We start from the raw sequence: 71,371 nt of genomic DNA on the forward strand, positions 1-71,371 counted from the left end.
CCTTTTTTTCCAAGCAAAATCATTTGTCTGTGCGACTCTCCTCTGGAACTATTTCTACATCTGTTTGTAGCTCAGGGTACTATAATTCTATTCTGAAAAATAGGTTTTTCTTTCAATTAATTTTGTGTTGTGCATGTCTTTCTTTTAGAGTGAAACTATATGAAACCGGAACCATTTAGCCCCCAGTTTATCATCCTTGTTGTTTAACTTAAAGTAGGGCATGTTTCCTTTGATTGATCTTGAGGAATGTGTTGTTGAAATTTGTGCTCTTTATGCTGTTGGAATGATTTTCTTTTTGTAGATGGATAACATGGAGCGCTTTTTCAAGGAGAAAATGGATGTCATTCATGAAAGTCTGGAAGAGAAGGAAAGAGTTTTTGAGAAATTGCTCCAGGAAGATCGAGAAAGAGCCAAGCTGTCTAACACCGATTCTGGAAGCAAAGAAGAGCGCAAAGTCAGGTAGTGAGATTGATCAATGTTTTCATATAAATAGACAACCTGCACACTCATCTTACCCATTTTGTTAATGGAAATGATGGTAACACACGAACACCATCTTTGTATCCACGAAATTCTCATCCAAATGGTAGTAATCATGCTTGGACATTGTGATTGCTCTGGTCCACAACTGGCTAGGCTTGGCGTATTTAGCCGTCAATGTGCTCCATTCGCTGGCCTACCTTTGTTTAAAAGTTTTTACGCACACCCACACAAACCACAATGGGTACTCGAACCCATGACAAAAGTAAAAATTGTATGTCTTTATTTTGGATGAAATTCATGAATGACAAAAGTAAAAATTGTCTTATATTTTGGAAAGAAATTGTCCCCAATATTTTTTACCTCCATAAAATTTATTTGCATTGGAGTGTTTGCTGCAGCTGTAGCTTCTTTCCTGAATTTTCTTTTAATGCATTGGACCTGTTCAAAATGAAAAATACACTTTAAGGTCTTGATTTTCTTTTAAACTAGGATTTAGAGATTTCTCCAACAAATGTCTTTTAAGCTCATTTGCTATGTTCTCTTCTTTTATATTTCTTATAGGCTTGAAGAGATTGCTCGATTCATTGATAGCCAGTCAAAGGGGATTAAGGAGTTTGAGGCAGAGAGGGAGAAGCTGATACGATTGCACGAAGATAAGAAGACGGAGCTGAAGCGGAGGTATTTGGAAGAAGAAGTGGAACTGGAGAAGGAATTTGATGCTATGCTGACCCAACTGATGGACAAGTACACCCCCCATTCATCTGAACCTTCCACAAATTCTTGAAAAGTGCGAGCCTAGAAACAAAGACCAAAAAGAAAAAGAAAATAACTGCTTTTCTCTTTCTTTGCTGTTATTCTTCATCTGGGTTTTGCTTCTCTCTTCAACTGATGACTGAAATCTTTTGGAAAAAAAAAAACACAGATTCTCTGTTTTAACACACCAAGATTGAACTAACTCCTTTCTCTACTGCTTTAATACGAAACCAAAAGCAGAAACTGATTGAGGTAATGGCACCTTTTCTAATGGCTGATTGATTACTCCCGACTTCAACTGTAGTTTGGCATAAATAGTCGGATGCTACTATTCAGTTGGTTGAAATGTGCTTGTTTCATAACTGACAGATTTCTCTATGTAAAATGCATTGCATGCCATGGGGCGATTGTGTCCTCTAAAATCCTGTGGGAGAGAAGGTCAGCGAGACAGCGCAGACTTATTCCCTGTGGATTTCCAAATTGGTGGGCCATGATGACCAATGCCGCATTCTTAGTGATGGGGGTATTCTACTTTTTCTTTCGCCCTCCTGAGGTGGCAGCTTGCCTTTTGAGAATGGGAACGTGCTAGGTTTGCATAGCATGCAGTGTTAGCTTGTGTTTACCAAGCTTGGGGCTTCTTCTTAAGAAATGCAGTTTCCAGTTCTACTGAGATAGTCTAATTCATTTTCTTCTTCGGATAGTCTAATTCATTTTGTTCTTCTTCTTCTTCTTCTTCATTTTTTGGGACGCTTATGTGAATTCTGGCTTTAGGGCAGGCATTTCTTCAGCATTCTCCATATGGGTGTATCATAGCAAATTTCTGAATTCAGTAATTCATTTATTTTCTAGCCTAGAGCATTGGGCCGTTGGTCCTACTGCATATTTGCTTCCTTTTGACTGTGCTTTCTGCTGGATGTTGATTTGGAGGTGGAAATCTGAGTTTCTTAAATGGCTTCCTGCAAATGTGGATCATTTTTTTTTTTTTTTTCTAAATTACCATGTATATTGGATACAATGGGGATTTCAGGTGAGTGTGGTCCAATGAGTAATAGGTTGGAAGCCACAACTGTGATGTTGTGAGAAACAGAGAGTGAGCTACCAAGACCTGAAACATCAGCACACCTTGCCAAAAAAATCTGGATGGTCCACACTTCAGGTGAGGAAAGGCGTGGCAGAGAACTTTTAAACGTGCATTGCATATAGAAATCAGCTCATTTATTTCAAACTGTCACTTGCCCACATGAGTAGACCCACATAATTTATGTGGCCTGTCAGGTCCATCCATCCCGATCAATGGCCCAGATCTCTCCCAAATGTGCTAATATTTATTTTCAAAAACAAAGGGGGGGGGGGGGGGGGGGGGGGAGATAGGGTGGTGGGGTTCAATTCATTAGTCCTGGTTGAGATTAGCCCAAGCCCTGTCTATTTAATAAACAATGACCACCGGTTTGTATTCTCCACTTGCTCTACAATGAGATTATGTAGCAAACAACTACTATCCATTCGATATGGGTGATAATCTCGTCACATTCAAAATTTTAATTTCCGTAAGCTTCTCAAAACGCATGTGGGAAGCAAAAATGTGATGATTTGCAATATTTCAAATATCATGATATTTGGTGCAACCAAACGCACCCTAAAGTAACCGGCGTGCATAAAGGGGCAGGTATTGGATCCTTCCTCTTGCTCTGGTGATAGACTCTCGCTGAGTTTCAACACCCGGTCAAGGGTTCAAGTATCCATATGTGGTGAAATCCCACTATGGCGTGAGTGTGTGGGGGTGTGTGTGCGTGTGTAAAAAAATAAAAGTAAATAAATAAATAAAGGGGCAGGTACATTTGTCATGGTTGTACGGAAATCTAGAGTGTTGAAAATTATGTGGATGGTTAGGATTGATTTCCATGCAATATGGGCCCATAATTTGTATAGTCCAATGGTAGTACCAAAAGTGTTCAAATATGGCATAAATATATCTTTCATGGAGAACAACAAAAAATATTAATTAGCGCTAGCTCTTTCTGGCTCCTCTTGAAGTCTACTTTAGTGTTAGTACCCTCTATATATCAGGGAAGCTTTCCTGGATTATGGAATTCTGTGCGGCTTACTAGGCTGCTCCATGTATTTATAGACTTGTATGCTTTTCTCACCATGCTTTCCCTATCATAAAGGGTCTGTTTGGTTTTCAATTTTAAAAGTAAATAACTAATTATTATTTAGCCCTGTATTTACTTTCTTCAGCGGCCTCTTGTTGCTGAATTGATGTTGACAGGAAGCTTGTTCGGAGAGCTTTTGTGCTCAACCTAGAAAATGAGGCTTTTTCCACTAAAATTTGTGGGGCCCACTGATATGTATGTGTTTGATCCATGCCATCCATCCATTTTCCATTAATTTTAAGGCATAAGCCCAAAAATAAGGCCAATCCAAATTTTAAGTGGACCACACCACAAGAAATAGGGGGAATTGAACGCTTAGTGTTCATTTCTTCTCTAGGACCATAGAAGTTTTAGATCAAACTGATAATTTTCCCATCATCCATGCCTGTGTGACATTATGAATGGGTTGGATGAATGGTTCACATCCATGTGAGCCCTAGGCTCATTTTAACTTCTGATGATAGGCATTTCAATCCCCTTGTTGTTGTGGTGTGGTCTACTTGAGCTTCGTATCTTCCCAGTTTTTGCATCATGCCCTAAAATGAGTGGTCCCCATAAATTTTATAACTACAGTTTCGTCCTGCTACGATTTTCAAGGCCAAATTGCAACGTAAAATCCCCTTTGAAAAAATATAATAATTACTCATTTACAGTAGTTGATTTACATTGTAAAAGGAAAAACGAGGAGGCCTAAAGAGATCTCTATAACATTCCTTGTACGCCACTAAAACTGCAAGCATTACCTATAAGATACTTGCTAATTAACCATACAAGAACTCAAAGCAAGTCAAACTCATTCAAGTTTGGACATTTTCATGCATAGGCGTGATCACCCTATCTTATTTTATTATATACATATCATTTTATGTACCACCTTAAGGCCCATTATATATTACAGATATGATAGATCATTGAAATTTTAAATTTAAATGATTGATTTTATAAAATAATGCATATGATAATTTTAAAATCATCTATTTAATAAAATTGATTTTTAAAACTGATTTATTAGGCCACGTTGATCACTTATATTAAATCCTGATATAAAGCTAACCCATAAAGGTTGTAGATCCTTTGTTGAGAATCATAATCCTCATGAGAGCACGTTCAACCAACTCATCACAATCTATATAAAAAGATCATATATTAGTGAATCAAAGCAATCAATTAAATTCCCATTGAAATCCTAAGCCATCTCAAGTCTAAGAACAATTCTAACATGCATGGGAAATGTAAATTAATACTAGATAGTTAAGTTTAGCCTGGCTTTTAGATTCAATTAATTTGTACATGCATACCACCTGCACATTTGTGGGAACAAACCCTAATGATAGACACTCACATGAGCATGACAATCTCACCATGTATAGTATGACCCCATACTGTATTTCATATCAACCGTGTTCTACTTTATTCCCTAGGCATATAAAGATCTCAATGAAATCTCCCTACAAATGTCCCAAACATATTTATTCCAAGTATGCACAGTAATATTAAGTAATAAACAAAGCATTATATATATATATATATATAATTCATCGGACTAAAACAATATATTTTTCAACAAGTGCATTAATGTCTCATATGAAAAGGCAAGTCACCACCAACCTTTTAATGGTGCAAAACTAACACAATAGTTTAGCCCTTCTACATAAAGTCATTCCCACAATGGGTAGCTTTATAATGAAAGTCAAGCTCTCTATGTACATATTGTCGGGTGGAAAACATGCATAGGGTTCTTCTCAATTAATTCATGGTACACCATGTTTCTGAGAAAATTGACCCCAACTTCTTATACTCATGTTTGCACTCACACTGTTTTTTCCATTTAAAAGCTTATAATTATGGACAAAGTTGTAACCCAACATGGCCCACTTCACTAGAGTGGTAAAGCTTATCCACATAAGCCGATTGGAGTATCAAATTGTGGGTCCCACTAATATGGAAGCAGATGGTTAAATCTAATAATCAACATAGTTTAAAAATCCAAAAATGTACGGTATTTACTTTACAGGAATAATCGAATTATTGAATTTAGTTTTTGCGCGCTATGTATGTGCAGTGTGCACAGAATGCTATGTTTAATGCACTATCGCTGCCAAGCGGTGTCTCAAGCTAGATAAATCTCTCCTGACTCACTTGTCGAGCAGAATAAGTAGTTGACCAAAGTTTTTGATGGATATGATCTAACGAAATTGGTAAGCTTTAAATCATATACTCGAGCTAACTAGATGGAAATGATATGATAAGTAGGTGTGATGAATGTGTTCATGCACCATCGTTACCAAGCAGTGTCTTAGGTTAGATAAATCTGCCTTGACAACTCATTTACTTGTCGATCGGAATAACCAGTTGAGTTGATTGAGTGGAGATGATATTTATGAAATGTTATAATATGTATGAAATGTTATGATATGCGAGAGGTTGACAAATTAATGGATCTTACATAATGCCTATGTGAGGTTAGATGAAGTTGATCTCGAATTGGATGAGTTGAATGAACGGTTGTGTCGCAAGGATTGGATCAAGGGTTAGGTGGCTAAGGTTGTTAGGGTTTTGGATTAAAATAAGTTGACCTGTGTTAGACTCTTTCCTACTACTCTTTTCTCTCCTCAGTGGAGGGATAGAATGGCTAGAATCGTATGAATGGGTAAGGATATTCTGATAAATTATGAATGCTTTCAAATGCTTGAAATGAGAAGGGGAGTGGTTGTTTATAGCTCCAAAACTCGATTTTCTTACAATTCTTTGTAAGTTTGGGGTTGAAAAAGAGTTTGGACGGTCTGAATTTGAGATTGCCACGTGATAAAATCTCAAGAGATGATTTGGATGGCATAAGTGGTTATAAAAGGAGGTAGAGCAGTCGTATCATGCCTTTGCCAAAGTAGGATAGATGCCATGTGGCAGGCGCCACCCAAGCCACATGAGCTTCCTTGTTTTGGTAGGGGACCTCAAGTGAGTGGTGGCTCTGCTTGTTTTAGTGTTTGATTGTTAGTGTCCCGAATTTTTTAATGGGCTTTGTTTTAGGCTTGGTTCTTAAGTTGGTCTTGGACTTTGATTTGACTAGGTGGGTTGATTGTATAGGTTGAGTAGATGGGTTAATTGGGTGAGTAAGCTCAACAAGAGTCAACTTGGTGAGTTGGCTGGATTTTTTATTTTTAAGGTTTAAGGTTCTAGGGTTTAGGTACAGTTGGGTTTCTAGGGTTAGGTTAGGGTTTTTAGAGTTTAGGTTGGGTGAATTGATTGGGTTAAGATATCTGGGTTTGACTGAGTTGGTTTACATTTGATCCAATCCTTGATCCAATCCGATTAGCTTGTAGATTTGAGGTGGGGTATGTACAATAATATATGTGCATATAATATTATGTTCTTGTCTGCACTAAACTAAGACTAAGCTCTTCTCATATTTATTACACCTTTTAAAGTGGGGCATACTATCCTCATTTTATTTCACATTTTGGGACAATGTCCTTGTTTTTAGTGGTCCCCGCACATAAGTGAGCTAAACAAGCGGTGGACAACTTGGCGGTCCCATACAACTAGCCTCATAGGGATTGGGAAGTCACTCTTTACACCCATCCAACCTATTTACTTTTGGTTGCATATAGTAGAAAGTGGATGAATGCATTACCAAAATTCCAAAGGGCATTATAATTTGACAGTTACATTCATTTTCTCTATACTGATTCATGCAAAATGAGGTCAACCTTATGAATTTTGCCAATTTCTTCATTGTTGCACACTACAAAAGCATAAAAGGTTTTAGAATGGGGTAGACTCTTCATTGGATCCTTGCTCTTGTTCGGGTGGTAGACTCTTAGGAGTTTCAACACCGGGTCAAGGGTTTGAGTATCCATAGGTGGTGAAAGCCCACTATGGCGTGAGTGTGTTTGTCTTGTGAAAAAAGAAAGAAAGAGAGGTTAACATGAAAATTATATTTATATAGACTTTTTGGAACACATCTTTGTAGATGAGGGTGCCTGAAGTGGCTTGTATGGATGGACTAATTTGTTGTATCATTTCCATTTTTCAAACATAATGTCCTAAACAACCATACATGACTTTTGTAATTAGGCACTTCCATACATGTGCACATGTGGTGCACTTGTAGTTTTTTTTTTTTTTTTTTTTTAAAAAAAAACACACACACCCATGCATGCCATAGTGGGATTTCACCACCTAAGGGTCTCAAACCCAAGACCTCGTGTTGAAACTCCTTAGAGTCTACCACTGAGGTAAGGATTCGAACCCAATTAAAAAATAATTTTAAATGTCAGAAGTGGATTACTTGATGATATATGATGGCACATGTCAGTCTATTAAACATACATAGTGGCACATGTGATGTAGTTATATATGGTATTGGCACATATGGCATATGTATGGCACATGAGGGTCTAATGCAGCACGTGTTGGGTGGTTGAAGATGAGTAGTCTGACTTATGCATATTTACACTTGCGGCTCATGTAGCACACGTGTGATGCATGTGTACAAAAGACCACTAATCCATATGGTTTATTCAAAATGGGCTAAGATTTTGTATCTATATTGCCAATCCACACTAATGGCTAGTATTTTGAAGATAACTATCTTTGGTTTTCATTGAAATTAGTGCCACTATTCAAATAGCACGTAGTTTCGTCATGTTATTCCAGTGGAATTTTTTCAGTAACCAAACGGTCCCTAATGGCAATTTATGGAGATTGCTTCCATAAGTTAGGTTGCTTATGACATTTAGTTGCATGGAACCCATAAATAATCTTTCCTTAAAAAGGGGCTCTTTTTCTTTCACAAAAGTTCGTGATTCAGGTCTTTCAAAGGCTGGTTTTTTCCTTTCACAACAACCATCTTCTTTTTCTTTTATCCTTCTTTTTCTAAGATATTTAAGATGACTTCAACTGTTGATTATCTCCACTCCTCTTGTTATTGTGCAAGAACTACCCCTCATAGTAGCTAATATGTATAGAGAGGCCCTTGGAATATAGAATTTGGGTCGCCCACCCACCTTAGTGTTGGATTAGGTTTATATTTGTGTTTTCTTTTCATCGTAGTAGGACCCACCTTATGAATGAGTCATATTTTATATAAACACCACAATGGGCTCAGAGAAGTTTTTAATGATGGATATCTAGAGGTGTACAAGAACCGAGTTAGTTCGGTTAGCTTGCTCGACTCGACTCTACTTGAAAAAGCTCGATTCAACTCAATTTGAAGCTGAGTTCGAGCTGAGTTGAGCTGATTTTTTGAGATCGAAAAAATTTTAAATCGAGTTCGAGCTTGCCTGAACTCAACTCGGCTCAGATTGAACCCCAACTCGAATCGAACTCGGATCAAACTAGTTTGGTGACTCGGTTACTTTGATATTGATGTTGCTCACCAAGTGTTTGATGAAATGACTCAACGAAGTGTCAACTAGTAGCAAGGAAGGTATGTGTATGAAATAAATACCATTTTTTCTTGATTTTGATGTTGCCTACAAGGTGTTTAATGAAATACTTGTAAACAGTTGTTGTTGTTTTACATACAGTGAGAAATTGAAAATGTACAACATGTGTTTGTGAAAATGCTGCCGATGCTTGATTTTGGCTTGAACTTGGCTCGAACTGGCCCGAGCTGCTGACCAAATCGATCCGAGCCGAGTTCAAGTTAGGGTCAGTAGTGGTCGAGCCGAGTCAAGCTGAGGCTGGCTCGACTCAGATCAACTCGGTGTACACCCCTATGGATATCTCATTCCCACTCTTGTATGACTCACTAGAACTTTATATTTACCTGATTTTTTTAGTTTACGTCCTAACAAGTGGTACCGTGGATTGAAATTTTTTAGTTGATTAGACCACATTGTATTTATCTTATATACCATTTATTTGTAGGGAAAATAAATAAATAAATCAAAAGGTTGAAATTATATCATCAAGGTAATTTTGGACGCATGATCCATTGACAATGGGGCCACAATAAAAGACTAATCAAGCTTATTGAAATATCGGCCATATATTTTATAATAAAAGATTGTTCATATGGAATATGCAGCAGGCAGCCCACCATATAATTCATTATAGGAGAGATAATATAGTTCATTTTGCCTATGTCATGACTGTGGGTCCCACGTTTGTCACGGCCCACTAGTGGCTGAATACCAAGTGATCCAATGTCTGGAACGTCCTTGTTAGGAAACCTTATGCAGTAAGGGACATCTAGAAAATATTTTATGAGCTGATGAGCTTATTAGTCACGTGTCTAAATGAATATAGAATAATAAAAATAAAATTTTTAATTATTTATTATTATATAACATAAAAAAATCAAAGGTTAGGATCATTAATCAATGAAGCATGATTACCAGCCAATTGCTTATTTATAATAGCAAGGAATGATTCAATTATTGGGCTTTCTTGTACCCAAGTGGATGGTGACATATGCAAGATCCTAGGTTGCCACGTGTGCAAAATGAACTCGGCATTAACGGTGGAGATGGGCAAAGTGGCGCCACATGGCCCCAACGAAGCTGACCTAGCTTTGGACGGTGCTTGGACTTATTAAGTTAGACCATGGGCCGGTCATGAGCTGGTTACACATGTACATATGTTATATCTCACAGGTATGATATTCCAACCCTTAGGCATCTTCATTGTAGGCCGTTGGTTTCATCCATCTAAATGTTCGTTTCTTTGGATGTGGCTTTGGTGGATCCTTGAATGTAGGGCCCAACTTTACATCCATGTCGTTTATCCATTTTGATAGCTCATTTTAGTTCATTATCTAGAAAATGAAATAGATCCAAATCTTGAGTGGACCACACCATAAGAAACATTGGCGATTGAATACCCACCATTAAAAACATCTACAGGGCTATCAGTATGTTTATTTTCCATCCAATTTGTTGATAAGGCCACAAAGACCTGGGAGCAGGGACCACACAAATATTGGAAGCGGATTGGCTGGTATACCACACATCAGCTATAGCTGGTGTATTGAATTAAGCAAGTTCTGTGGGTCCCATCATGAGTTATGCGTTATATTCAAACCATCCATCCATTTTGTGAGCTCGCCGTAAGGTTTGAGATGAAAAATAAGATAGATCTAACGATAAAGTGGACCACACTGAAAAAAGTAGTGGGGGATTGAGCGTCTGCCATTGAAACCTTCATGGGGTTCACATAAGTTTTGGATCAATATGAAATTTGTTTTTCCTCTTTATCCAGGTCTTCGTGACCTTATGAACAAATTGGATGGAAAATAAATGTAATGGTGGGCCATATGAAATTATTAACAGTGAAAATCATTATCTCCGTTGCTATTTGTGGTGTGGCCCACTTGATCTTTGGATATGATTTGGTTTTTAGATAGTATTCTAAAATGATGTTAAAAAATGGATGAACAATGTAGATATAATAAATACATCATTTTGGGGCCATGTAACTTTGATCTCATTTGAACTATAGGTACACTCAAATCTGGATGTACGAGAGCGTATGTGTTACACCACCCATTTTACTCCCATAAATATTAGGTTATCCAGATCTTTTGCGGCTCCCAATGCGTTTTTAAGACATCAGTCAACAATGTTTCCTTATATGGCCAAATGAGATTTTGGGTATGCCTTATTGCCTTAAAATTAACAGTCAAAACAGATGGACACCTTATTATTATTATTATTATTATTATTTATTAGTTTGTTAGTACACTCCACTGTCAGTATACACTCATCTGTTAGCCACCCCTCCCCCAACAAGGAATCCATACCAAGACCTGTGTTAAAACGAGGTATTTTCACTCAATCTACCACTTGAGCTATGGATACCTTAGAGATAAGTAACAGTTGGATCCACCAACCCCATTTCTTTGTGCATGGATAGGAAGATTCAAGCGAGAATAGCTGATTTTACAAATTTTCAGAGCGGACCAGGTCCGGACCGCTCTCGGGCTTGCTGTGCGGGACCATGCCAGGCTGGGCTGAGCTCGGCTCAGGTATTGACAGTAATTGTCGGTCGTGCCGGGCCTACCCCTGAGCTCCCTCCTCTTTACCCATTTGCCATCCACATTTGGCATTTGTTTAACGACGCCGTTAGTGACGTCTATGAATTTCCGGCTATTTGACAGCCATCTAACGGCAACCATTAGGTAGGCAATGAATTATTTTTTTAATCTTCAATTGGGATTTTATCATCTGTCCGCTTCGGAGCAGGCAGGAGAAGCCGGCCAGTGATATCCCGGCAAGAAAGAAGGCCTTTTTTTTATATGTATAAATATATGTGGAAATAATTTTCAATTCAAAAGACATTTCCACCCAAAAAATTGATAGTTTCGACCCAAAAAGGTTGATTTCATCACTAGCCACTCCCGCACCTCTACGCCCGGACATAGTTTTACAGACTTAGGGCATCCCGTCTGTTTATCAAGTGGGCCCCACCTCTATGCTAGACCATTTCGCCAACTACTTCGGACAGGTCAACGATCAGGCGTGCAATGAATGTATGGAAGAAAGGTGGGCCGACAAAAGCTCAAGTATTTTTGTCTGTTCGGTGCATCTGCGGCTTATATTATAGTTGATCAGCCTAATTTTTGGATTGAGTTATCTATACGATGGGTCCCACCTAATAAACGGATCGGATTTCCTAAACATGAACTAGGTTGTCACGTGTCCGAATGTAATGCGTGTGTGGTCAGCAAACCTCTGATCTATGTAGTTCACAGTAGGACAGCTGGATTACTGTTTAAATCATGTAAATGCTTTGTCCCCCATGATGAACGGCTCGGATGTTTTATAAAAGGTCCAAGTTGGCACACGTGTCCGCGTGTAGCATTGCGTGTGATGCTACAGAGATTTGTCAATGGGGGGCGAAACATCAACACCGGATCACCGCTATATGTGTCGAAACACCAATGTTTAGTAATTGGAAAGGACGGGTGGAATTTATGAGGAACGTGAGTAGTTCCTCATTGTACTAATGGGGCCCGTTTTTCGTTGATCCAGACCGTTTATCTGACGGGATCCACCTTGGAAGAACAATATATCAAAAATCTCCAATATCGAAAGAAGTTAGATGTCCAGAGTAATTGGTATTTTCTGGAAAGCTGTTGTTTATTAAAGTCTCTCTTGCCACTGATTAAAGGGTTAGGGAGTTCAAATATGAGAAACATTTGGATCACTACCCATCCAAGGTGGAACTCATCAGATCAACGGTCGTGATCACTACACCACGGGTCACTTCCATGAATTAGCGGCATCAGTGTATTGTCGTTATTCAGACAGGAAACTCGTCTTTATTTATTTATTTAAATATATGTGGGTGCACAGGATAAGGTTCGTCAGAGCTCAGAAGACGATGACTCTGTTCCTGGTCAGGAGTCAGAAAGGTGAAACAGTCCTTGGTTTCCCTTTGCTTTTGATTGTGGGGAAAGAGAAAAACATTGCTACTCTGGAGGCGTACTTCTATTTCTAGACATGCATACTTTCGTTGACGAGATAGGATATTTTTGGAGAAATCTAGACGGTTGGAATAGTGGGTCTTCATGTAGATGTATCATGGACGTAAAATGATATTTATTGAAAAATTATAACCTAGATAAAAGTTAGGATCATATTTTCTACGATTGGGTGATAGTCGATGTATGATGGGGTCCTATGGTTTAGCTTGTTTGACTGAGAGCTATGCATGCCACATGTACGGTGTCTGGTGAATGCATACGGACGATCATATTCGGCTAGAGAATGAGCCAAGAGCTCTTCGGGCGGACATAAAATTGAATTCCTCGAGGAACAGGAGGGCTATACGTTCAAGTGGTGGGTCCCACTTCAGGTACCGTGGGAACCACCATTCCTGTGATCCGAATCATACGAGCAATGGACGAAATGTGAACCGTTGGCTATTCCAGTCTTCCAAGGGGTGTGAGCTGTTATCTTTCGTGCAACGCCCATCCACTGTAGGGCCCACCTCTTGATGAGTTCCCAGAAATCTTGAGGGGTATATTTTTGGGTGTTACCGATACGCAAGTGGTCCTGAAAACCTGAAGTTTTGCTGTCTACAAATGGCGTCTCAAGACAGGCTCACGGTGATCTAAATCAGTCAAGGATTGGATTCGGACCATCTGGATGAGACACGTGCCAAAGTTCACACGGTTGGTGTTATCTCAACGGTTCGAATCATGGACAGAATGTCACCAACCGCGGGACCGCCCTATGAAGATCCCGATACATGTGCTACATTGGCACGTGCGGGGCGTTTTGTTTGGGGCTTGGGTCCCATTCCGTCTGCACACCTAGACCGTATAACCACTGGTCCCACTGCAGACGGCTTAAATCAGAATTATTGGACGCATCCTCCCTGTCCGATGTGTACAAAAATAAAACAGTTAATCTTCAAATTCAACGGCGAGGGATGCAGTGGTTAGGATGGGGTCATTGGATGACAGGATGCGGTTTGGATGATGATCCCAACGCCGGGATTTATGGGTTTTATCCACGCCATTCATTCATCTTTCATTTTATTTTGGAGCGTGAGCTCAAAAAATGAGGCAAATCCAAAGATAAACGTGGACCACATTACAGGAAATAGTGGAAATTGAAGTCTTACCGTTGAAATTGTTGGGCCCAAAGGGCTTTCAGCTACCTAGCTTGTGTTGGAGTCAGCGGCCAAACCATCTAGGTTTGCTGACATAGGCCGCAAATCCGGTGGACCACACCATGTAAATGATCTGGCCCGATAATCAGACTGGTCCAATAATCGCAGGGGTCCGGGTCACACGTACTCTGAAGGTGGCCAATTGGCAAGTCCTCAGGACCGTTCTTTGTTTTCACACGTGTGCTTATACAAGTCAACCTCGTTAGTCTCTAGGCCTCGTCATCTACACACCATCGGGCCCACCGAATGCACGGTGAGATGTCTTTACACGTGCGCACAGGCCTAGCGAACCTCCATCCATACAAGACATGCCATGCAGACGGAGGGCAAGTTAGTTATTTGAATGATACTCGGGCACCTGCATTTGAAAAGGATATGCATATGCAACTTAAATCCAACCGTCCAAATCATGGAACGCTGTCTAGATAGGTTTTGTTGAATTTGAACCGTTGATTATTTTTGTTCGATGGTCCACTATACATTATCTAATATCCGAATTAAGGGTCCTAAGCCACGTAATCCCACCATCTGGGTGGTTTATTAGAGATAAGAGTATGCCACGTGTGCATTTTTAGTTCGGGCGCAGCTTCGGTGGATTCCCTGATCCACCCAGGTTGGTGGGAATTAGAGGTGGGCAACGATTCAAGCTAAGTTGAGCTAGCCCTAGTTTGATTTGACTCATTTTTACGCCACCCTGGTTTGAGTTTCGCCCTGACCTATGCAGCTTGACTTTGATGTTGCTCCAAAAAAAGAAAAAATAAATTAGTTCGAATCAGAATTAGTCTAGCAAAAAATTTCAAATCCAGTTGGGTCGAGTTTGAACAGGCGGCGGCTCTTTTTTTTTTTTTTTTTTTAAATATTTGTTTAAATAAAAAAATATTAAAAAAGATTGAAATAATACAAAAAAAATATATAAAACGTATCTTGCTCGCTGCATGATGTTTAAGATACCCTGAGGAGTGCCACTTCAAAATAATTATCACAGTTACCTTTGGAGTTTTTGACATTGTACCAGGGGTGATTGGGCAAGGGCTGCTGTATAAGGGTTTGACCGGTGGACAGTGGACATCATCTACAAAACAACACGACAGATGGAACGGGGTGACGTTTTCAAGCAAGGGGTTTCGAATAGAGAAAGAGAGAGAGTTCGGGAGAGAGAGAGACAGTTTGGGACTGGGTGCATTGAGAAAGATGAGAGAAACTTGGTGATTGCGTGTGGTGGAAGGGAGATTTTGGGATGGGGTGCAGTGGGGAGAGTTTAGTTTCTTTATTTTTTTAAATTATTATAACTAGTATTTTATGGGGTGGATTGAGATGGCAGGTCTAAAGCAGGTTAAACCAAACTAGGGCTATACACCGAGCTGAGTCGAGTCAAGGTGGGCCAAGCTCGGCTTGACTGGTCTATGCTATACTACTCAAGTTCGAGCTTTAGCTCTCAACATTAAAGCTTGACTTGTTTGTCAAAGCTTTTGAGTCGAACTAGTGGTTCGAGCCAAAGCGAGTTTATCTCGAGTCAAGTCAAGTTTACCTTAGTAGGATAAGGGAAAGAAAAAGAGAGAATGGGGATGAGTACGGTCAAGTAAGATTTTTTAGTAAAAATTTTTAAGTTTTAATTTCTTTTTTTAAAAACTTATATATATATATTATATTTAATATTAATATAATATATAAAATATATATTATTAAGATATATATATATATTATTTAATATTACTATAATATATATAATATATATTATTAAAATATATTACTCGAGCCGAGTCGAGCTCGAGCTTCGAGTTGAGTCGAGTTGAAATACACCATGGTTGAATTAGGATTGGACTCAACTCGAGCTGTAGTAATCAAGCTTGAATCGCCTTGAGTCGACCTTTCAAGCTGAGTCGAGCGAGCTTTTCGAGCTAGCTTGACACATGTACAACCCTAAACCGGACTTCGAGCTGGGGGTCCAGGCTAAATTGAGCTTTAGGCTGGGCTGGCACTACAAAATTTAGTTTCAGCTCGTTTATTAAATGGGTTGTGTTAGGATAGCCCGTTGTTGGCTCAAATTTCACTTTGAACTAGCCAAATCGGGCCAGCCAAACATGCAAGCTGCCCGGTTTTTGACTCTAGGCGGGATGCTTAAACATATCCCCACCTTGATGTATGTGCCTTATATCCATGCCCTAAGTCAGTTTAAAAAACTCCTTTTATGCCATGATCCCAAAAATAAAGTAGGGTCAAATCTTAGGTAGACCATAATGCAAGAAATAATGGTAATTGACTATTAAAACTTTTTTATAAGCTACAAAAGTTGTCGATGAAGCTAATATTTGTGGACGTGGATTGTGTCCTACGCCGCACGCTAATCCGTCCAGGCAGGGCTCTGTGGGGCCCATTGCGATGTAAGTTTTTTATCTATGCCGTTCATCATTTTTTCAGATAATTTTAATGTATAAGCTAAAAAATTAGACACATCCAGGGATTAAGTGGACCACAAGGTGGTGATTGAATGTCCACCGTTAAAACTTCTTGGGAGCCGGATAAGTTTCGGATCAAGCTAATATTTGTATTTTCACTTCATCCACATCTACATGACCTTATGAATAAGTTGGATGGTAAAAAAACATCAGGGTGACCCTTAGAAAGCTTTCAACAGTGGGTGTGATTATCACTACGTCTTCCTTTGGTGTGGTCCACTAGAGCTGTGGACCTGCTTCATTTTTAGGATTATGCCTTAAAATGATATTACAAAAACGATGAATAGCATGGATAAAACACTTACATCACGGTGGGCCCACAGAGCTTGCCAGGATGGATTACCGTTCCGGCGGGGTAGGACGCAATCGGCTTCCGATATTTGTGTGGTATCTGCATCCAGGTCTTCGAGACCTTATCAACTGGTTGGATTTGTAAATAAACATTGCGGTTGGCCACATAAAGTTTTTAATGGTAGGGATTCAATCAGGATGTTTCCTGTGGTATGATCTATCTAATATTTCGATCTGATTCATTTTTAAAATCATACCCTAAAATGATAAGTCAAAATGGATGGACGGTGTGGATGCAAGGAACACACATCACAGTGGGCTCAACAGTTAACGATCCACAGACGTCCGTGCATCCACTCATCTACCCAAACCGCCTCCTTTTTAGTTCACGAGCTTCATCTGTTACACGGGAGTGGATTAGGTGTAACAGGGGTAACACATTAATGGATGTTATCCTTGCCATGGGGCCTACCTTGATGATTGTTTGTATATCCAAGCCGTTCGTTCGTTTTGACAGCTCATTTTAGAACGATTTTCTAAAAATTAAGGAAAAAAAAATAATCTCAGGTGGACCATACCACAGGAAACCGTGGTGATTGAATGCCTAACATTAAAAACTTCCTAGGGCCTACTTTAATATTTATTTAACATCCAACCCTTTGAAAAGGTCAAAAAAATAAAACTGGATGGGAGGGTGCTACAAATATAGGTTTGATCCAAAAATTTTGTGGCCCGCAAAAGCTTTTAATGGTGATTCACCACTATTTACGGTGGTGTGGTCCACATGAGGTTCGGATGTTCTTAATTTTTGGAATTTCATACTAAAATGAGCTGAAAAAACGGATGGACGGCGTGGATATACAACAATTCATCAAGATGGTCCCCACCCACGGTCAGGGTAGCACCCACTAAGGTGTGGGTGTTATTACCCTGGTAACACCTAATCCGCACCCCATTAGGCCGTTACACTATGCCAGACTAACCAAGTTTCTTCTTACCAGAAATGAACAGGCAGGGGCATATTGGTCATTTAGACGTTAGGTCCGACTGGAGTGTCATTTCAGTGAATTCTGGGCAGATAAGAGGCATTTACGAGCACAAGGAAGCGAGAGGAAATTTTTGATACTCTGGCGGATTACGGGGCTTGATACGCAGGCAGTCGGAAATTGTACACGTGGAAGATATTAACTCAAATTAAACAGACTAAATAGTCGAAAACCACTTCTCTAAGTTACATTTCCATAACCATATTCATTGAGCAATCCTAACATCTGATAAGAGATACTTGTAAGTTGAAGTAGGAACACCGGGTATTTTTAATTTCGACCGTTCGGTAGAGGTCCATTAATCCGATAGTCAAATAACGAAAAACAGTAATTTTCGTTCGTGACATGTCTAAGCTGGAAAAATAAATTTGACAGTTTAACTGGAATGGTTTGTATGCCACTATGCAGATTCTAATGCCCGCGTATTGGCACGAGCCTCTTTCAGAGTATAAAAGTATTTCTCATTCTTTTTGCCCTTTTGCGCGTGGTGGGGGAGGAAGCTTGTAGAGTTGTAGGAATTTGAGGGGCACGCATCGGGTGGCTGAGGTGGGGTCCGTGGGGATGCGCATTGCGCCTACGCGGTCTCGAACGGCAGAATAAAAACCTAGAAAACGCGCGAGTGAGGAAGAAAGAAAGGCTTTGGACTCCGTGCAAGCTGAAAAAGACGCATCATGGCAGCGACAGCGCTTAAAGATCGAGCAGTTCCCATCGATCGACGGTAGCCAGCTTCTTCTCTATCCGTGTCGCGGAATTAGGGCTGTGTGGCGGGTTTGGGCGGTTCTGGAACCCGAATTGGCGGTCTCTCCTCGAGTCTCCAAGTCTCCAAGCGCATGTGAGAGCGATGGCGGGTTTTCAGGGCTTATGGTAGGAAAAACCGCGCCGGAAGAGGCGGATTCGTGTTGGTTTGGAGAAATCTGCCGGTTTGCTTCGAGTCCTAGCAGTCGAGCAGTAAAGATCGAGTATCTATTCTTTTGCAGGCCGGAGCCAATCGGTTGGGGAAAATATCGGTAGGATTGAGCATCGGACGGTGGAGATTCCTCCTGCGAGTCCGTACGGCCAGGGATCGCCTCGCTCTCAATCTCACTTCTGTCCTCTAGCAGGCCGTACAGCAGGCCTTGCATCGCGGTTCCCTTCAGGCCCGTGAATCGCTGATTTATTAATCAGGTCGAGAATCGTTAAAGATCGTGCATCTCTTTGTCCGTACAGCTAGGGTTCTTTTCACCAGATCTCTGCCGGATTTTTGGCTAAAGGAGGGATTTCCTTTGCGCCGCTGCCGTTAAAGGTCGGACAGCTTTTCCGTTTCAAAGGCACGCAGCGACTGACACGGATTTATTTCGGGATTAAAGCTTTTTCAGAGAAGGGGCCTGCGTTACAGATCACGGGTTGCGTATTATAGGATCTGCAGGAAGGAGCATTTCTAGGGTTTCTCCGGGGCGTATTATAGCAACTGCGTATTAATGCCTGTCGAGTAATTACGTGGTCTTGATTGAGTATTAAAAAGCTGCTTTTGGTAGGTGTGAAGCTGAAAAGATCTTTCTCTGTTTGAAGAAAATCCCCATCCATCCCATCCGTAAAGGTTTTTTTATTTTTATTTTTTAAATTTTGTGTGTTTGAAATCTCTCTCTGTGAACGGTGGAATGGGGTAGTGTTTGAGAATCGATCGCCTCTATCCGATTCCTTTTGATGCAAGAGCTGTCATAGATCGATCTCTTGGGGGATTTGTCGTCGGGTTTTCATGGCACATGTCGCTTCGAATCATTCCTCCGGAGGCCATGGTTCAGGTAAGAGGTTTTCTTCTCATTTTGTTTTCCAACCTTCTTTCATTTGCATATGTATCATCCATACATGTATGGATTGAGAGAAGCCCCATATGTATCTCATAGCACTGATGTTAATCTTTTCTAATCTGGTTTTGCTGAAATTTGGTTATGAAATTCTTCGTATGCTACTCCGATTTGGTAGTATTTTCCTCAAATTGCACATGTTCATCAGTAATTCGGTATACATTTACACAGAGTACTGATAACCTACAATGGATTGTACCACAACCCATTCAAAGGCAAAAATACTTATAAAAAGGGGCGGTTGTAGCCGAACAGTTCTAGTTGAAACCTTGGGTCGAGATTTACCTGTTTCTACGCAAACAGGCCTTAATGCTCGTGCACCATAATTACCTTCTGTTTATCCTTATCTGTTTTAATGAAAAGGGGGCTTTTGAATTCTCTTACTGATATTTAAGAAGTAGGTTTCTGCCTTTGGACCATGGTCCTCGACCCGGAATCACTGAATTAGGGCACGCTGGTTTTTAACCTTTACTGTGTTTCTGTTCATTTCCTTTTCACTCTGTTTTTAGTTAATGTTGTATGCAAGGTTCAATAAATCGCTTGAATGCACCAAATACTTGTATGAATTTATTGTGATATATTCCTGGTAAGTTTTGGTAACATCCAGTTTTATTTACCTTTGTATGATATTGAATTTCATTATTTCTTTATGGAGGAATGTGTCTAAGGCACATTTTGATATGTATCAGTGTTACAAACATTAGTTCGACTGTTTGTATCACATCACCAGATGGTATTATGCCGTTGCATTCCAGCATTTTGAATCTTTGTCATATGTGGTGCTTTGTAGGGGCCTCTGGAGATGTGTTGTATAAGGAATTATGGCATGCCTGTGCGGGGCCATTGGTTACGGTGCCTCGTGAAGGAGAGCGGGTTTACTACTTTCCACAGGGTCATATGGAACAGGTACCATGATGGGTTTTTATTGGTTTTATTTGCTGACAGTGTTGTGTTGTTTGTTTGTGGGGAAATTTGAACTGGAATCTCTTTTGCTTACCTGAATATGCTATTGCCTGTTGATACTTCCTGGTTAGTATGTGAAAGTTGAACTAATATTGCACAAAATGCAATAACTTTTCGCTTCTTTCTATGCCAAAAGATGGAGGCTGAGAGGCACCATGGCTTGCTTGCCACAATGCAGAGCCTTAAAATGCTGATTGAACTCTGAGGTGCATAATCATGTATGGTGGCGTAGCCTTCACTGTTTTTATTAAAGGTCTTTGTTTGTTTTTTTTTTTTTTTTTTTTTGGGTCTTGGCACATCTAGTTTGATTTATTCCTGTTGGGATATGGCTGCTTCACTAATTTTAGGAATTCTTTTGGAAGTGCTCTAATTAGCCACTTGAAAGTCACCCATATCCATCCTAAACACCAAAGGAAACAGTTTATTCTGTTTATTGGCCTTTTCTCTCCTTAATACTAATCATAGCCTAAAGAATCACCTTGAAATCAAAGCCTTCACCTTCTACAGTACCCGAAGTATTATCATTTCCTCCTCTTTGCATTCCGCCTCTTGTTACGTCAAATATTATTGTTCTCTACTTATCATTCCATTTACTCAGCTGAGTTTCTGAGTTATTGATTGGCTCGGCTGAGATACACTCTAAAATCAGTTGGATTTCTAGTTGTTTAAGTTGTAAGCATTTTGTATTTATGTATGCGATCCATGTATGGTCATATGTGGATATAGAGGCTTACTGAGCACTTATATGCACATTTATCTTGCCAATCAACTTGCGAGTTAGTGCATGTGACAACATGGCACACAGGTGCAAGATCTGAGTAGTCCATCCCATGGGCCATATTGTCTAGATGTTGTCCCAAAGATCAGTCGGGTTGGGTCTGCTCATCAGGTGGGCTACATTTCATGAAACAAATGGACAGCTAAAACAATATTTTTCTAGCTCTTGATTGTTTCATATAGTTTGTTCCATTGGATGAGTCAACCAGCTAAGTTTTGGTCCAAGACTGCTAAAGAGTGTCCCACCTGATGGACTGCTCTGACCTTGAATATCTATTCAATATTGGCTTGTGTGCTGACATGTAGACGGGAGGGTTATGTGAACTGAGCAAGCCTCATAGGCACAAGCATGTGACTTTACTCCCAAATAGTAGGGACATGGCCACTATGATGATGATGCGTTCAGCTCTCTCTATGCATGCAATGCATGTATAGTCTATATGCATATATAGAAGCCACTCTTATGATGATGTGTTTGTCTCATTCTATGGATGTGCAATTTTCTTATACAAGTGCTCATTGCATAATGTATCTCTGGTTTGTTCCCCAAATATATCATTTCATTTAGAGCAGTTACCCATTCAGTTTGCTGCTGTTCACTTGCACACTGGCTTGAGTTGTCTAGACTGTGCCACAGATTCTGTAATTGCATAAGTGCACTTTATATAGTTTGGTTAATATGTGAAGTGACTTGTAAAAGTTTGAAGATTGAATTTCCTTAATATAATTTAGCAAACCAACTATCTGGATTGCTCTGTGATTTTCTTGTCTTGTAGCTGGAGGCATCAACTCATCAGGGGCTGGACCAGCAGATGCCTTCATTCAATTTACCATCGAAAATTCTCTGTAGGGTAGTGAATGTTCAGCTTCGGGTAATTTTCTACGAATGCTTTCTATTGCACCTAAGAATTGTGCTTTTATCTGACTATCTAATATGGCACTGGAAACAACGGTGTATTTTGTCCTTATATGTGGTTTGCTAATTAGCCCTTTTCTGACGGGTAGGCTGAAAATGAAACGGATGAAGTTTATGCACAGATAACTCTGTTACCTGAAACTGACGTAAGTTCCTTTTACCTTGGCTTGATTTTGTAATTTTTAGACGCTGCTGTTAGCAATATTGATTCTAACCTATATCACGGGAAAGGCCCTCATTTTAGAGAAAAAAAAAATGTCTTTTGGTATGGCTTCACATTTTTTTTTCTTTGCTTGCGGTACTCCTCTCTCTCTCTCTCTCTCTCTCTCTCTCTCTCTCTCTCTATATATATATATATATATATATATATATATATATATATGCACACGTGCGCGTGCGCACGTTGTCGCTCCACTCTGCAAGCAAAATAATGAAGGTCACACATGTTGAATTTTCATGAAATGGTAAATGACAACAATTTTCTTTTTTCAACCTAAATAGGGCAATTTTCTTTTTCAGAATAAATGGGGTTCGGGGTCCTTTGTAAAATTACCGAGATAACCCTGTGATTACTGAAACACTTTCATCATTTCCTGAGTGTCTCTTCGCATCACCAAGTTAAGATAGGGGCTAAGGGAAGGGGTTCTGTTGTTTCTCAGAATTTCTGGGGCTGGTTTTTGTTGCAGTCTTGTTCTTGCACCATCACATGGGTCTAATACCTGATCACTATCATTCCTTTATCACACCCAATTCTGATCAGTAACTGCAGGATTTCTGGCCTTTTTCAGCTTTATTAGTTTGCCTTTTGTTTCTCTGTTTATTGATAAAATCATGCAATGTTCATTAAAAAACCACTCTCAAGGACGATAGAGCAGGCATTGTGGTACTAAAGAGGGCAACTTTAGTTGTTATGCGTTGAATGATTCTTTAGGTGTTAATAGCAGCACAAGCCTTTGTTACCTCTATGTATGCTAGATGTTGATGTTCTACTTGACTGAATGGTCTTCCATCATGTTGCCATTGTCATGATTCTTTGTAGTCATCATTTTACTTACCTATATCTTGTGTTTATTTTTTAATTTTTTTTGTGTCGTACATCGTGGATCAGCAAGGCGAGGTTACTAGCCCAGATCCTCCACTCCCAGAACCTCAACGGTGCACAGTTCATTCATTTTGTAAGACCCTTACTGCTTCTGACACAAGCACCCATGGAGGATTTTCTGTTCTCAGAAGGCATGCAGATGAATGCCTTCCACCACTGGTGAGCTTCTAGAAATATGTTTTCTTTTTATTTTCCAAGCATTCCACTTGCACTGTAGTTATTCTTACTCGCATTTCTTCCACGTTCTCTGTTCAGGATATGTCCCAACATCCCCCTTGGCAGGAATTGGTAGCTACAGATTTGCATGGAAATGAATGGCATTTCCGTCACATTTTTCGAGGTAGGCTGTTGTCTTTGCATTGGGAATGTCTTTCACAAGCTCTTGTTATTTAAATGCTAGCCATGATCTAAAGATGGATTAGAACTTCAATGCACAATGAAATCCTCAACCATGTTACAATTTATAGAGAAATGTAAATACACTCAAGTCAGGCAATGTGACAATCAGTGTTTTCAAAGGTGTTCCAACCGCGTGCCTGGGCATTTTAGGCTTGTTGTGCATTGTCTGGACCCTAAGCGAGGTGATTACCTCATGCATACACCTGCAGCGTTTGTGGCATTTTGCATGCATTACTTGTGTTTTTTTTTTTTTTTTACCTCCCTAAATGGGGTTGCAGATAGAATCTAAAGGCTTTAAAGCCCTATTTCAACAACTTTTTTCTTCTCCCAAAATTCAACAAAATTTTCTCATTTCTTTCTTCATGCTTTTGTTCTTCTATTGGTGAGATAAGGCATCACCTTGGGCATTTTGAAAGCAATTTGAACTTCGTGGATTTGGTTTCATTAGTGATTAGTTGATTGCTAATTTGATAAATACATTTTTTAGTGTGTAAGTTCATTTTATTTGTCGCATCACCTTTTTCTGTAAAATTATTATTTATCATATATGAAAAAAATTGCACCTGGAATGTCCAGGCACTCCAAATGCTCCAAGGGTAATTGTGCCTAGCGCCTTACACTGGTGGCAATATGGATTTGGGGCATGTTGCACGATGTGGATTCGATGCCCTATATCATCTTAGTTCAATGCACCATTTTTGGCACAAGCTTTTCACCTTCAAGCCTCTCACTGCTCATCATATGGATCCCATAGGGTGGATGCTACGTCTTAAAAATCAGGCTGATCTGATTGTCAGATGGCCTTCATGTCCACACTGAATTTAGACTACCGATCATTTTCTCCTAATCTCAAATTTTCTTCTAGATGTGGGGCCCACCTGATGATAAGAACGGCCCACTGTTGACATAAGGCATTTGCCCTGTGGTATCCAACTGATGAGCAGCTTGGTTCTTGAACATGCAAGCCATGTTGCTGTGTGCGAGAGGGGAATGCCAAAAGTTGTATTTGAGCACAATTGGCATTGCTCTATAGCACAAGTAGTGGCTATATCAGCTAGTTTCTACTGCATTATCACCTGAGTTGCTGAACTTTTAGAAAGAAAGTTCAATACCATTAGGATGTGAACTAATTAATTTCTTATTTGCAATAGAAAACTATGGAGATTTTTGTCGTGTATCCTAGATGGTGTCACTTTGATTGATGAATGCTTCTTCTTTGTAAGGAAGACACTGCTCTCCTCTATAAGCATGGCTTGTCTTGTTCAGTACTCAATGCTAAAATATGAACTAAAATGTTAAACACAGGACAACCAAGAAGGCACCTGCTGACAACAGGCTGGAGTGTGTTTGTAAGCTCCAAGAGACTGGTTGCGGGTGATGCGTTCATCTTCCTACGGCAAGTAGCTTTCTTATGCTGTTATGATTCCATTAAGGTTTTCCCTTCTTCTGTGCTGTGCATGACTTATTAATTACATTATAAATTATGGCAGAGGTGAAAACGGAGAGTTGCGTGTTGGGGTTAGGCGGCTAATGAGGCAACTAAGCAATATGCCGTCATCTGTTATATCCAGTCACAGCATGCATCTTGGGGTCCTTGCCACTGCATCTCATGCCATATCAACTGGGACTCTCTTTTCTGTTTTCTACAAGCCAAGGTTTGGAAGTTTTTCACTGCTCTCTCTCTCTCTCTCTCTGGGTTTTTTTTTTTTTTTTTTAAAAAAATTATTATTATTATTATTATTATTTATTAAAATTTTTGGTAATTACATTTACTTAAATGCAGTCTCCAACAATTATTTGTTCTCTTGGTGCCTAGTGTAGCAATGGCCCAGGCCTTCTTTCATGGGTTTAATTCAATGTTCCAACTTAGAATTGGCTTGGAAGGAAAAAAGAAAGACATCTGAACAAAATCTCTGTCATCCAGGACAAGCCAATCTGAGTTTATCGTAAGTGTCAACAAGTATCTTGAAGCTCGGGGCCACAAACTCTCTGTTGGTATGAGGTTCAAGATGAGGTTCGAGGGCGAGGAGGCTCCCGAGAGGAGGTATATTGTATTGGTTGTGTTTATGGTTTCGATATTGCAAGAAATAAGAAGGCACATACCAATTTTAGCGCCCTTTTTTGCAATGATTTCTCAGATTTAGTGGTACTATTGTTGGTGTTGGGGACACTCTATCATCTCGTTGGGCAGATTCTGAATGGAGATCCCTAAAGGTAAACACCTTTTGCCAAAAGTTTCAAAACCAGAACAGGTCACTATAGTTTGTGTTGCAATTGGGTTTCAACTTTCACTTAAATGCTTGAATTCCACTCAGGTTCAATGGGATGAACCTTCAGCAATCCTGCGTCCCGAAAGAGTTTCACCCTGGGAATTGGAGCCGCTGGTAGCTGCAGCTCCTTCAACCACACAACCAGCACCAAAGCACAAACGGGCACGACCACTGGTTTTACCTTCAACACCATCAGACCTACCTACATTTGGTATGGAATTTCTTAACCATATTTTGACTGTTATTTTCTTTTGATGATGAAGATGCACCTGTTCTTTTAAATCTGATTAGGGAACTGCTAATCTGTTGCTTGTAAAAAAAATATACAACTAACATTTGATACGTGTTGTATTATGTTCTCATACCTGTCTCTTATGAGTACTGTTTCATCCTGCCTCCTCGTATGGTTATTTTGATGACAATCGTAACAAGGCTTCTCTCCTGCCCATTTAGGCCTATGGAAATCCCCAGATAACGCTACCTCAAATCTTTCATATTCTGGTCTACGAGGGAGAGAGCTGTACTCATCACCTAATTCTACTTCCCTCTTCTCCCCTATGTCAAAAGCTGGGTCTTTTGGATTCAATGGAAGCAATGCAACACCCGCAATCTCTGGCCACCAGATGTATTGGTCTAACCGAAGTGAAGTTCCATCAGATGCTTATGCCACAGTTGCCAACAGAGAATCTGGTGAAAAGCGGCCTGAGACTGGTAATGGCTACCGGTTGTTTGGGATCCAGCTGGTTGGTAACTCCAATGCTGAGGAAACCTCTATGGTGGCGACTGTTCCTGGTGTAGTTGAAGAGGATCCATTTGTTCCATCTTTGGATGTGGACTCTGATCGGCAATCTCAGCCATCAAATACCAACCGATCTGATATTCCTGCTGTCAGCAGTGAGCCTGAAAAGTCCTGTCTAAGATCACCTCAAGAGACACAAAGCAGGCAAACGCGGAGCTGCACCAAGGTAATCACTCAACAATTCCTTATTTCAAGTTCTTTTGTTCTAAAGCTTTATGAGCATGTTACACGTTTTTGTCTTTGTAATTGCAAGGCATTTGGTTATCCGACGTGTCCAAAAACATGTTAACATTGATTAATGTATATTTAAATATAAATTAATCAAAGAAAATAAAAAAAATATAAAGTTTAGGTTAGAGTAAATAGTTAGGTTTGAAAAAAATACATGGTGACAGTTCATCTTTGTTGTCATGTGAAAGTCTTTAAGGTTATCCATCTGCATGACATGGGTGAAGTCCATTGACTTTGGACACTCACACTGTGGTCCATGTTTAACATTGACACGTATTGTCAGACACCAAATGGAGATGGATGCATGGTGTCTGACTGTGACATGGTGCCTCAAAAAGCTGATTGCATAGTGGCTTGTCCGAAATATGTAGTTATTTCTCATGCATGTGGACAGTGAAATGCAACTGTGCATGGTGGACTAGTAATTGTAGCTGTGTTATATGATATTGATATCTGTGTATATAAATTCACTTCGCTTGCTAATCTGGCATATGTATGCAAGTTAGCTGATCAACAATACCACATATGTTGACATGGCATGTGGGCGTGAGATGTAAACCATCCATCAGGTTGGTCCAACTATGGATGCCCGTACACAAAATTCAGACCAATCTCAGCATTTGGCCACAATGTTAGAAACAAAGGAATGGATTACATGAGCAAGGCCAAGTCCTTCTAGCCGTCCATTGTTTAACAGGCTGGTCTCATTGCTTGAACTGCCTCACTTTTTGACAGGAGCATCCACAGGGTTGGGATCACCTGGACTGCTGGGATTGCATGAGGCATTAGCAATTCTCACAGTGCAATGATAGGAATGCCCATGTGTTGCTTGTATTTCTTCTGGATAGTGACATGTTACTCCACACCTTGTCAGGTTCACATGCAAGGGATGGCAGTTGGTAGAGCTGTGGACCTAACAAGGTTTGACCGGTATGATGACCTGCTCAGGAAGCTGGAGGAGATGTTTGGCATTGAAGGTGAACTCTGCGGGCCTGCAAAGAAATGGCAGGTTGTCTACACAGACGATGAGGATGACACAATGATGGTTGGCGACGACCCTTGGCAGTAAAATCCTTAATCTATTTCCCTCTTCCAGATATAATTACTTTAGATTGTTAGCCCATTAGAAATCTTGCTATTTTGCAGCCAATTTAGCCAAATTCCACAATACCCTTTCACAGGGAAAATTGTGGGCCAAATTCCACAAATACCCTTTCACAGGAAAAGATTGTGCCCATTCATTGTTTCATGGAGAGCTGGTGCATGCATATATCCCACCATCTAGCTATCATAGATGGGGGAGGGCTTCGGCAGTCCAGATCGGTGTTACATTGTGGCCCGGATTTTACTGTTTGGGCTGAAAGTTGTGTCCACCCCTAATAGGGAGGAATCTTAACATGCATTTCAAAATGGACTTTGGGAAATTCAACTTTTGAAATGTTTACAGGCTCCCAACAGCTGTATTTAAATGGTGGGAGATGGTGCAATGCCCCACCCGTGAATGGTGTGATGGAGTTAAGGGCCATCGTCCCGTCGATTTTGCTGAATTTGAGTGATTTTTCTGGTCTAATCTCTGATGTCCCAGTGAGTTCTGCAACATGGTGAGGAAGATCTACATCTACACGTGTGAGGAAGCGAAGAGGCTAACACCCAAGGTGAGGATGCCGGTCAAGGCAGATGCCAAACTCGGGAAGTCGGCTGTGGCCGATGATGGTGGGGGAGGATTGGAAGATCAGGCGTCTGTTGGCAATTGATGCTGATGTGGCTATGGTGATTGGCCGGAGAATGGGACCACATTTTGATTACGGTTGGAAGTAGCTGACGTGATCGAAAGCGTGTTTGTTATGAATGGGGCCACTTTTGGTGACATGGGGACCTGTCTTTGGGAAGAAAAAGCGGGGCCTATTACTTACCTTTTCTTCCGTGGCCCCTTTTTGTTTTCTTTTTCGGCTGTTGTGGCTTTTTTTTTTTTTTTAGCTGCTTTGGGAAATCTTTTCTAGTGCTTGTGGGAAATGGACTAGGTGGGATGTGTGACACGTGGCTGCTGCCAAGGCCGTCGGATGATCTCAATGTGACACGCTAGTGGGGCTGGGTTCGGTCTGTTGCTCTCTGTCTAAGACGCGGAGAAATGGAATCCTCTTCTTTTTACCCACGACATGACTATAATATAAATGTACTATCTGCTCTCTCTCCCTTTGAATGTAAGATGGCCTATCATCCTTTTCATTTCAGTACGCTGGTCTCCAAATGCGGCCTGTTTTCTTTTTCCTATGAGGCTATTTGTTGAGCACTACTATTTTGAGAGAACGTCAGCACTAATGAAGGTGGGACCAACCTAAAGTATTGCAACGCAGGAGAACTGACAGCCTACAACCGTCTATTGCACAAACGTTTTATACGTAGATTGTGGAGTGAAATACGAGGATGGTTGCCTCTTCAATCTTGTAGAATAAGCTTATTATTCCTACGTCACTCTCATTTTGTGCGGCCCACTGTTTTGTTTTTGTCTGTCATCCAACCCATCTGTTAGGAGGAAATCAGGCTGGTCCGATCAAAAATGTGGGCCATTAGATAAGAGCTTGGAGATTTTTTTTAGTGGAGATCCATAGTTTTCCATGATGTGCCCCACCTGATAATTATTCAATCTTGCTTTTCACGGTGGGCTTACTTGCGGTTGGTTGGTATGCACGCAACTCTGGTGGGCCCCACACAGGCAGTTGTTAAGCTTTGATGCGGTTTCAGTGGATCCCTGTGGGGCGCACTGTGATGTCTTCTTCTTATATCCACACTGTTCGTCTGTTTCTCTAGCTCCTTTTAGGGCATGAGCCCAAAAATATAGCAGATCCAAATCTCAGTTGGACCACACTACAGGAAGCAATGGTAATTAACCATTAAACAATTGTGGGCCACAAGTTTTGGATTAAGCTGATTTTTGTCGTGTCGGTTAAAATTGTCAACGTAGTTGAACAAAGAAAATAAAAACCAATTATTTAGTCAATTTTTTAACCAACAACCAAAATCTTTTTGATTCATGAATCGTATAATTCACCAAAAAGAAAAACATGAGATTCATTAAGTATTTTTGGAGATTGTGGTTTGAGCGTAAGATTCAAACGGAATCATATAATATTCGATATGAATCTTAAAATTCAAATGGTAAATCATGAGATTGAAAAAATAAAATAAAATAAAATGTAAGTTACAAACAAATGGTTAATCGTGAGATTCAAATGGCTGATATATATCCAATCTATCCATAAATTTTACAGATCATTTTAGGTGAGGAGCCCAAAAATGAGGTAGATCCACTATGAATTTTTCAATGGTAGGTACCATTAACCCATAACAGGCGCACAGCACGTGCCAACTTGGCACATGTGTGGATGCGGGTCTTTCATCAGATGGTGTCCTCCGTTCGGCTTAAGTCATTATTGAGGGCATATTGGCGGTGCATGTAGGCCATTGGTCATCATTTTCCACGGTCTGATTGGATACGGGCAAGCCATCCCATATTTCCCGCTGACATTCAACTCGTGTAGGACATCAGTACCACTAAAATGGTAGGCCCCATCATGAAGTTTACCTGTGATAAAAATCAGGTGTCCTTTGATCAGGATGGCCCCACCGTCCACGGAGAAGTGATGGTCAGACGCTAGGTGGGCCACAAGTTACGTGTTTTAGTGGAAATCATTTCACACTAGCTACGTGATGTTATGTGTGGCCCACTGTTTAAGCGGACGAATCATGGAGCGGTTTTCTTTCCTTTTTATCCCTTTTGGACCGTTATATGATGCTAGAGTCTTAAGAAATAACAACTTTGACCGTTGGTAGGCTCCACAAAAATGGGGAAAAAAGATGATGCATGCCTAAGGCAAGATGGACGGTTAGGATTAAAGATGGAGGACGGTCCACATTCAATTTTTAAGAGAAATTAATAAGGGAATGACTGGGATTGTTTGTTGGATGAGATTTTTTTTTTTTATATCCTTGCACAAGCATTATACGGTTAAGGTGAGCCTTATCGTTTCATTGGATGTTGTAGATGATGACATTGAATTCATACACGCCCTCGCTTTGCTACACGTACATATGACACACTTTCATACACGTGATTCAGAAATTGTGCGTGTGGCATACCATTAGATAGGTAAGTAGATAAAAAAAAAAAAAAGTTCAGATCGCCTGACCAATCCCATCCACTAATTCCTGGACATAGGTAGATAGGCAACTATATTTTCATGCTAACCGTCCATTAGATGCCGGTCAGTTCCATCGGTGGGCCAGATCCAGGCCCCGCCCTGTCCATGAGCCGAGAAATAGGTCTCAGGTCAAACCGGGCCCAGATTGGCCAAACCTACTTGAGAAGTGGGCCCAAATACTACCCATTATTTTAGGACCCAAAATTCAGGCCCAGGTTCAACCTACGGTCCTCAAGCCTCAACTTGAACCCAGCTCTCAGAGGTGGCTGGACTCGGGTTGAGGCCCTTGGTTTGGATTCAGACCTCAGTTCTAGACCGGATGAACAGATTAGGATTTTGTGAGATTTTTTTAAGCATAGCCCATCCAATGTGGGGTCCATCAGATCAAGAGTCCAGAATCTGTATTGCCAAACCATTGTTGCTGAAGAGGCTCAAAACAAAATAAAGTCAATAACCCAATTTAAACATGCGATCAGGACCGTTCAGACATTCCCATATGGCCATTTGATGCAGCACTCAGATGTTCCAGATATGTTAGTTGTTAGTGTCAAGGTTTAAATCAATAGCACATGGCCTTATCCTCTCTTACATAAACTAGATAAGTATCTAAAAAGATGCCGTCTCATGTACTGGTTGGATGACACTCAAACATCATGGTGGGCCCCACACAGCTCGAACAAACGTATGTGATCATTCCTGCTTTAAAAGAGTTGGTTGACTTACCTCTATGTTAACTACTTTTCTTGGGTCTGGGTTAGGTTCATTTTAGTATGGCTGAAATCAGACGCATTTAAAAATTGGGTCTGGGCTGGTGGGTTGGTTTGATTTTTGAGGCTCTAGGTTTGACTCGTTTAGTAATTCGGGTTGAACTTTTGGACCTAGACATGCCCCGTGTGTCCAGATCTTCCACGATTGGGTCTAATGCCCCATAGGTTTGAGCCAGCCCATTTGCACCCCTTACAGCAATAGTCCCTCCCAGCTATATTGGCAGAAATGCACACATTACATGCATGCATACATATAAAGACAAAGGTGCGCGCATTACATGCATGCATACATATAAAGACAAAGGCACATTCAAACACACCTACATACATACATGCATAAATACAAAAGCATTACCATGTTGGTATGCAATGAAAATTGTAAATTGTCTTTCACGCAGGAGATGGCGAAACAAGCCATTGCATAATGACTTGCAGGAGGGGAAGGTGGAATTGAAATAAGAGGAATTCTAGAATACACTATCCAAAGGCTTGCACAGTATAAATGGGTTTTTTTCAAATCTGATGAGTGAGGCCCATGCTCTGGCAATCCAGACCACAGGTCTGTTGTGTCCAACTGTGGATGGACCATGCCCAAAAAATCTCCTCAATGGTACAAACACACCTTTCCAATTTGTAGCACCAGTGGTCCATATATAACTGATAGAAGTCCAAAGCTTTGTTGGCTAGGATCTCCCAACCTGAGCGATTTCCACAGTGGGATTCAGAATTGGAAACCTCCGTATACTGTACACCTTGGGTCACATTAGCTTTGAAGTAAAATACAAATCAGCAACAGATAATCCCCAGACATTCAAATAACTAGGGCTTCAAGGCTTGAGAATATATACAACTCCAAAGGAAGCTTTTATATATACAGAGCTGTTATGTTAGAATGCAAAGGACCCATCTTTCCATCTATGGAGATGTTTTAGACATCCCTTACCTTGAGCTTGATTTCGGAGTGGGGATGGAGTGGCTTCTTTGGGCTAGATGGGTGAGTGCTGAACTTCAAGACCAGGTGCTTAAAACATGGAAGGAAGGCCACATAAAACACGCCAAGAATCAAAGGAGCCGCAGTGAACCAACCTAACAACTTCAAGACCAAATGTTCAATTGGTATGAGATTTTGCCAAGGAGGCAATTATAAGAGAATAAGATTGTTTGACCCCAGTACCACCCCAGCATTGGTACAGGTGGGTCCCACCTTTAGACAACCTAAGCTGTTGATCTGGTGGGCCTCATCACAGGACAGCCAGTGTCCTAATCTCTGCCCCAACAGAAATGGATAACTACAGCCAATGATCCAAATTAGTGGGGCATCACTGGACGGATGGGATCATCAGATGAAGCAATTTTAGGGTACCCACATCTGCATGGAGTGTGCTGTATGAACGATTTTGATCACAATAAGGTGGGTCCCACACGTACACTTTACTAAGGCAAAGAAAGCTCAATTGGGCATTCATAGTTTGGGAAGGCAGAACAATGGCATTAGTAGTTAGGAAGGCAGTACAGTCCATAAAGACAGAGAAAAGCTTAATCTAGCATTAGTTAGGGAAGGCAGTATGCATACAGCGTGGAAGATGCTATGTAGGACTTCTTGCGACGCCTGGCCCGTCAACACCTTCTTCATCGCATTGGAGGTCAATGGGAAATGATCTCCACCAGAGATGACTTCACCAAACCGCAAGAAAGGGACCACCAGACTGAAAAAAGGCAAAATACAGTCAACAAAATCAGAACATGAACATGAATATAGAAAGTCAGAAACTGTAGTTAAGAGTCCAAAAAGACTCATCCACCACCATCAATTTAAATCCCAGTTTGGGACTATGACTCGTATCAGAGCGGCACCAAGTCGACTTCACTTGGTTTCAGTCTGTCATAGAAACTGAATCGACTCATTCAATTCAACTCAGTTTTGTTTAAAACCATATCCACTACGCAATGAGACATCAGCCCCCTAGTTACACCAGTAAATAAATTGTGGGGCTTCTAACCTAGATCATCCAATTTTTATATAACATAAACTGGCAGCATCTTAAACCCAACCCACCGTACGCTAGAAAACAGACCAATATGTCAGACCCATGTGGAATTAAAATCATGCTATTGACTCAAAAGAAATCTCTCCACATTCTGCTGCTGCTGAAACCATCTAATTTAAAGCTTAAGAAATCCAATTAAGGACAACCCAATGGATTAGAGGCATTCCTGCAACATCAGATCCCTATGCAACTATAACATCTGACTACAATACGAGAAAGTAGAGGCCCACTTAAAACCAACAGGTTGGCTGATACTTGTCCAACCTGCATCTGATGTAACTAAAAAATTCCAATGGCAAGAATCAAGAGGTCTTTTCTATTAATTGAGCATCTTGTCTTTTGCTTAAAAGGTATGACTATATATATAGTCTGTGTACATGAGTTCCCAATCAAAAGTAAATTCCTACTTATTTCCTAATGGTCCATGTTTCACCTTGTACCCACACAAACTCAAACTACTCTTTAATAATTTGAAACAAAAATGAGAAAGAAACTAATAAATGGAAAATGAAACCCAAAAGAGAGTACAATTATGAATCTCTAAAGGGCTGTACAGTTGTATCAAAACCCTAAGTAGGTGTGTACAGTTTGTGCATAAACCTGACAAGGTAATCAATTGTATTTGTGGGCCCCGCAAATCCAATTGGTTCTTAACTTTTGGCCAACAAATTGGGGATTTCACCCATAGTCGAATCAGACCCTTGATTTGCCCTAATCATCGATCAGCCAGTAGTGGCATCCACTTCTGGCTCCTTTTGGTAATGTAATGGTCCAGCATCATCTTTATATAGATTGACACAAAAATTCTTACTCGTTACAAAGACAAAAGCTAATACCTTCCCACCACCATCAAAATAGGAAAAAACCTCTTTGCCTTTGCAAATCACCTATGTCAACTATTTTATGTGTGTATGTCTCCAGTAGAAATGAGAGCAACAAAGTATTTGATGATTCCACAATAATCGTGTCAACTAATTGGTGCAGACTAGGGAATCAATGCCCAAATTACAAACTAAAAATGGAAAATTAACAAAATGGTTAGTACAAGGGAATGAGCAACCTCACCTCAGCTCAAATGGAGTGGCAACAAAGTTCGTAAGCATCACAGTTGGTGCATGGCAACGGTTTCCAAGCAATGCAATAGCCACCCCACAAAGTAGTACAGTGACTCCTGTTAATAATAAAACTGGCTCAAATCAGCACTGCATTGAAAAAGAATGCATGAATAGGGAGCTGAAGCCATAGATTTGAAAATCACACTGGAGGTCAAACCAGAAAGGGCTGGTACTAATGTGATTTAGTGGGGCCAAAGTTAGAACAAAAACTCAGGTCCTCAGACATTGCTCTCCCTACCTCCTGTGTGTGCATCACTCTAACATGTTATTTTTCCAATTCTGTAAGCCTTTTTTCAATGAGGATGTGACTTTTGCAAACCCCAAATCGTGTTCAGTATATACTATCGAATCAAGCAGCTTGCCAACAACTGCCTGGTCAATGCAGTTCCAATGATTTAAGTAATGAATCTGATGGCTTGAGTGATTCTGGAAAGGATATCAGTTACAGTCGAACACAAACAAACCCAGTGGCCTGGTCCGCTTTTTTAAATAACTGATTCTCTCACTGTTTCCTTGATATTTCTAAAAGAAGTATACTGACAGGTGACAATGGTCATCTTTATAAACAATATTCAGGTACAGAAACAGCATCTTTCGGACTAAGACTGGATTTATTCATGTGGGAACTCGTCCTCCCAATTCCAATCATGCAACAGTTGGTTGGAACCTCCATGTGGCTATCTTAAGCTTGAACTTGATGGTTTGTAGTAAGGAGACCATGGGCAAGATGGAAACTTTGTTGTGCCAGATTGGGTGCATGGTTTGAGGTGCTGGTTCAACAGTATTGGGTCATGCAATCAATTTGAGGTCCTAACCTTATGGAAGTGTCAAGGTGCATGGGTTGTTTTCAAAGATGGTTTGACGGGGTTTTTGAGATGGTTCACCTACATGCAACTTTGATGTTGCCTTGATCTCCCTCATTGGGAAGGCAATTCCAAGGCTGACAAAACTGAAACCTCAAGAGTCAAATTGTTTAAAATGATAATAATTTGGAATCCCGTACTAGTGTTTAGCTCAAAGCTCTCCCTTTATCTTTATCAGGGCTGACGGTGCACAGAAACTCTATTATCTTCCTCGTGTGCTTTTCGTTCCCATATTTCTTTGTTTCTTTCTCTTTTTTTTTTACCTCTTTGTTTTTTCCCTTTCTTTTTAATAAAGTACCCATTTGATCTATAAAAGAAGGGCTATCAGCGAAGTAAGATGTCTGCGTTGAGAAAGAAAGAAAAGGTTATTCTAACTAAAGATTCCTAAAAAATCAATCCATTAAGCGTTCATGCAATGATTGAGAACTAAACATATCAAAGACTGAAAATCCAGACAACAACTTGTATCAATAGCTGAAAACAAAATATGAGTAGTCCTAATACTAAAACACAACAAGTTAGCATTAAACAAGACTAAAGAGCATGTATGATGAGAGCTTATGATTAAAATTGCAAAACAAGGAAAAAAAAAACCACATGTTCCAATAAGCAAACCAGATTATTACATGCAAAAAATGCATCTTCCTTACATTGCGCATTCTCCCGAGCTGTTTGGTCCAGTATCCTGTTCAATTTTAAGATGTTCTGGGTGTTCCCCAAGTCACCAGTCGAGTTGCTAAGGCCTAGGGGCCCCTTGGGAGCATCTTGTGGGTGATGGTTGTTCATGGTCCATGAAATCCATATGGATTGAACAGAATAATAGGACATTCTGAGGAAAGATGGCTTCTGTGAAGTCTGTGATTAAGAATATCAAGTCATTGCTGCAGGGATGGACTCAGCATACAGGAGATTTAGGGGTTGCTCATCAGACATGTTGTATCAAATGTGGGCTGAAGCCCTAACCTATGGTCAAAAGCATAAGGGAGTTGATGCCCATTGGAAGTGCCCCCTCCCTGGTTTCTTTAAAGAAAATGTCAATAGGTGTTTCCTTGGAAATCCAAGCCTAGTTGGTGGCAACAGAAAGATTCTAATCAGATTTTTTAAGCCCTATTGGGATCCAGGACTCTATTTTCCGAAGGCTTCAGCTTTTATTAAAGATGGTCAAGATGGTGATTCATATGAAACTCTACCTTGTGCTTACTGAAGGTCATTCTAAGAACGCCATCTCACGGGCCTCAGGTGGGCTTTATCCATGACGGCTTGCAGACATGGTGAAGCATTTTCTTGACTTGAGAACAGAGCACTAGATGTCATATATTCATGTCCTCAGAGAGGCTAATGTGGAGGCAGGCCACCTGGCCAAAGATGGTGTGTCTGGTGGAAGTTTAATGCTGGAGGACCTCAGGGGTAGTTCTTAGCTGGGTTCTTTTATCTGTTGTTTGTGGGGTGTGTTGGTAAGTCTGTTGTGTTTTTGGGGCTTTTTTTAATTATTATTTTACACTGGGCAGAGCTCATAACCTCATAGTGCTGGCCCCAATCGTTTGGGTGCTATTGTTGTGCTCCTGCTTTTACCCCACCCCCCCCCCCAAAAAAAGAAAAAAAGAAAAAAAAGACATCACCTTAGAAGGGCAGGATGGAATTTCTAATTACCACATCTCAACTACCTCCTTCATGACTAACTAAAACAGAAACTTTTAGCATCCTCTATTAGCAATGGCATGTTCGCACATTCACAAACAAAAGGATCCTACACAATGATGTGTACAAGGTTCAAAATCCTATGAATAGATACTTGGGTACCCATTAGAATGGTGTGACTACAGCTAGTATGTATGACACGTACCAAGGTCTCACAGCATATAAGCGTATATTTGAAGTGGCTAAGGACAACACATTCGCACGGTCTAAAAAATGTACAGTTTCAAATCCTATGATACCTTGACAGTGATTGGAATGTCGTGAATACAGCTAGCATATTTCAAGTATCATATATGGGTTCAGCATAGATATGACACCTAAGGTTATCAGCCTATCAGCACATATTCGAAGTGGCTGATCACAATGCACATGTGCGTGCACACGCGCGCACAGGTTCAGAATCCTATAAGTATGATACCTCGATACTCATTAGAATAGCAAGAGTATATTCCATACAAAGCATCATATATGGGTTCAACATGGCCATCCCATGTATCAAGTCCTTCAACATATAAGCGTATATGTGAAGTGGCTACTCGAAACACACACATGTAGTAAATCATCATCATCACCACCACTGCTGCCACCACCACATGGAGAAAATTGGGATCGGCTTTTAAAAGTGGCTACTCGAAACACACACACGGAGAAAACTGGGATTGGCTTTTAAATGGTAGATTGTCAAAAGTTTCAAGATCGACTGCCCAGCAGACATCAACCTTCCTCTTTCACCCTGATTTACGAGGCTTGTCATTGTAGAGGCTTGCATTGAAAACACTCGCCTGGCAACATTATCCCATTCCCATCTAATGCAAATATTGTCTCAAATTAACAGAGAAAGGGAGAGAGGCTAAAAAATTAAAAATAAAAATTCAATTCACATCCCATTTGCTTTAGTTCAGAAAGATTGAATCACAGATAATTGTATAGCTACATCTTGATACCATTTTAATTGGAGTTGGACAAATAGAAGAATTTTAGCATCTATGACGAAAATCATTTGACAAAGAAAAGCTCGGAATATCAGATGTTCGAGAGACGCAGACAATCGAAATGCAGAGAAGTTTCATACCACAGATTGGGAATAGACCCAATGTCATGCCAAGAGCAGCAGAAAATGCCAGCTCCTTTGGTTCCAATCCCCTGCCAAAGCAAATGTAAAAACAAAACCAAATCAACACCACTCAATAAAACATGATAACAAAAAACAAAAATTACACAACCATAGTTTCGGGATGAAATAAAAATTACTTTTCAAATTTCATAAAAAGAAGTCAGACTTATGAAATCGAAACACCAACGATATGGTTGTGATTAAATAATTTTAAAAAAAATAAAAATTCCGACTTCTTTAAAAAGATCCAACCCTTATATTCCAGTTTCTTATAATTTCCTGACGTTCAGACACTCAAAAAAGGATCTAATCAATCTCAACACAGAAACATCAAAAACAAGAAAAACCCAAAATTTCCATTTTCGACGAAACAGCAGAAAATTTCGAGAAAATACGCATTTTCATTAAAGAAACTCCTAGGAAACTCCAAAAGAAAAGAAAAGAAAAGAAAAGATATCAGAAAGAAACATGAAATTTAAATTTACCTTCGGAGTATTTGCATGAGGGGATCGACGATCTTCCTATTGATCCATGACACCAATCCGATTCTCAACATCTTCTTTTTTTAAAAAAAAAAAAACAAATAATAATAATAACAATAATAATAAGTTGAAATAGATTTTGTAAATAAGGATTCTTTTTCCGTTGGTTTGGGAAGGAAGGAAGGAAGTTTACAAGTAAAAGTTACAGCTACCACAGAAGCCTTGTGACATATGAAGGGGTCGGTCGAAGCAAGGGTATTATGGTCATTTGGAGAGGTAGTTGAGATTGGGAATAGAGGCTTGTGGCGAGGGTATTTCCGTAATATTAAGACGAGAGTGTCTTCAATATCACAAATGCACTTCGATCCAAACCGTCCAAATCATGTGCATTGCGTACAGGCATCATCGGCCCAAATTTAAAGAATAAATGTCCATTGATCAGGTTTTGGATCATCCGATAAGTCTGATATTGGACGTACATCCCATCTACATTGATTTGGACGGTTAGATTGATGCGAGTATCATCCACGTGTGCAAATGGTTCGTGCATCTGTATGGATGGTATTACTCCACAGTGACGATGTCTTTTATCTCCGATCTAACGTGTGGGAGCGGATTACGTCCGGCCCCAGCCTAACCTTATACGGTGTGGCCCTTACATTGGTGCCCACCTTGATCTATGTATTATATATCAATACCGTCCATCCTTTTTTCCAGACCATTTTATACATTGATTAGAAAAATGAAGAAGATCCAAATCTCAGGTGGGCCATAATATAGGAAATAGTGTTGATTGAATTCTCTACCTTTAAAAACTTCCTAGGGCCCACCTTAATATTTTCATAATGTTTAGTTTCCATCCAACCTGTTGATAAGGTCACATAAATCCGGATGAAGGGAAAAAAAATATATATATATATATAAGTTTGATCGAATACTTTCACGGCTCATTAATAGTCAACCACCACTGTTTCATACGTCATGTTTCACTTGGAATTGAATCTGCTTTCTTTTTTAGCTAAGGCCCTAAATTTATATTGAAAACCAGATGGACGGCGCGGATCTAGAATACATACGTCAAGGTGGGCCCCACGATCAGGGCAGTACCGTCTTGGGTGGGGCAGGGCCGCACCTATTCATCTCCCGTAACGTATATGCTTGCTGACTGTGCACATTTGTATCGCTCGCAAAAGAATTTATATTCTCGCATTCTACCATTGCGATGAATGAATGCGCATTACTCCCATAAAATGGTACCTGTTGTGGTTCCATTTTAAATTTTGGTACCTGGATTATGGCCGGCACGTCAGAATTGAATATGTAACACAATTCAAATCTAACAATTATAACCCCAAGTGCCAATATAATCAAATGCGTCGTAGATCAACAATATATCAACCCTGAGAGTCTACCACCCGGTCAAGGGTTCGAGTACCCATTGGTGGTGAAAAAAAAAAAAGAACAATATATCACCCAATTCTAATAAGATCCGTCATTTATTCAATCACCTTTTTATTTTTTGGTTAGCTTGTTAGTATACCCAATGTAAGTTCACACTTCACTGTTAATCTATCTATTCAATCACTGGTACAACATTTCTTAAGATTATTAGGTGATAGTCAGAAGATGAAGTTCATCATCTGAAAATGGGACCACATCTTTGTATTATGTATGAAATAACTTATTCTCTTCCTTACAAATAAAATAAATAGGAAATTCTTACTGTCAGCTTTCAAGAACAATTATAAAATTTATCTCTTAATTAAAAAATTTATTTGAATTATAGCTAAAGTTAACAACTACTTTAATTATTATTATGAATTATACTAAAGAATGTAAATAGCTAGTAAAGATAAATATTACACTAAAGAATATAAATGATGAATAAAGATAATAATTACATTAAGAAATGTAAATAGGTAATAATTTAAAAATAAATTTGATTTGATTGGTATGAGATTTTTTAATACTAAATTAACTTGTTATTTATAGCATTAAATTGATCATCTAAATATTTTTCACATTTTGATAATTGGTAAAATGGTTTTAGCATTGCTGGTCTTTTGCCTATCACCTACATCGATAGTCACTCCAAGCCTTTTTACTAACTCGATCATGTTCTACTTAATCACTAGTGATTATTGATGATGTAACATTAATGTCCAATAATCCTCAACTATATACTCACATAAAAGGCATCGATGCAGTAATGAGGGTGGCTAGCAGTGAAGTGTGAACTGACAGTGGGTGTACTAACAAACTAACCGAGAAAAAAAACTATATACTCACGGAATTTTCTTTGAATATCTCAACTAATATTAGAGACACGATGCATCTCAAATAGCATTCCAGGTACCTCTCTTTCTCATTAGTTTCTAAAGGAAATGACAAAAATAGAGTATAATAATAATATGCATGGAACTCAATCTAAAACCGTCCAATTAAGTGACCTGACCATAGATGGATTAGAGCCAGAAAATAGATTGACAAGGAAATCCACCCTATAATTGATGGATATTTGTTTATTGAAAATTTATAACATTTCAGTTATTTCCTATCCATAATGCAACTAGGGGTGCACATTGAACCGGTAGAACTATGAAACCGGACCTGAACTGACCAAACGGTCAGGTCTCGTCTGGTTCTAGAGTGCACCGATTCCAGTTCCGGTTCCAAAAATCAAAGAACCGTTTACATCGGTTCGGTTATCGGTTTGGGGGTATGTAGAACCGAACTAAATCGTGAACCGATCCGTAGAACCAAACTGTGGATCCAATCGGTAGAACCGAACCTAGAACCGAACTTGAAATCGAACCAAGATCCTTTTGATTGTTTCCATATTTGACTCATGATTTATGGTTTATAATACATCATTTAATTATTTTCATAAATGTATTTTTGCACACTTTATACAATATCTAAACAATTCATTAAATGGACCACAACATGGATGGACATAGGCTAGATAATAAAATTAAACATGCAATTGGATTGGATTATAAAAAGCCCAGCACCGTGGAACCGAACTGGTTTTAAGGGTTCGGTTCCGTTTCAGTTCTAGGGTGCCAACGGTCCGTTTCGAATAAGCTAGAACCGTTAAAAACGGTTTGGTTCCGATTTCACCCCAGAACCGGACCAAACCGACCCGTGTGCACCCCTAAATGCAACCGTAGCTGGGACAACTTGTATGAACATGTATGCTACATGTAGAGTGTCCATGTGGCATGTGTATGGATCTCCATAGTCTCGCCAGCATCTCTAACATCTGCACTGATGGGCCATGAATATGATGCAGCATCTCATGTTGGCTTCATCCGGAAGGAATATTGGGTATCGTGCCCCGCATGAAGAAAGCATGATCTCAGCCAATCATCGCATTGAACATGGTGGGGCCCACTCAATGGATTAGCAATATTCCCGGGGGTGATTTGCACACGTGCTAATTGGTTCACGTGTCAGAGATCTGAGCCACTCATCTGGTGGGAGCCGCTGCCCTAGCCATTGGTTCTTTTTATCATAGACACCCTACGAGTGGACTGGCTCAATTTTTGGCCAGGAAATGTTGACGGTGGGATCCACCTGATGAATGGATCAGATTTCTCAGGCCTCCACAAAAGGCTAGCGAGACCAGGTTCGAGGAAAGAGCACGCATTCGTCAGTGACGCGGCAGCATAGAGCCGCTGCTATTTGTAGCGGTTGATCTCGGTCGCATCAATAACGACCATCAATGTTGTTTTCTCGAGTGCCGTGACGTTTGGGCAACGCAAGGTGGCTTCGGCACATGTGCCAACACGTGGGAGATTTTTAGGTCATTCATTAAGTGGGCCCCACTGTCAACATGTCCTCTTGAAGATCAGGCTGGGGATATCCTCTTATCAGTAGGCCGAACATGTATAAGACAAAAGGGCGGTTAGAACGAAAATAGACTGGCGGCTTGTAATCGACATTCTCGAGTATACTCCCCACCTGGTGGTCCACTTTACATTTCGAGCCATGCCATGTTCTCAGTGGGTCTTACTTATAAGAGACTCAGGTCACGTATGAGTGCGTTCCAAGAAACGTGTACCTTAATTATAGAGCAGGCCCCAAACCAAAGCTTGATTTTTTTTAATTTTTTTTAAAATTTTTTTTGTTTTTTTTTTTTTACACACGCACACATACACCCCGCACACGCAGCTTGATTTACCACAAAAACCCGTCTCTGTTTGAGTTGAACTAGAAATCCTGACTCATTTCAAAATCAAGCTAAGCCTAAGTTGTATGCCAACGTGGTTTGGTTCGGCTCAAACCTTGGCTTGGTTTGCCCGATTTGGCTCAACTGAGTATAAATGCAGTTTAATTTTTTAAAAATAAACATAAAAATAAAACCTAACTTCTAAGTCTGCAGCCCTACTCGCATCCTGATTGAGTGGTGATGGCCCTCCACTCCTCTCCTTCCCTTTTACCCTACACACGTGACTAAGTCCCCTCTCTCTTCCCTTCCTATCATCTTATCTTATTATTTGAATCTCATCTTCCTCTCTCTACCTACACCCGACTGGATAAGTTGTACGCTGCCCAGCCCACTTGTCACACCCGACTCCAATTTTCCATTGCTCTCTCTCTTTCTACTGCTACTACCACTACTATTCTCTCCCTCTCTTCCACAGCATCCTGACACACACATGGCATGCCTAACTCGCCTGATGGCAGTGACCCAAGCTAAAACCCTAAAATCTTCCCTAAAATTTCTAAATACCCCAAAATCCATCAGTAAGCCAAAACTCCAACTAAAATTCACAGAATAAATAAATAAATAACTCCAAAATATGAGCCAAATCAGCAACCCAACGTAGCGAGTCGGCTCAAACCTAGCTCGAGACGTAATTCGATTACCAAACCAAGCCGTAAGTCAAGCCAGACTCAAGGCAAGCCCAGTCAGCTGAATAAGCCAGTTGAGCTAGGCCCGATTCGGTTTGTGTACAATTCTAACCTTAAATGGGGCTGATTAGGTGAGGCCTCATACTCACCCAAGACGGTGCGGCCTTTTATCGTGGGACCCACCTTGACTCACATATTTTGTATCCACGCCATCCATCCCTTTTTTCATATCATTTTAGGGCATTATCCTAAAAATAATGCAGATCCAATTTTCACGTGGACCATAAACTGTGGTGATTTACAACTAATGGGCCACAAAAGTTTGGGACATATTTGTCCTTACCCTTCAACAGGCGTATGTGACCTTATAGATGGATTGGATGGCAAATAATCACTACAGAAACATTAAGGTGTGCCCTAAGAAATTTTTAATGGCAGGGCATTCAACCATCACTGTTTCCTATGACATGGTCCACCTGATTATTGGACCATTTTTATTATAATATCCTAAAATGATATGGAAAATGGATGGACAGTGTGGATACATGATACATATATCAAGGTGGTAAGAAGTCTAAAAATGATCTTAAAAAATAGATGGATGGCATGGATAAATAATACATGCATCAAGGTGGGCCCCACAGTAGGGGCCCTACTGTCTTGGATGAGCCGGGGGTCTTATATAATTTGCTCCCCTTGAGTCTGCCCTATCCAGATTTCCCTGACAATTTTCATTTTAGAAGGGTTTAGCATTCACGAATCACAAGGGCCTCCATCATTGAGTTTGTAAAAAGTGGGGCATGCACAGTTGATAAATGATGTTGAATGGGTTGTAGACCCATTCTTAGCAAAGATGGATGGAAAGAAGCTCAAATGGAAATGGACATGGTTCATCAAATTAGGGAAAATCTCATAGGACATGATGTAACTAATCCCTAAACACATTAGAATTGAAGAAATTCATTGGAATTATCATTCAAAGTGCGGACTACAAATCAACTATAACTTTTGATCATCATGGGATGCAAGATTTAGAGAATGTATGACCTGTGAATTTTGACTGGAATAGATTATCCAAGCCCAACCGACTCTCATAAGCGGGCTCCATCCACTTTGCAAGAAAAAGACTCATTCAAAATTACTGTTTTTCCAAAAATTTATTATAAAAGTTGAGCGTACATCTTTCATATTAAAGATTTAATAAGTGATCTCTTTTTGAGATTTATTTTTTATCATGTTAGGAATTATCCGACAAAGTTAAATTATAATTTTTATTTTTAATAAAAATTACTATTTTAGGTAAGTCTTGATTTAAACGAATTAAAACTCTTAATTGGGATTTACATTTTATTGTTTAAAACATTATAACTTCTTTTTGAAGACATTAATAGAATATTTTTGAACTTTCCTTTAATTCTTATATATTAAAAAAACATTACACCTTGTGAATTTAAGTAGAGGATACAGTACTGTTCTACTTCTAGCTGAGATACACCCCTTCCCTGTGCCAATAAAGACCATTGATCTAATGGGCCCAACGTGGATGGAGGACTACCAAAATCCAAATGGAATGGTCCCACCGAGTGGTGTCCTCAAAACGAACAGCTAAGATCCACTTTCAGCAGAAAAAGGCCAAAATATTTCTGGCTACGATCTTCCGATCAGGGATATGGGCCCCACTTGTACAAACCTATCACTGCAGGAGATACTGCACATGCCCCACTGAAGTATCTAATGACCAAACAGACCAGATCGTATGACCACTGGATCTAGGTCATTATCCAAAAACCAGATTGATCAAACGATCCTAGCCTACAATTAATGGGCATTTGCTTGTTAAAACAGGACCCCTAACTGTTTTCATCGTAACCGTCCATTTAAAAGTCTATGGATGAGTCAATAACAAAACGAAGTCAGTGTATCTAAAGTAGGGGTCATGACTGGACGGTTTAATGTGAGTTAGTTGCATGTCACGTGCGCAGATTCCTGATGCCTGTGTATCAACTATCATGCTCTGTCAGAGTATCGAAGTTCTTTCTCATGATTAAGAGCCCATCTGGCATCCTCTCACGACAAATCGGACGGTCCTCCCGTAACCTGTATGTGGCAGGTCAGTGGAAGCTTGACACGTCTCCTTCATGTATACTTGAGATCACATGCGACCGCATCCACGACAATGACATGGCCCACTTGCTCAGACCGCCTGACGCCGATTTCCTTTGCCCCTGCCACGACAATGACCTCGACTACCTAGTTGACACCTCACGGTCTTGACGAAGGGGACGGTTCTGTATGCCCACCTTGAGGGCCGACCTCGATCGCCGGTCTCAATTGAGGGACTCGACCTTAGAGGTTAGCTTCAGCTATCGACTTAAGAGGTTGGCCTTGGCTATCAACGTCGACCCCAACGTTGAATATGGACCACTATTAGAGGAGAGGAGGAGAGATCCCCTCTTTATACCAGAAGGGTTTTCTCCGATATGTTCACCAAGGATCACGCAAAGATAAGCGCAGTATATCCGGAGAAAGACCCATTTTATGATACATCTCTAACATATTCATTGCCAAATGCTTTGGTGGTATCAAATGTTATAATTATTAGAAAAGTAAGAGTTTTTTGTACACAACGGAGTATATAAGAAAACGATAATGAAACGATCAAATTTATCGGGTTCAAGGCTTGACTTGAATAGTCAATTTCTTAAGATAGATTTGTTGCTTTTTTTTCTAAAATTTTCAGCAAGTGCAAATGAAGGAAATCTGCAAATTGTCTTCAGGATACAATGAACTTTCAATCTGATTTTCAACACGAAAATTTGCACATCTAAGTGTTGAACAGATCTCTAGTTTTGACACCGATATGCCTTAAGACGTTTAGAAAAAATTTCGCAAGAGATTAGATCAATAGTAATTGCATAAAAGATGATATAATCTTAAGGATTAAGAGTATCTTCTTCTAAATTATATTATGTAAAATTTATATCAATTGAAAGGCTATGGATTTCTTCCTGAAGAGGTGCTAAAGAGGCTCTTCAAGAAATTCAAACCTATTCACTGCAAATAATTGTCTTTCCATGAAAGGACATGACTCTTTTCCTATGACAGTTATTTCTGTACCCATTCAGACAGGAGCAGTTATCTAACAGGAAAAATTATATCCACATAAGCGACACGTGGCATAAGTGTCACATGTACAATCATGTCATAATTACTCTCAATCATAAAAAAGTAATAAAACATCAGGGTAGACTCACACAAGTGCGAAGTGCGCCTAATAAAGCGTTCAAGCAGCCTTATAGCCCACGCCGCGCGCGTGTGCGAACGGTGAGATTTGAATCCTGGTTGCATAAACAGAACCCCTTCTCTTACCGACTGGCCATACACACTATTTATAAAAAGTTTAAATAATTAATATATTTATTTACTTTTAAAATTAACTTTTATTTTTAAAATTTATTTTTATTATGAAAAACACAACAATAAGAAGGGACCCTCCTCACAGAAAAAGGTATACTCAATTTACCCTAGCCTGATCATAACCTTTTGGGCCCTATATTGTCTTAGGCATCAAGGGCCCTTGGTTTTGCAGATACACGGTGGGCTAGCAGGGACGGTCAGGTTTGACCTTTAATAGTCAACACAGTGCGGTAGGTACCCAAAAACGGGTATAAGCAGCCCCCAGCTTAAAAACCTTTAAAAAGAAGAAAAATAAATAAAAAGAAAGCGACCAGGCCTTGCACGCGGCAGCAGAGGTGGTGGATCCAGACCGTCCATCTAGCAGCCCATATCTGTCAGTTCTGGTGAGCATTGACCATGGCATGCTACTGATCAAATCCACAGTATGATTCATTCATTCTCCTCGTCCAACTACCAAAAGTATCATCTTCGGTGAAAAACAGTATCATCAACAGCGGATATTGTGAGGCTATTCGTGTAGGACCATTTGGGACATGCCCCGGTCCAAAAACGAAGATGTTCCTTTCATCAGGTGGGCCATATATGTACATTGACTGATTGTTAGTCATTTTCCCATCCACCCCTAGAAATGCATCAAACCCGACCCGTGGTCTACTAAACAGGCAAATAATTACTGCCCAAACCCGAATTAGAAGCGGGTCAGTCCAGTAGACCCCAAGGGCGACCCGACCCATTGCAACCCCTAACCATATCCCATGAATGCAAGATCCTGACCATTCAACAAAGGGAGCCCACATTGGTTAGGCGAACCACGGCCCACTAAAATCCTCAAAATCCAATCTAAACCATTCATATTTTAAATCAATAACGAATCATAACTTCACAAGAAAAACTTCATTTTAACTTATTAAAAAAAATAATAATAGAAGAACCGTTTCAAGATTCATGGGCTCTTGGAGAAGTGAGTGGAAACAATGGGAGTAACTCCGGTTCAGCATTTCCCAATCTAGACCGGGGTGATGGATGCAGATAAAACCGCCTCTCTTTGATCGCCCGCTCTTCTTCCTCGCTATTCAAATCCGAAGAATCCGATTTTCCACGGTCGAGGATCGATAGGTTCGAGAAATCCGTAGAAGGGCTTGTGATATAGCCAGTACTCGAGGGGGATTGATTCGCTGGAGTCGTAGGAAAGCCGACTAGTTTGGAAGGGGATAGACCTGGTTCGGTTGCTTGAAGACCGGGTTTGGAGGGTGAGTGAACCGGTTGGCCCGGTTTGAAGTGGAAACCGGGTTTTATTATCTCTAACTTCGGCCTTGAGTACTGCCTTCTCTCGTGGAGTTTGAAGGTGGGCCTTTTGACACATATGGGCTTTTGGGCCGAGGTCGTTTGTGGGGTCCCTTTGGAAGTATCCGTTGGAGGAGACACTGTTGGGGCCTGGCGGTCCTCGTCAGGCGCACCAGTTAAGCGCTGGACAAGCTCCCGGAAGGTGTTTGTGTCTGCCTGGACGAATGTCGTTAGGGACGTCGAATCCTGAGGGGCCCAGCTTTCCGGTTTTTCCATCGATGTCTGGTGGGCTGAATGAATTCTAGTGCCCCACTTACTGAGCCATGGTATTTCAAGAGCTGTAGTGAGTTCTAGACCCTAGAAACTGCCTGCACATTAAAAGCCGAGTATCAGATACATGAAATCAGTGTATCAAATGAGATGGGCCTGACTAAAGTGGGCCCATAGAAAACTTGTCATTTTGGCCCAAGCCCATCTTGAGCCCATTTAAAAAAGGCCAGGAAGGCCATTTGGGTTTGTAGCTTGATTAGACTTTATTGTTAGATGGACCCCACAACAGATCCCAACCATCCTACAGCTGCCAGAGTGGGACCATCTGAATTATTCATCCCTCAGTTGAAATTCTGGGACCAGATGAATGATAGGACTCCAAACTATCAACAATTTCGAAAGTCCTGTGACATAACTCCAGTTGTGTTCGTCAACCACTCGGTATCCAGAGCGCGTCCCGTTCAGTGGGGCCCACATGCTAAGACGATGTGAACCGTCTATGTTTACAAGTCACTATAAGAAACTTATGCTAAACAGATGATCACGACCATCACTATCTCTAGATGAGTTTAGGACAATTTTAAAAAAATGAAAATAAAATCAATGGGGCTTACCTTTCAACTCTAAAATTCAAAGGAAAGAATCATACTTGAAGCGTGATTATAGTGTAATATCTTAATAATGGTAGCTACGAGAATATGGATGTTTCAAATCGTGGGACCATCTCATCATGTGGGCCCATTGGATTGTGACAGGCTGCATCCTAAGTCGCAAAAGAGGCAAAACAAACTCATGCATTGTCTAGACTAAGCTATTTATAAAAGTCACTATAGCTTTTCTGGAATTTTCTATTACTTCTGCGTGATTAAAATGCGCATGAAATTCTATAACCAAACGACCTCATCATGATATGTCAGCTGTCCAACAATCTACGAATTATATATATAAAAAAATGAATATATGTAAAAGTTAGGCCAGCATTAGAGTGCATTAGATGGGTGGAATACCCTGATTTTTGGGAAGGGCATTTGAAAGTGAGCCCCACCTTACAGATGGTTAGGATCTCTCACACGTGTGTGCCATGTTGGCACATGAGTTCGGCATAAACACATGAATATGATTAATTTGTCTATGCACTTGAATAATAAGACCACTTTACATGTGGACTCACGTGTCTCCGTACGAGATTTTTTTTTTTTTTTTTAAAAAGAAGAAAAAGAAGAAGAAGCTCTTAAGGGGACTTCCATTGCAAGGAAACTTATAAAAATCATGACCATCTGACCATGAGGTGGGCCACTCATGTTATCATGTAAATTGATTTTGGACCATTGGATGATTTCTATGATTTGTAGATTTGTTTTGTACGTGTGGCTAATGATTCATCCACAGTGGGGCCATTAGGTCAATCATCATGTTAGTAAATCATTAGCCTGAACCATCAGCTTGATTCTTCAGATAATTACGGCCGCTACAAGGAGCTGGACCGCTATAAAACATGGCTAATTAGGTATCAGTTTCTGTTTACAATTTGCACCGTTGATCAGTGGGCGCCTATTTTCTGTAAATAAAGAAAATTTATAGATATCCATGAATCCTTAGCTCTACATATTCAAGTATTTTTACCTTGCCATCCACACGCAATCACACATTCCAAAACACGTGTGATAAATCTAAGCTTTCCACCAGGTTAGAACTTAGAAGGTAATCTTTTTTTTGAAAAAAATTTATTTACCTAAAAATAGAGTCTTTTGTTATTTAGATGGTTCACCACGTTGAAATTTTTTCTAGCCGTTCATTTGTTTTGTACGTCTGTCCCAGTAGGATATTTAAATTGTAAGCTCAAATTTCACGTATTTCATATTGTCACACGTGCCTATGCGTATATAGGGTAGGACCCTACGTGTGCATGAGATGTATACCATCTTGAGATGTGGTTGTAGAGTCACGTGACAATGCTCTGAATCATATAGGACTCGTTTGGATGCCTATAAATTACATTAGCTGTAAATGATTTACCAGTAGCTCATTGTCAGGCAGAAGTGGATTGGGTGAGAACCTGCACTCCCCTCAATTACCGTGGGGCCCACCTCAATGCATGTATTCTGTATCTACACCATCCATCCGTTTTTCCAGATCATTTTAGGGCAATACCCTAAAAATAAAGAAAACCCAAGTCTCAGGTGGACCACACTCTAGGAAACAGTGGTGAGTAAACACCCTACCATTAAAAATTTCTTAGGTCGCAGCTTAATGTTTCCGTGGTGTTTATTTTCCATCCAATATGTTGATAAGGTCACAGAAACCTTGACGAAGGTAAAAACCAAATACCAGATTGATCCAGAACTTTTGTAGCCCATTAATGGTTAATCACCACTGTTTCCTATGATATGGTCCACCTGATAATTGGATCTGCTTTAATTTTTGAAAAATCCCCTAAAATGATCTAAGAAAACGTATGGACAGCATGAACATAGAATACATACATCAAAGTAGGCCCCACCGTAAGGACCACACCGTCTTGGGTCTTGGGTGAGTCCGGGGCTCTCACCTAGTTCGCTCCTTCCATATATAAAATTTTATTCGTAAGTGAGTTACAGTTTATAAGATAAAATTTTCATTTAAAAATTAAAAAAGAAATATTTTTATTTACCATATTTTAAAAAAAAAAACAATATTTAATTAACTTATACTTAAAAGTCATTTTAAATAAAAGTCACAACTTAAAAATTAAAACATAAAAAAGAAATCCCCCTTTTTTATTAAAAAAATTATTATTATTACTATTATTATTATTATTATTTTTACACACGCACACACACCCCCACACACTCACGTAGTGGAATTTCCCCACATGAAAAAAAATAAAAAAATCCCCTTATATAAAGAGGCTTACATTAAAATTTCAACGATGGTAAAGCTCCTAAGAGTGGCCACAAAAGCAACTGTTAAAGCAGTGGCCTCCAATCAAAGAAAAGTATTAAATATTAATGGTGAAAACATTCAAATCTAAAGATTTTTTCAGACCGTCAATTAATATCCCACCATGTGAAGTTCCCTGTTACAAGTGCAAGTGCAAGTGCTTTTTACTTATGTACTGCATGGAAAACTAAGAACAGAAGAAGAGGATTACTAAAATACACTCCGATGTATGTTACTAGATACGTGCAGAACGTTAGGCAATGGATCTGAGATCATATTTCAATGATCTGAACCGTTTATATGATGGACCTCACGATGGATGGAGGATAAACGTATAAAATATTTAGATTGGAATATATTAGCCATCTGATCACTTGAGTCTTTCTCCTTAAACATGAAGACTAGTGAAAAGGGTTGAAATACCTACCGTTAAATTACTGACGTTTCCTGTTACAATTTGTGGGATGTACTCTAGCAATCTTATGTAAAATTTTTTATAAAAAAAAAAAACAGAGAACATGTTCTACTAACCGCTTAACTCCATTTTCACCCCCGGATTTTGCATTGAATAACAAAATTGCCACTTTCTTCAATGGCGAGTCCGCTGTTGAAGTATGAGAATGGAAATTAGATTAAAACCGTTTCAAATTTCATAACCGTTGGATTTCTTTCTACATTTCTTATATTTTTAAGAGAAATAAAAACAGAGGAAATACAGAGCTCTCTCGAATTTCTGCAACTTTCAGCAAAAAAAATAAAAATCAGTTTCTGAAATTCCCGTCAAAGGGATTGTCAAAATTTCATAAGAAAGCTTGATTTTTATACACAGAAAATTCATTCCCAAAAACCCAAAAAAAAAAAAAAAGCAATGAGTTTTTGTTTCTTTTAATTGCAATATTAATTTGTTGATATCAATCTACTTATTTTAAAATTACAGACCAAGAAAATTCAATGAATAAATATCAGCATATAGAAGAAGTCTAAAAACTAGAAATTCCAACAAAATTCCGACAGCAAATTATGAAAGAAAATCTTGTAAATTCCATCACAACCCACAAGGAAAAGCTTGTCGGAATAATCAAGGATCTCAGAAATTTAAATAATCCTTTAAAGTTCACTGTAAATTCTAACTACCCAAAGAAATATAGTTGAAAAAAAAAGTTGGTTCTCCAAAAATAAAAATAAAAATAAAAAATAAACTGAATTTTAAGGATACCCAGAACAGAATTCAGTAGAAAAAGAAAAGAAAAAGAAAAGAGAGATCATAAAATCTCTATAATTTTCTACAAATGTATATAAAGAAATTCCCATCAATTCCCAGAAATCAAAATTACCTAAATAACTCAGAAGTTCTGAAGCAACCAGTTACCTGAAATTTAGAAGGACTATGAAGAAGAGAAAAAAGAAGAATTGCAAATGTCTTGGAATTGAATAGAACTCGCGATTTCATTAAGACCCAAAAATTCCAAAAAAATAAAATAAAAAATCAGTAATCTCCGCAGCAGGACAAAATAATAAATTCTTAGAGAAATCAAACAAAGACAGAAAATCAACAAACAATGGAAATTTAACAGAACCCAGTACGAAAATTCAGTTGGAAAAAGGTAAAAGATTACAAAACCTCATCAAATATTCAAAAAGGAATTTTTTTTTTTTAAAAAAAAAAACAGAATCTTGTAATTTCATGAAGACACAGAAATAAGATCCCAGGAATCTAAATTTAAAGGAAAACCCAACTAAAATATATGAAAATTCAAATACCAACCTCGTAAATCTTCCGCAATTTCAATAACTCTCGCCTTTTATCCAGAAAGGAAAGCGACCCAACAGAAGAGAGAGAGAGAGGAGATGAGACTCTCCCCCTTTTCTTCTTTTTCTTTTCCCTCCCTTCTACGAAACGTTAGTTGTTAAACGGTGGAAAACGAGGAGAGAAACGCGTCTGTGCTGATAAAGAGAGCGAGAGAGAGGCGTTGTGGGCTGGGAATGCAGAGACGCCAGTTAGGACAAAACAAGGGGAGCCTCAGACACTAGAACCGCCACCCTACCACGTCATACGTTTGTTCAAGGAACCGGATTGCTGGGACACTGGTTGTAAGCTAGGTGGGGTCCACAGTGATATTGATTACAAATCCACTCCGTCCATCCGTTTTGCAAGATCCTGCTAGGGAAAGAGCCCAAAAATTAGCCGGATCTAAAACTCAAGTGGGCCACACCCTCAAAAAAACTGGGAAATGAAATGACTAATGTTGAAACCTTCCCAGGGTCCACCTTGATGTTTATATGCCATCCAAACCGTTCGTAAGGTCATATCCTCTGCGATAAACTGAAAAGACAAAAATCTTAGACTGACACAGAACTACTCTCCCACGAAAGTTTCAACGGCGGTCGTTCAATCCTCACTGTTTCCTGTCGTGTGGCCCCACCTAATTTTGTCGTCTCTGTCTTAACAGGAGGTGGAAAAACGGATGGACGGGGTGAATTTCTTACAAACAACACGGTGGGCCCCACCTAGCTTACAACTCTGCCGTCGGGCGTAGCAGGCAGTCCGTTTGGTTTGCTGAAGGCTTCACTGTCACCGCGGATATCCTGGTGATTCACGCGGCGGAATTTGATTGGGCCGTAGCCGAGCATAACTATCGTACTGAGTAAACTCTGTGAGGTCCACCATGATTTATGTATTATATCCGCTCCGTCCATCCATTTTAACAGATAATTTTAGGGCTTGAGCCTAAAAATGAGGCATATCCAAGGTCAAATGGACCACACCACAGGAAACAGTTGAATTGAACATCTACGGTTGAAAATTTATTGGGGTCCACAGAAGTTTTGGATCAATTTTATATTTGTTTTTTCCCTTCATCCATGTCTCTATGATCTTATGAACAGGTAATATGGGGCCTAGAAAGGTTTCAACGGTGGAAATCATTATCCACACTGTTTCCAGTGGTATGATCCACTTGATTTTTGAATATGCTTCAATTTTTGGATCAACCCCTAAAATTAGATATTAAAAAAACGGATGGACGGCGTGGATAGACCACATACATTCAAGGTGGGCCTAACTGAGTTTACTCAGGACGCAATCCGATTTCGTTTTTTTTTAACTTGTTCGGTCAGCAGCATGTGGCCCAATAAATTCGGCCATGACACTGCCAATCTGACCTCTTTCTCTCTCTCAAAAAGGACGCGGATAGGCCGGTAGTTGGGCCAGAGCTGCTGTCAGAGATAGGTCCACGCTCAGCGTATTCTAATCGGGCACGGGTTCAGTTCGGTCAGACCTGATCCAGATCCGTAGGTCCTGACCGTGGAGTACACCACCATGTAGCCGTTTCTCTTTTTTGCCATATCAATGTGTTCGGTAAAAATTCAGTGGTCTGTGCTACGAATGCTGGAAGTAAATATGGCTTAATCGAACTCAACAACTATAACCTCATGTGTTGAAATAGATAGAGAGATGGACCGTTTATTTAGTCACTAATTATAAGAAATTAGATGATTTAGTAAGGAGGGAGTTGGTATTTCTAAGAGCTCTTTATTCTTTTAAGATGAAATGACTTTAAATTTAGTGAGTGACGGTAATTATAGTTTGATGACAATAGTACAAATGGAAAGTATAACATGATATAGAAGTTGAATGTATTTTTATTAATATTTATTATGAACGCTTATAGCCAATTTTGATATGATTGAGCTTTGTGGTGAGATGGTTATAGCTAGGGATGGTTGTTTGTTCATCATCAGATAAAAAATAAGCTTCCTAGTAAGATGGTCATCAAGTGCTGGATAGTCGCATATTTATCGCTTGGTGATAACCGAACTTCGTAGCGGGCCGGCTGATGAGGGTGGATCTTCTTCGATAGTTTGTTTGAAAACTTAGTTGAGGAACCAAGCACTTAGCAAGATAGTTGGTGGTTCATTTGTCTATATGTTGCTTTGGTTGAGAAACAAGGCTTGATGGAGAGACAATAGATAGAATCGCTTAGGATATAAAAGTATAACTCCCACAACATTCGTTTGAAATTGAGCGATAGTTTTTACTAGCCTAATAATATGTTTGTGCACGTATAATGGAATAATAAATAATTTAAGTGGTTCATGCTTTCTTCACCATTACGCTGGCTAGTTGTGAAGAGTTAGACCAAATTTAAATTAAAGGCAAGGGGGACAAATGATAAACGCTTCAATCAATTAACTAACTAATAGACATGGCTAATTACACTTATCATCAAGATTGCTATCCATGATCTCCATGAAACCATCCATCCATCAAGCAAGCGTGGTCAGCTATATACTATCATGTGTAGTGAAGAGAATTAGTGCCAGCTAGCCATGCAATCTTGCACACTATTTTAAGCCATTACGATAAATTATCGCCTTTTATATTTAGTCATGTGGCTGTTGGACAACTGATCTTGATTCCTCTGATTGGGTAATGCGTGTTCTATGGTGATGGCTATCTAGCTTCCAAAAATCTTTCTTCTACTGGTTTCATCCGCTGTTAAAATCTCACCTTAGTCTCCTGTGTAATGGTGCTACTACGTGTCAGTTTTTTGTAGTCATTTAATCTAGCGATGTTAGATCCGGTGTAAACACATTGTAAGGCATAGCCCATAAATGAAGCAAATCCAAATTTCAGGTGGACCACGCTATTGGAAACAATGATCACTGAATGCCCACCATTGAAAATCCTAAGGTATGAGATAATATTTTTTTGCCATCAAACTTGTTGATTAGTTCACACAGATCTAGATGAAGGGAAAACACAAATATCAAATTATCCAAAACTTTTGTAACCCACAAGAAGTTTTTAATGGTAAGTAACTTACCATTTCCTGTGGTGTGGTCCACCTGATGTTTGAATCAGTTAATTCTGACTGCCATGCCCTAAAATGAGCTAGAACAACAGTGGATGCACTACCTAGGTATACAACACATACATTGAGGTGGGCCTCACGGTCAGGACCTGACAGGAAAACTCTCAGGTCCTGACCGTTGGATCACCAGAGTCTCTCGTAGTGTCTTTTCTTTGATGAAAAGGGTTGGCGTCTCTCTCTGACATAAATGCCCTCGGTCATTACAGGTATGATTGTTTGCCACTATTCATGAGAAATGACGACTGTGCAACTTGTCGGTTGCATTGGGATCGTTGACCAGTTGGGCCACCCATGTTGGTGTATCAAAATGGCTATGGCAGAGTCGGGTTCATCCAAGCCCCGAGTGGGCCCCACCCCGAGTTGATAAACTTTGGTAGCTTCAAAGACCCTTATAAGGCCAGCTAAACCTAGGCGTTGTGGAGCCTTGCCCATGCACACACACAAGCACACATGCCAATACGGCACTTGAACTGTTCAATCCATTGATCTAGACTGTTCATTAGGTCCAATTTATATTTCATGGGTAAACATGAAATCATTACACCAATCTGACAAATATTAACCATTGATCAATGTTCCTTAATGTGAACGGTCAAGATCATTTACCCGAGTAGGTACAATCAGCAATTTGATCCATCTATTTGTTAGAGACCATCTTGGATTGCTTATAATTCCAAAGAATCACTTTCGTTAGGCATTTGTATCCATCCCATCCATGGCTTGGTAAAAGGATGGCTATAAAAAATAAGGCCAAATTAAGGATGGATAGGATCATCCGATCAGTGAGATTTTAATTGACAGTTTAAATCAATTGATTAGACTAACTGAAAGACATGCAGATGACTCTTTATCTTACTTCCCCTTCACAACCTTTTGTTGCATATGAAAGGCATTTTTACACATCCATGCACCACGAGTGGTATTTGAGCAATTCATGTCCAACTGCATTCTAACTTTCTGCTGCCAAATTTCTACAGCTGCTACTATAATAGTCAGGAAAAGCTCTTAAACCTGTAAAAAAAGGTCCAGCCAGCTCTAATACCATTTGTTGGGAGTTTCAAAGAGGATACACCACCAACAAACAAATGCTCATGGACTGATGAACAGTCCCTATTGTAATAAAAATTCATATACATCTCCAAGAAATGACAGGAATAATTTCACACCATTTTTGTATGACAAAACCAGGATCTTGCACCATTTGCTGTGTTAAAACACATTAGCGCATTTGGCAAAGAGAGAAGGGCAGATTAACAAATGTAAGAGGCTCCTATTAGTCTATAATACAACTTATCAAAAGATGACAAGAAGGTTTCAATAACAGTTATTCAAGGGATATTGAGGACAACAAATACCAATACTTAAACATGACAATGAAGCAAAGATACCATTTGTCTGGGAGTTTTTGCAATCTGATTGCTTTGTTCAATCGCAAAAATGGGCCATCAACTCTCCACAATCAAGATTCCTCTAATATCGGCATAATTACAGAAAGGTTAGCTAAGAGCGAGAAATAAGTCAATTGAATTAACAACTGCCCTAAAGATTCGATACCTTGCAAATTGCCATGCCCAATTGGGGAAGAAAGTTAATTGTCTACAGTTGCTACAAAACAAACACAAAACCAGTCGGAAATCAATTCCGTGCCTCGTGGTTGAGACCACATATTCAAAACCACCTTCCCTAAACTTTCATATTGATCAGCGGATTACTCAAGTGTAGAGATATCTTGTCACGGTAGACTGAAACCCGCCTCGAGGCATTCTGTTTTGATTGTTTGCATCAAGCGTTGAAGAAGGGAGGGTTGGTTTGTAACAATGCCATCTACACGTTCGGCCAACATTTTCTTCATGGAATCCTCATCATCAACAGTCCAAGCATATACTTTCTTACCCCTCCTGTTAAAAAGGAATACTGTAAGCAAGATACATATGCATGTATAATAATGATCGCCTACAACAGTTGTAGGTTGGGTTAACATACCATCTGTCCCATGTATTAATGTGCCACATGCAGGACATCCAACCCATGCAGAAGGTGGGCCTACCATGAAGATCATGTGGATTACCAATCAGGCCAGTCCCTTAACTAGACAGACCACCCTGTGTGGAAAAACCGATGGCTTAGATCAGACCTTATGGTCGTACATGCCCTGTCTGATGAGCAGACATGCATGTTTTCTATGCCAGGTGATCTTCCTGATGGCCTGGTGGACCCGACATTTTGCACAGCTTGGATGTCTTGATTGTATGTTAACTGGTTGTAGGTGCTCATTACTTATGTGCACGTGAGTTGGTACAAAACCACATCCATGAAGACATTAACTTTCTGATGCTAAATGAGGGCCGTACCCATGCGAGATTCTCACAAGTTTCTCATCAATTAAAGGGTAATAGACACCAATAACCCCAGCACGTTTCATCCTCAGCAAGTTAGTTCTAGCACCAGTTGAAGGGTCCCTCATGACGATGTATCCTACCTGCAAAAAAGATCAGCATCCCCACCAACTTAGCGAAATGCATAAATATTTGTCAAGCCTCTCTTTATGTGGCTAGTTGTGATCAAAGCAGACAGAAATCTTCTTGAATTCACCCCACTGATAAGACCCAGAGGCAAGGCCCAAGGCCCTACCTTGCAACAAGCTGGACATTTACAGATATATGCATGTACCAATTAACATGCAGGCCTAGCTTTGGAATCTTGCAATTTCAAGATATTTCAGGTCTTAAAATAGTAAATTTTAAGCCTCTCATTTCCACTGCCAAACCTTGAGGAATAACTTGCTGCTAACACTTCCAGTATCCAAGGGCGCACAGCACCAAGGCATGGATCCAAGGTGCCAGTTGGTGCTATGGTCCTAGGTTTATTGCCTTGATCTTCACAAGAAAGACCTGGGGTCCTTGGAGACTAGGTAGCATCAATGACAAGATATGGGATACTCTGGGTTTTATATGTTTTCTTTCGAGATGTTTTCATAGGAGGCTAATGAAGTGGAGGGAAATCTCATAAAGTAGTTTTTCTCTGGACTTTCACTTCGTATCTAGCAATCTCTTCCCTTTTGGTCTACTTTAGTAAATGCTCTTATTTATCAAGAAAAAAATTCAATAAAACAGTCATGATAAAATGCGGAGAAGTCAATCTTACCGTAACATTTTGCGAGAGTCTAATTACATCCCTTCCTAAAATGTCACTTTTCGCCCATATAAGACAATTTGTACATTTTGTTTCCTTGACCTGCCATAACCCGTAGTGAGATTCTCAGTCTGTATAAGTTAGATAATACCTTCATTATTAAAAGATGTGTTCATCAATGTTCATAAACTACAACTTGACTCAGAAATCAGTCCTTGATTTCCAAAAATGATGCAACAAGCTCCATTAAAACTCTTTAAGAACTGGTATTTGGACTTGGTAATCAGAACCCAGCCAAAGGTTGCCCTATTTCCAAATCAATCAGTGAGCTTTTACACATTTACTATTCATGTTAAGAACACAAATTTGATATGTATGGCATTTGAAGACTATACATAAATATAATGTTAAGATGTCTAACAAGAAGGGAAAAAGAGATTGAAAAAATGTGTAAGAATATTTTCTTAGGCCCTGTTTGGCTGCCACTTAAAAACGAGTTCATCTCATTTTAGTTGACAGTAATTATGTGTTAGAGATTTTAGTAAGGATTAAAAATAATCTTGATAACTGATAATTTTATAAACTACAATCTCTAATACATGATAACTGTTAACTAAAATGAGATGAAATCATTTTTTGAGTGGAAACCAAATGGCGCCTTAATTTACTAATAGTCATTTGATACGTGAACTCTGTCAGTCTGTTGGCAGATCCTAACAGACAACTAAACAGTGCTTCAAACAAATATTTAAAAACCTATACTCAACTGCAGTGATTGATCTGGCCAGGATCAGAGCACGAAGTCCCTAATAAACAAATTCACATTTTGTCCTTTTCCATTTTGGGTCTGTAATGAAAATTTTAAACGAACCTTCAGAAAGCCAATCCCTATATACTCAAGAGTTCAGCCTATATACCCAACATATAGGGAAACAAAAGGACTTTCCCTTCTTTTTCCATCCTCTCCGTTCTCTCCAATCCTAAATTTAACCCATCATAATCTTGACTTGTACACTTCAAGCAGTATACTTTTACCAGCAAATTGTTTCATTTTCTTTATTATTATTTTTAATTATTTTCTATTTTTAAACAATTTCTCATCAACTCAGCTAAGTCAATTTAAGAAAATATGGAGTTAAACTCTGAATAAGCAGATCAGTTGCTAAGTTCCAACTCCATTCCAAGTTTTTAAACATTGCTTTCAGTATATCTTCTAAAAAATTGAAGTATGTCAGAAAGAAGAATGGTGAAAAACCAAATTAATGATAAGCAAAGAATTACTTACAACAGAAAGTATATCAGCCGCTAGCCCTTTCTCATATGATGGAGGTCCAACTTTTGCATCCAGAATCACCTGCCTAACAGATTTTGATATTAACTGCAAACAATCCATTAGAATTTGTCAGAAGCTCAATTATTTTATGTATATTAGCTATAAAGGACACCTATATATAAAGCGGGATGGTTATTAGTCCTCAACAGCACTACCACCTATGCTACAAATCGGGATGGCTACGAGTCCTCAACAGCACTACAACTAGAGAGTGGATTGGCAATATTGTCATATATTTATCGAGAAGCTCTATACACATAAAAACATAACTAAATGCAAAGTTACAAACAATGAACTGCACCATGGCAGCGAATACACTAATTGCAAATTGCAAGTGGATTAGTTTATCATTTAACGTAGTGCCCTTATCAAGAAAAATAGAGAGGAAAAGAAAATAAAACAGCAGAAGTAGCTGTGTAGAATACCGTTAAAGCATCTTCAACAGTAGGGACTTTTTGGTTGTGAAACTCTTGTGGGAACTGAAAGCCTGCATCCAGTCCTTTTATCTACAACCACAAACTAAAATTCATTCGCTTCAATGACGAGTGCCTTGATAACTAACAGTAGATAACAGGTTTCCAAGACCTTTCCCATAAAATCTTCATAAAAGGAAAATTCATTACAAAACTAGGGCAGGACAGTTCGCGATCCGACTCATTTCATTTCTGCTTCCTTCCAAATTATCTTTCTCTTTCATTTCCCTCCCTTTCTCTCCCTCTCTTTTTGTGCACACCACAAAAAGGAAGAGAGTAGCTAGAGATTATTCTGCACCTATGCTGATGGTGAGTTGGTGACATAAATCAATATTTAGTTTCTTTCTGCAGGAAACTGAAGCTTTAAAATATATATATATTTTTTTAAAAGAGCATTTCAAACCTTTCATCTTAATCATATTATGGTTGTTTTCCATGGTCACAGGTATTTGTAGTTCTTGACATTAAGGCATATTTGTATTATCACATTGCATGAAAATGCATTTCATGCATTCCAAAATGGGGAAGGAAATATAGGAATTTCATCTTATTCAACAGAATATCATGCCAAATACAGTACATGAAAGGCTGGTTCATTCATTTAGCTGGGTCATTTTTTAATACTAGGGCAGTGAATTCTCACCTCATTCATGTTGAAATACCCAACTTTTGCAGTGGAGTTACCAGACATCCGCTGCAGATCCCTGCCTGTGTCATGTAAGAATTAAATCTACAAGTAGTTTGAAGTAATTCCAAATATGACAAAAGGGACCCAGAGCAGACATATACCCAGATTTTTATATCATTATATAACAAGATATGAAAATACACTTCCCCAAAAAATGGTGAAAACATGCCTTTCGCTCTCTAGTATCTGTACATGAATGATTTTCCATGCAGAAAAGCACTAAAACTTCAGAGAAAAAGAAAATGTCCAAAACTTTCTGATATACTTGGAACTTGGCTCAGTCAACTTGGTTTTCCTAGATTCACTGAGTCCAAACTATGAATCTATAATTTAAAGAAAGAAAAAAGAAGAAGAAGAAGAAGAATGAATCTACAAAGAAATCAGCTGAGTTGGTAACTGAATTGGACAAAGTTTGGCTTGGCCAATCGACTTCTAACTCAAACCTGGATTTGCAATGTTGGGCTGAAGCTTGAAAACATGCCAATTTATTCTTAGTGGTTACTAAATAGCCAAATGGGCGTTCATTGCTTAAACCCAACTGATGTTTTGATATTGCATTAAATGTTTAAATCCTGGAAGTTATTTCTCCATGATGCTGAATCCTGTAAAGTTTACCTCCAGATCAATATTGCCATGCTGTTCAGCAATAATTTAAGGTCTCTTCAGATCAAGGTATTCCATAGCGGTAACAGTGGCCATAACGGCCACTGCCGTTACTGCTACGATACGGGCAGTAGCGGCTGTTACGGGCTTTCTTTCCTTTTTTTTTTTCTTTTTTTTTTTTTCTTTTTTTTTCCTTTTTTTTTTGGAAAAAAAAAAATCTGTTTTGGCCCCATTGCAAGGAAGTTACAGGCTATTTTTTCTGTAATGGCTGTTACAGCCGTTTCGGCCCCATAATGCGTAATGGTCACTGCCATTTCCATTATCGTTACGTAATGGCCCCGCAACAGCCGTGGTCCATAATGTGGCAAGAAACAGATTTTTTTCAAAAAAAAAAAGAAAGAAAGAAAGAGGCCGCAAGGCCATTATGGCACTATCGTAATGGCAATGGTGGTGGCCATTACAGCCACCATTACCATGATGGAATATGCCTTGCTTCAGATGCATTGAACTTTTAGCCTCTGATGAAGAACATCCTCAGTCTTTTAAAAGATACCTTGGATAAGTAGCCAAGGAGATATTCTCTCAAAAACTCAAAACTGAAAAGTTCAAAGCATCTAATTAATCCTGGTTGTGAGAAATGCAAGTTATTACCGAACAAATAATAACTGTATCATCTAAATAGAACTTCACAGTATCTATCACAAACAAGGTAAATGAACTAATGTTCAGCAATGTCAACAAATCGTTTGGATAATTGAATCTGTGCATTGTACATGCATCCATTATTTTAAAACAAGTATATTGGTGACTTCCAACTGTGCATATGTTGACATCTTTAAAAGATGGGGGGACTACCATTACAAATATGTTACAAATAAAAATAGTCAAAAGTTTAACTTAAAAATTATAGGGGAAAATGAAATATACCTGTCATGGAGAGCAAACAGAACTCCATCCAAAGAGCGAGAGACATCAACCTCAATGCAATCTACTTGAGAAAGAAGGGCAGCACGATATGCATCCATCTGCAAAACATAGAAGGAAAGTTGATTTTTTTTTCTTCTTCTTCTTCTTCTTCTTTTTTCGAAAGGCATGGAAGGAAAGTTGATAGTTTACTTACAGCTGGAATGCACATCTACATAACCACGATGGCACTTTCCTTTTGTTTTGTTTAGTTTAGTTTAGTTTAGTTTAGTTTAGTTTTTTTTTTTTTTTTGTTCAGTTAATATAACAGATCATTGCAGCCAGTTTTTTTATTTCCACAAACCGGACTTTATTTCAGTGTATAGGGCTCATGCTGATATATGAGCAAATAAAAAATATAATTCACTAACTGCTTGCAAGTTATCATGGGGGTTCAGATTCCCTTTCTTTTTCCAAGAATTTGTGTATCTTGGGACATTTGTTAGTCTCTTGCTGGTAATGAAACAACTAACAAGGACAATCTGATTTTGGAGAAACTGGTGTTTTTACTATATGTCAATATGGCTTTTCCAGAAGAATTTCAGCAGTTTTTCCTCACAGTTTGTCGTTATTTGTGCACTACCCTAATCTACCATTAGTGTATCTATATCCATCTAAACACATTTTTGTCTTTTCCATTGAGCTAATATCGCATACAATGATATATCTTTAATACTTATCATTCCATGGAAGCTTTACCATGTCATGCGTGCTGAGGCCTAGGGTTGCCATGTCTACCCTCTCAAGTCTGAGTTTGGAGACCAAATTGGCATTGCTAAAATAAGCACTTCCAGAAATTTTAATTCTCAAAAGCAATTATTTGAGCTTAAATGATTTTGGTTGGGATGTGACAATAATTAATCATTAGGAAGTAATTTCCATATCAGAAATTCTTTCCTAAATGAGGAGTGATCCCCAGGAGGGGTTCAACTCTCAATGGTAAGCGTCTATCGATTTGGCAAATGTATTTAAGAGGTTATCTGTTTATCTATTTGGTGCACCTTTCATTGGCTATTTTGACACTCCCTTGTCCCAACTTTCATCTATTTGGTGCACACATGTTAGAGGTCCAAGCAATTCATCAAGTAGGGTACATTATGAACATGCCAATTGCCATGGACCAAAAGTAATATTGGTCCGCTGATCAAGCAGGTCAAACTTGCATGAAAAAAAAAAAGGTCTAACAATCCAAATTCAATGCACATATTTGGCTCACTTGACGAATGTATCATCAGATCAGCTGTTGGAAAATACCATTGGATCAGCTGTCGAGCAGTACACATGTCAAAGATCATGTCTGCTCATCAGGAAGGAGACACTATGAACGTGCCATGGACCAAAATAATATTGGTCCACTGATGAGGCAAGTCAAACTTGTATCAGAAAAAAAAAAAAAAAAACTCCAACTGTCCAAATTCAACGTACATGTGTGGCTCTTTTGATGAGTGCAACACCCTGATTATAGGTATATGGCATGTTCATGGTGCCCACTACCTAATCGATGCCATGGATCTGTGATACATGTGCCATGTGAGGTGGGGAACCAAGCCCTGAATAAGAGCTGTCATACAGGGTCCAGTGTGGGACAATTTCAAATATGCCCTTCAGAAATAATTTAACCAAAAGGAATTCCCCGCAAGAAATTGTTTTCATGGTTAAACCAAATGCACCCTGACTTAGGAATGTATTCATGTGTGAATGATACAGCTGCCTTGAACAGAAATACGTTTGGTGACTTCTAACATTGATGAAAGAATGTTCAACTTGTCACCATCTCCTGGGAAATATGGGTATCTCACCAACTGCGATTAGGAATGTATATTAATGATGCTGCTGATAAATAAATAAATAAATAAAAACTAGATTAATGAGGTGGAAGGGGTGGTGTAACCCAAGGAAACATAAGCAATGTTCCTGAATAGATGCAGGAGAATAGAAGACATAATTTTAGAAGATTGCTGCCAGAAGAGTATTCTACCTAATCTTTCGAAAAAAAAAAAAAAAGTGTATACTAAACAAGTCGGAAACTCAAGCCTTGTATGAAAAATAAATAAAGGCGAATCGTGTCTCCTCTACCTTATTCAGATGAGAAATACATAAAAACACTATTTCTATCGACATGTAACAATATGATTTGCTGTTTTCCAAGCTAATGCTTCTCATAAACATATTTAAATTCAAAGAATGCTCCACCCAATAATTACCAGAAAAACTTCATGAAGTAAACCCTTTTTTTTTTTTTTTTTTTAAATGATAACTCCCTGATCTAAACATTAAATTTGATACTTTAAACACCAAATGAAGGTAACAGCAACATTTTTAGAGTCATTGGTTCAAATTCAATAGTAGGTAAAACCGAAGTTATCAAAAATTGCATGACAATGTTTTATTGAAACGTGGGAGCTAATGTATCAGAGAGCCTCTGCATGGCTTCCCCCTTTGTTATATAAACAAAACTTGGAGGTGGTAGTTAAGCAGTTATTATTGGCTCATTTTTAGACACCATGCAAATAGCACCAATCCATCACATTTACCACGCCCCCATCCAATGCAAGTGGCGTTTACAAGAACCAGACTCCAAATAATAAGTTATACAATCAATGAGATACGAAGTGAATTAGCCTATACAAATCCTAGTCAATGAAACATCATTACCTGAGATCGAGGTGTAGTAAAAAGGTCCATAACTTGTACTCCACATTTTGTGTCACTAAGTTACAAATATCATGATTGTCATTGTTGGCCATGCCACATGTTCCGTACAGGCCTAGTCCCAAACCTTTTTCATGTATATCCTCAAAGGTCTTCCATAAAATTATTGGCTCATTTTTAGACACCATGCAAGTAGCACCAATCCATCACATTTACCATGCCCCCATCCAATGCAAGTGGCGTTTACAAGAACCAGACTCCAAATAATAAGGTATACAATCAATGAGATACGAAGTGAATTAGCTTATACAAATCCTAGTCAATGAAACATCATTACCTGAGATCGAGGTGTAGTAAAAAGGTCCATAACTTGTACTCCACATTTTGTGTCGCTAAGTTACAAATATCATGATTGTCATTGTTGGCTATGCCACATGTTCCGTACAGGCCTAGTCCCAAACCTTTTTCATGTATATCCTCAAAGGTCTTCCATAAAATTAGTCTACTTCATTTATTTTTTCTTCTTTTTTCTTTTCTTTTCTTCTTCTTCTTCTTCTTCTTTTTTCTCGCACCAATTGTTATTATGATCACTGGATCCAATAGCAATTATCATGGAAGACAAAATGCTGGAAAGATGATCAAATGATAGATGAACCCACAAATTGTTGCACACATACCGTGTTGGGAACCGATTTGCTTGAATCGCCACCATGAGCACATACAAGAGGAGGATCATCAAGCCAACCACACTTCTGCAATTGCATCTGCAAGAATATGAAGTAAAATGTGAAGGGAAAGTGGATCTATTTTAGTTTTCAATTAATTACAGGAAAAGCAGCCGATAACAAGTCATCTCAAATGAGATTTAGAATAATATCATCTGACATTCGGTATTGCCTGAGTTGTATCAGCTTCCATGACTCCATCTGCAACAAAATGAGTTACCAAACTGAAACATCACCAAAATCGATGACACAGCCTGGATATGGACAAGTCAGGGCGAGTTGAAAAGGTATTGGACCATGGGTGAGTTGTACTCTAAAAATCGCTACTTAATTCCAGAATGAGAATGAACCAAAGCAAGTACACATTTGCTGGTATCCTAAGGAAAAACAATTAACTCCTCCAACACAATCCTTGCTATAGCCCCAAAAAAGGTAGATATGATCAATGAGCAGTCACAAGCCTATGTTCCTAGCAATGATAGAGAATCTGATTTTATTATTATTATTATTTGGAAGATATAATAGAGTATATTATTACAACCCAAAATAATAACAAAATTATTTGATCCAACAATTTCAAGAAGGGAGATGCCAAAAGAATCTTTCGACACCATTGTTTCAACAAACAGTAGAAAAACTGAAATACCCAAGGGAAAGTTTGAAATTATATTTATTTTGTTTGACTGCAAGCTGGTCATTACTGACAATTAGAGCACTTTTGTCTGCATTTTTTTATTTTTTTTCATTGACTTTTGTTTGTATCTTATATGTACCATATTGTTTGGTGATCATAGCCAACCCCAATTAAACGGGACAAGGCTTAGATGATGATGATTCTTTGAATGATCAACAATAGCCAAAAGCTATCTGTTAAGAACCTAATGGTCCCAACCAATACACCAAAAGCCTCAGGACTGATGAAACGCATTAAGCTAGGTCCTTAAACCTCTGGGTTCCGTAACACACTACCACACTCTGCAGCCGGTGTCCATGTAGGTCCACTCTATGGCAGCACTCACTATGGCCTATGTCCAGGTGGCCCTATCCACACTGTGGTGGCTCACTCTAGACCAGGTTGCCCTTTCCACAGGTCGCCCCTTCTAGGACTTGAACATTGGGCGTGCTGTTGGCTTTGATACCAAATGATGAGAACCTAATCAACACTCTAAAATCCTCGGTAATGATGCAAAATGCCAAGCTACGCCCTTAACTACTAGCAATCGTAACAAAATCCCTCATTTCTTTATACACAATTGAAAATGAGGGAAATCATTTGAAATTACTATTAAGAATTGCCAGAAGCACATGTTCTGAGGTTTCAATTTGAGCATATGTTCATTTCATTGTAGCCAAAAAACTGCTCCATGATGCAATCCAGACCGTCAAATCAAAGATCTTTCGATTGTCGAATTCAAAGCACTGCTCTTCTCTTTTAACATGCCACCGACCATACGGTTCTAACCACCCAAGCAGGCGTGCATTTTGCTGTATAGATAATGGCATAAAACATTGAAACAGTGGCAGAGTATGGCAATCCATAGGAATGCACCCAACGACTGTACACACAGCATCTACATACGTCAATCCAAAACGTCAAACTGTGGGGCCCACTCCATATAGAACATATCTGTATCTGATTAGAGGATGATCCTTGTCCCCTATTCACATGCGGGACATGTGTGTGAAAGATCTTCACCGTTCAGTAGGTGGGGACCGCCGTGAAAATGCTCTCAGGAAAAAATCGGGGCGATGCACTTTGCAGATGGGCCACGAGTGCATGACAAAAGTTAACGGTTAGAATGAAAAGGGTTCGAGTCCAGCGTGTAGCCCAAATGATGAGTGGACCAGCTTGATTTTCGAGGTAGGGCATGTTTAAGGTGAGCCCCACCTGAAGAAAGGTTCTGATCACATCCAAATCTGGAAAGGAAACCAGGAGAGCTTTGTTGAATCTTCTACATGAAGAAATCAATAGGAGAAATACAAAGAAGAAGAAGAGGAAGAGAAAACCTGGTGAAATCGTCTCAATCGGAAATGGAAGAAAATAGGAGGGATGAAAGCTATGAATCCAATAATCAAAAGCAATCGGAGAAATCTCTTGGAAGAAAATCTCAGAAATCGCTTCCACAGCCGACTGTGAAGCGAGCGCTGGGGCTGTTTCTTCCTCTGTTTCGGTATCGCCATCCCTTTCCTTTTTCCTCTCCAATTCTCAGAGAGAGAGAGCTCCCATTCTTTGTAAGAAATAAAAAGGGCTCGTGTGATGGCACATGCCAACATGGCACGCGTGTGTAATACTGAAGCTCTTCATCGGCACCACTCCGTGCCCTGCTTCAAAATTAAGGGGGTTCGCTCTTCGTGCGGGCCTACCCATCTACGATATAATTAGGTTCACTTGACTAGAAGGGATCCGGGGATCCACCGACGTGGCTGCGATCCCTGACTGTGGGGCCCACCTTGATGTATGTACCTTATATCCCCCTTGAAAACTCATTTTAAAGGATGATCTAAAAAACGAAGTATATCCAAATCTCAGGTGAACCATAGTATAATAAACAGTGGTAACTTCCTAATAAAAACCTCTCGTGAGGCACACAAGTTTTTGATCCAGCTTACATTTGCGTGGTCTCTTTGTCCAGGTATTCGGGAGCTTATCAACATATTGTATTGAGATACTTCGTTTCTACACTTGAGGTCTTGGTATCGATCCCTAGCGGGGGTGGTTAACATGGAGTGTGTGTACTGACATGGGTGTATACTAACAGGCTAACCCAAAAAAAAAAAAAAAAACCATACTGCATGGCAAGTAAACATTTCGATGGCCCCATTAAGCTTTTAATGGTGGGATTTCAATAACAACTGTTTTCTATGATGTGGTTCACGTAAGATTTGAGTTTGCTTCGATTTCGAGACATGCCTGAAAATAAACTATCGAAATGGATGAACAGTGTAGATATAAAAGACATACATCACAGTGGGCTCACAATCAGTAATCCACCAACCACCCAAACCGTGCACCCTTGGCCACACTTGACTAGCAGATATCTCAAAGGCGAGTCCCTCATTTGGTCCAGGTGCAAATTCTGTCATGTGGAGGGGGGCGGCTTCAATGGATTCCCGGATCCACCGACAGTGGGGCACCCCATGATGCATGTGACTTAAATTCCTGTCCTGTATACGTTTTGGCACCTCATTCTAAAGCATGATTCAAAAAATAAAGTAGATTAAAGTCTCATGTGGACTATTCATTAGAAACAGTCGTAATTGAATACCCACATAAAAATAAAATAAAATCAGGGGCATAGGAATATTTATTTGCCATGGAATCTATAGATAAGGTAATAAAGACCTTCGGGACTGCATAAATATTAGATTGATCCAAACTTGTAGCCCATGAGAAGATTTTAATGGTCAATTACTATTATGTTTCTATAATGCGGTCCACCTCAAATTTGGTTCTCTTCCTTCTCTTGGGATTATGACTTAAAATAACCTATCAAAATGTCTGGATTTACAGTACATACATCAGGGTGTGCCCCACATAGATCTAATGAAGCCACTCTTCATGGAAGCAGATTGCCTTTTGAGGCATAGATATACCTGTGCGGGCTGTGTGGGGTCCACAAAGATATCCATGACAAATCCATTTCGTCCATATGTTTTGAAATACCACAATAAGATAAGATTCTAAAAATCAGGCAAATTCAGAAGTCAAGTAGGCCACAATAATAAAATAGTGGGAACAGAAATATCCACGGTATCATTCAAACCGTTCATAGGAATATTACCACT

The 71,371-nt window shown here is 39.5% G+C and overlaps 5 protein-coding genes across 15 annotated transcripts in view; 2 read left to right on the plus strand and 3 right to left on the minus strand.

Moving 5' to 3' along the window:
• The window catches only part of LOC131236685 (protein SUPPRESSOR OF GENE SILENCING 3 homolog), a 14,841-nt gene extending 13,349 nt beyond the window's left edge, over nt 1–1,492 (plus strand). For all 4 annotated transcript variants that reach the window (XM_058234020.1, XM_058234019.1, XM_058234023.1 and 1 more), the window contains 2 exons: nt 302–459; nt 1,045–1,492. In XM_058234020.1, the coding sequence (XP_058090003.1) occupies nt 302–459; nt 1,045–1,267 (381 nt within the window). In that variant the 3' untranslated portion in view covers nt 1,268–1,492. The remainder of the gene's footprint in view (nt 1–301; nt 460–1,044) is intronic.
• Nucleotides 1,493–18,368: 16,876 nt separating this feature from the next.
• Nucleotides 18,369–29,337, plus strand: LOC131236686 (auxin response factor 1). The gene is made up of 14 exons (XM_058234024.1): nt 18,369–19,586; nt 20,440–20,555; nt 22,166–22,261; nt 22,395–22,451; nt 23,414–23,566; nt 23,663–23,747; nt 25,112–25,202; nt 25,297–25,461; nt 25,731–25,850; nt 25,945–26,020; nt 26,122–26,287; nt 26,530–27,041; nt 27,981–28,171; nt 28,692–29,337. Exons 1-14 carry the CDS (start codon nt 19,541–19,543, stop codon nt 28,858–28,860), a joined length of 2,043 nt encoding a protein of 680 aa, XP_058090007.1. The 5' UTR covers nt 18,369–19,540; the 3' UTR covers nt 28,861–29,337.
• A 3,526-nt stretch (nt 29,338–32,863) lies between these two features.
• On the minus strand, nt 32,864–39,598 carry LOC131236687 (uncharacterized). 3 transcript variants are annotated; one of them, XM_058234026.1, is made up of 5 exons: nt 39,396–39,598; nt 38,869–38,939; nt 35,186–35,291; nt 33,646–33,778; nt 32,864–33,093 (listed from the first exon to the last, which is right to left on the minus strand). In XM_058234026.1, the coding sequence occupies exons 1-5, from the start codon at nt 39,464–39,466 to the stop codon at nt 33,001–33,003; spliced, it is 474 nt and encodes a 157-aa protein (XP_058090009.1). In that variant the 5' UTR covers nt 39,467–39,598; the 3' UTR covers nt 32,864–33,000. The 3 variants fall into 3 exon arrangements, with proteins under 3 accessions (XP_058090009.1, XP_058090008.1, XP_058090010.1); XM_058234025.1 differs by having other exon boundaries at nt 32,864–33,165; nt 39,396–39,589; XM_058234027.1 differs by having other exon boundaries at nt 32,883–33,158; nt 39,396–39,596.
• An 8,905-nt stretch (nt 39,599–48,503) lies between these two features.
• Nucleotides 48,504–54,119, minus strand: LOC131236688 (VQ motif-containing protein 31-like). 3 transcript variants are annotated; one of them, XM_058234030.1, is made up of 2 exons: nt 53,908–54,119; nt 48,504–49,321 (listed from the first exon to the last, which is right to left on the minus strand). In XM_058234030.1, exon 2 carries the CDS (start codon nt 49,227–49,229, stop codon nt 48,606–48,608), a length of 624 nt encoding a protein of 207 aa, XP_058090013.1. In that variant the 5' UTR covers nt 49,230–49,321; nt 53,908–54,119; the 3' UTR covers nt 48,504–48,605. The 3 variants fall into 3 exon arrangements, with proteins under 3 accessions (XP_058090013.1, XP_058090011.1, XP_058090012.1); XM_058234028.1 differs by lacking the exon at nt 53,908–54,119 and adding an exon at nt 52,674–52,752; XM_058234029.1 differs by lacking the exon at nt 53,908–54,119 and adding an exon at nt 52,682–52,746.
• A 4,187-nt stretch (nt 54,120–58,306) lies between these two features.
• On the minus strand, nt 58,307–69,904 carry LOC131236689 (glycerophosphodiester phosphodiesterase GDPD4). Of its 4 annotated transcripts, XM_058234032.1 has the most exons (9): nt 69,593–69,884; nt 67,538–67,624; nt 64,173–64,270; nt 62,598–62,658; nt 61,907–61,987; nt 61,434–61,526; nt 60,161–60,250; nt 59,368–59,495; nt 58,353–58,914 (listed from the first exon to the last, which is right to left on the minus strand). In XM_058234032.1, exons 1-9 carry the CDS (start codon nt 69,857–69,859, stop codon nt 58,749–58,751), a joined length of 1,071 nt encoding a protein of 356 aa, XP_058090015.1. In that variant the 5' UTR covers nt 69,860–69,884; the 3' UTR covers nt 58,353–58,748. The 4 variants fall into 4 exon arrangements, with proteins under 4 accessions (XP_058090017.1, XP_058090018.1, XP_058090015.1 ...); XM_058234034.1 differs by lacking the exon at nt 60,161–60,250 and having other exon boundaries at nt 58,307–58,914; nt 69,593–69,901; XM_058234033.1 differs by lacking the exon at nt 61,907–61,987 and having other exon boundaries at nt 69,593–69,888.
• Between the last annotated feature and the right edge of the window lie 1,467 nt (nt 69,905–71,371).

Source organism: Magnolia sinica, chromosome 2, assembly GCF_029962835.1.
Source record: "Magnolia sinica isolate HGM2019 chromosome 2, MsV1, whole genome shotgun sequence".
Classification (NCBI taxonomy): Eukaryota; Viridiplantae; Streptophyta; class Magnoliopsida; order Magnoliales; family Magnoliaceae; genus Magnolia; species Magnolia sinica.

Excerpts from the sequence above, each read along its gene's own strand:
- LOC131236686 (XM_058234024.1), top strand. The coding sequence starts at position 19,541 with ATGGCACATGTCGCTTCGAATCATTCCTCCGGAGGCCATGGTTCAG. Across the intron at positions 25,462-25,730 it reads TCTGTTTTCTACAAGCCAAG|GACAAGCCAATCTGAGTTTA; the intron begins GTTTGGAAGTTT and ends TCTGTCATCCAG. Across the intron at positions 25,851-25,944 it reads GAGGAGGCTCCCGAGAGGAG|ATTTAGTGGTACTATTGTTG; the intron begins GTATATTGTATT and ends ATGATTTCTCAG.
- LOC131236687 (XM_058234025.1), bottom strand. The coding sequence starts at position 39,466 with ATGTTGAGAATCGGATTGGTGTCATGGATCAATAGGAAGATCGTCGAT. Across the intron at positions 33,779-35,185 it reads GCCACTCCATTTGAGCTGAG|TCTGGTGGTCCCTTTCTTGC; the intron begins GTGAGGTTGCTC and ends GCCTTTTTTCAG. Across the intron at positions 33,166-33,645 it reads TACATAGCATCTTCCACGCT|TTGTTAGGTTGGTTCACTGC; the intron begins GTATGCATACTG and ends TTGGTCTTGAAG.
- LOC131236688 (XM_058234030.1), bottom strand. The coding sequence starts at position 49,229 with ATGGAAAAACCGGAAAGCTGGGCCCCTCAGGATTCGACGTCCCTAACG.
- LOC131236689 (XM_058234032.1), bottom strand. The coding sequence starts at position 69,859 with ATGTTGGCATGTGCCATCACACGAGCCCTTTTTATTTCTTACAAAGAA. Across the intron at positions 64,271-67,537 it reads GCAAATCGGTTCCCAACACG|ATGGATGCATATCGTGCTGC; the intron begins GTATGTGTGCAA and ends TATGTTTTGCAG. Across the intron at positions 60,251-61,433 it reads CGGCTGATATACTTTCTGTT|GTCAAGGAAACAAAATGTAC; the intron begins GTAAGTAATTCT and ends GGGTTATGGCAG.